This window comes from Oncorhynchus clarkii, chromosome 28 (genome assembly GCF_045791955.1).
Source record: "Oncorhynchus clarkii lewisi isolate Uvic-CL-2024 chromosome 28, UVic_Ocla_1.0, whole genome shotgun sequence".
NCBI lineage: Eukaryota > Metazoa > Chordata > Actinopteri > Salmoniformes > Salmonidae > Oncorhynchus > Oncorhynchus clarkii.
In genome coordinates, this window is record NC_092174.1 from 46,309,002 (window position 1) to 46,381,090 (window position 72,089).

A 72,089-nucleotide genomic window follows, 5' to 3' on the forward strand; every position below is an offset into this window, starting at 1 on the left:
GCAGCAGCGTGTGTTGGGGAGTGTCAGTATGTATTTGGGTCGACTCCAGTGAGTGGACATAGAGTCGACGTGAGAGCCCGTGGTAATAAAAATGATCAATGCAGTTGTCTGGGTAGCCATTTTGATTAACTGTTTCAGCAGTCTTAAGGCTTGGGGCTAGAAGCTGTTCAGGTTCCTTTTGGTCCCAGACTTGGTGCTCTGGTACCGCTTGCCGTACGGTAGTAGAGTGAACAGTCTTATGGCTTGGGGCTAGAAGCTGTTCAGGTTCCTTTTGGTCCCAGACTTGGTGCTCTGGTACCGCTTGCCGTACGGTAGTAGAGTGAACAGTCTATGGCTTGGGTGGATGTGGTCTTTTGACAATTTTTCCGGGCCTTTCTGTGACACCGCCTGGTATAGAGACACGGGCAGCTGTGAGGAGAAGGGTGTACCTTTTGGGGGGGGGTTAGACCCACAGAAAGAGAAATGTATTTGAACAAAAAGTTTAGTTTTAAAAAAAAGTATGGATTTCAGTAAACAAAGACCGGCACGAAGCTACAGAAGGCCAACGCAGGTACAAGCTACAGAAGACCAACGCAGGTACAAGCTACAGAAGACCAGCGCAGGTACGAGCTCCAGAAGACCAACGCAGGTACGAGCTCCAGAAGACCTACGCAGGTACAAGCTACAGAAGACCAACGCAGGTACAAGCTACAGAAGACCAATGCAGGTACAAGCTACAGAAGACCAGCGCAGGTACAAGCTACAGAAGACCAACGCAGGTACAAGCTACAGAAGACCAGCGCAGGTACAAGCTACAGAAGACCAACGCAGGTACAAGCTACAGAAGACCAGCGCAGGTACAAGCTACAGAAGACCAACGCAGGTACGAGCTCCAGAAGACCAACGCAGGTACAAGCTACAGAAGACCAGCGCAGGTACAAGCTACAGAAGAACAACGCAGGTACAAGCTACAGAAGACCAGCGCAGGTACAAGCTACAGAAGACCAACGCAGGTACGAGCTCCAGAAGACCAACGCAGGTACAAGCTACAGAAGACCAACGCAGGTACAAGCTACAGAAGACCAACGCAGGTACAAGCTACAGAAGACCAACGCAGGTACAAGCTACAGAAGACCAGCGCAGGTACAAGCTACGGGTTTAACAATTCACAGCCTGGATGGAGTCGGAGGTTCAGTCCTCCCACGGTCGTCTCCGCTCAACGCCATTGATGTGCTGTACATCGTGGCGAGGAGGGGGAACGACTAGGCTACCTTTTAATACAGAGATGAACAGGAAGTCACAGGAAGTCCTATTGAGACACTGGAGATCGTACAGACCCAGACAATGATTAGTGTCCACAAATTGTGATACTGTGTGTTCCCACTGAGATTTTTATTAAGATGGACAAAATAACAAAACCACAGCAATAGCTTTTTACTGGAGCAGCATCAGTGTCCTAGATACCATCTACCGCCCCTTAAAAACTGCCTCAGTGACTAAAGTTGTACTGCAAATATCTGTTCAAACCATCCCAACCTGTCGTCGTATCTCCTCCTTGATGCTGTCCTGTGTCTCTGGCAGGGCCGGCATGGTGGCAGCATTGGACCAGCGGAGCGGACGGGATACGGGCCTCAGAAACACGTCCCCAAACAGCTCTCTCACGTGGGTGAAGAACATGTACAGGACCCTGTTACCAATCTGGAGGAAAGAGGACAGGGAGTCAAAAAGACAGACAGAAGACTAGAGGAGGATATAGGTCACTTGCATATTAATTGCACTGGCGCAGTATTAACCGTCTGAGCTAAAGTCAAGTAGTTTGTAAGGGTGATAATGAAGTCTGCTAGTTCAGTGTAAGTGGAGCAACCAACATCATACCCTGTTGGGAATGCATTAGCTCTAAAGAACTGGGCCAGGATTTCACTGAGGACCCTTCTCTCCCTCCCTCCACTGAACAGATCTATGGGATTCCTGTATGTAATGAAAAGCGCTCTACAAATACAATTCATTCTTATTACCTGTACAGTGGGGTTGAGTACGATGGATATATTCTGGATATTCATCTTGGTGTCGGTCTCTCTTGTGATAACATGGTCCATGTGAGTGACCAGCCAGGACAGGAGCAGACGGCTGCCGGGGGGCACCTCCGTTAACAGACGCTGGAACTCTGTCACCTGACAAATAAAACACCGTTCTAGAACTCTGTCACCTGACAAATAAAACACAGTTCTAGAACTCTGTCACCTGACAAATAAAACACAGTTCTAGAACTCTGCCACCTGACAAATAAAACACAGTTCTAGAACTCTGCCACCTGACAAATAAAACACCGTTCTAGAACTCTGTCACCTGACAAATAAAACACCGTTCTAGAACTCTGTCACCTGACAAATAAAACACTGTTCTAGAACTCTGTCACCTGACAAATAAAACACAGTTCTAGAACTCTGTCACCTGACAAATAAAACACAGTTCTAGAACTCTGTCACCTGACAAATAAAACACTGTTCTAGAACCCTGTCACCTGACAAATAAAACACAGTTCTAGAACTCTGTCACCTGACAAATAAAACACTGTTCTAGAACTCTGTCACCTGACAAATAAAACACAGTTCTGCAACTGTCACCTGACAAATAAAACACTGTTCTAGAACTCTGTCACCTGACAAATAAAACACTGTTCTAGAACTCTGCCACCTGACAAATAAAACACCGTTCTAGAACTCTGTCACCTGACAAATAAAACACTGTTCTAGAACTCTGCCACCTGACAAATAAAACACTGTTCTAGAACTCTGCCACCTGACAAATAAAACACAGTTCTAGAACTCTGCCACCTGACAAATAAAACACCGTTCTGCAAATGTCACCTGACAAATAAAACACAGTTCTAGAACTCTGTCACCTGACAAATAAAACACAGTTCTAGAACTCTGCCACCTGACAAATAAAACACCGTTCTAGAACTCTGTCACCTGACAAATAAAACACCGTTCTAGAACTCTGTCACCTGACAAATAAAACACTGTTCTAGAACTCTGTCACCTGACAAATAAAACACAGTTCTAGAACTCTGTCACCTGACAAATAAAACACTGTTCTAGAACCCTGTCACCTGACAAATAAAACACAGTTCTAGAACTCTGTCACCTGACAAATAAAACACTGTTCTAGAACTCTGTCACCTGACAAATAAAACACAGTTCTGCAACTGTCACCTGACAAATAAAACACTGTTCTAGAACTCTGTCACCTGACAAATAAAACACTGTTCTAGAACTCTGCCACCTGACAAATAAAACACCGTTCTAGAACTCTGTCACCTGACAAATAAAACACTGTTCTAGAACTCTGCCACCTGACAAATAAAACACTGTTCTAGAACTCTGCCACCTGACAAATAAAACACAGTTCTAGAACTCTGCCACCTGACAAATAAAACACCGTTCTGCAAATGTCACCTGACAAATAAAACACAGTTCTAGAACTCTGTCACCTGACAAATAAAACACAGTTCTAGAACTCTGCCACCTGACAAATAAAACACAGTTCTAGAACTCTGCCACCTGACAAATAAAACACCGTTCTAGAACTCTGTCACCTGACAAATAAAACACCGTTCTAGAACTCTGTCACCTGACAAATAAAACACTGTTCTAGAACTCTGTCACCTGACAAATAAAACACAGTTCTAGAACTCTGTCACCTGACAAATAAAACACAGTTCTAGAACTCTGTCACCTGACAAATAAAACACTGTTCTAGAACCCTGTCACCTGACAAATAAAACACTGTTCTAGAACTCTGTCACCTGACAAATAAAACACTGTTCTAGAACTCTGTCACCTGACAAATAAAACACAGTTCTAGAACTCTGTCACCTGACAAATAAAACACCTGTCACCTGACAAATAAAACACTGTTCAACTGTCACCTGACAAATAAAACACTGTTCTAGAACTCTGCCACCTGACAAATAAAACACCGTTCTAGAACTCTGCCACCTGACAAATAAAACACCGTTCTAGAACTCTGTCACCTGACAAATAAAACACAGTTCTAGAACTCTGTCACCTGACAAATAAAACACCGTTCTGCAACTGTCACCTGACAAATAAAACACTGTTCTACAACTCTGTCACCTGACAAATAAAACACTGTTCTAGAACTCTGCCACCTGACAAATAAAACACTGTTCTAGAACTCTGTCACCTGACAAATAAAACACTGTTCTAGAACTCTGCCACCTGACAAATAAAACACCGTTCTAGAACTCTGTCACCTGACAAATAAAACACTGTTCTAGAACTCTGCCACCTGACAAATAAAACACTGTTCTAGAACTCTGCCACCTGACAAATAAAACACAGTTCTAGAACTCTGCCACCTGACAAATAAAACACCGTTCTGCAAATGTCACCTGACAAATAAAACACTGTTCTAGAACTCTGTCACCTGACAAATAAAACACTGTTCTAGAACTCTGCCACCTGACAAATAAAACACTGTTCTAGAACTCTGCCACCTGACAAATAAAACACCGTTCTAGAACTCTGTCACCTGACAAATAAAACACTGTTCTAGAACTCTGTCACCTGACAAATAAAACACCGTTCTAGAACTCTGTCACCTGACAAATAAAACACTGTTCTAGAACTCTGCCACCTGACAAATAAAACACTGTTCTAGAACTCTGCCACCTGACAAATAAAACACTGTTCTAGAACTCTGTCACCTGACAAATAAAACACTGTTCTAGAACTCTGTCACCTGACAAATAAAACACTGTTCTAGAACTCTGTCACCTGACAAATAAAACACAGTTCTAGAACTCTGTCACCTGACAAATAAAACACCGTTCTGCAACTGTCACCTGACAAATAAAACACTGTTCTAGAACTCTGTCACCTGACAAATAAAACACTGTTCTAGAACTCTGCCACCTGACAAATAAAACACAGTTCTAGAACTCTGCCACCTGACAAATAAAACACCGTTCTAGAACTCTGTCACCTGACAAATAAAACACAGTTCTAGAACTCTGTCACCTGACAAATAAAACACCGTTCTGCAACTGTCACCTGACAAATAAAACACTGTTCTACAACTCTGTCACCTGACAAATAAAACACTGTTCTAGAACTCTGCCACCTGACAAATAAAACACTGTTCTAGAACTCTGTCACCTGACAAATAAAACACTGTTCTAGAACTCTGTCACCTGACAAATAAAACACAGTTCTGCAACTGTCACCTGACAAATAAAACACAGTTCTAGAACTCTGTCACCTGACAAATAAAACACTGTTCTGCAACTGTCACCTGACAAATAAAACACAGTTCTAGAACTCTGTCACCTGACAAATAAAACACTGTTCTAGAACTCTGTCACCTGACAAATAAAACACCGTTCTAGAACTCTGCCACCTGACAAATAAAACACAGTTCTAGAACTCTGCCACCTGACAAATAAAACACTGTTCTAGAACTCTGCCACCTGACAAATAAAACACTGTTCTAGAACTCTGCCACCTGACAAATAAAACACTGTTCTAGAACTCTGCCACCTGACAAATAAAACACCGTTCTAGAACTCTGTCACCTGACAAATAAAACACTGTTCTAGAACTCTGCCACCTGACAAATAAAACACCGTTCTAGAACTCTGCCACCTGACAAATAAAACACTGTTCTAGAACTCTGCCACCTGACAAATAAAACACTGTTCTAGAACTCTGCCACCTGACAAATAAAACACTGTTCTAGAACTCTGTCACCTGACAAATAAAACACTGTTCTAGAACTCTGTCACCTGACAAATAAAACACCGTTCTGCAACTGTCACCTGACAAATAAAACACAGTTCTAGAACTCTGTCACCTGACAAATAAAACACTGTTCTAGAACTCTGTCACCTGACAAATAAAACACCGTTCTAGAACTCTGTCACCTGACAAATAAAACACAGTTCCGCAACTGTCACCTGACAAATAAAACACTGTTCTAGAACTCTGCCACCTGACAAATAAAACACCGTTCTAGAACTCTGCCACCTGACAAATAAAACACTGTTCTAGAACTCTGCCACCTGACAAATAAAACACCGTTCTAGAACTCTGCCACCTGACAAATAAAACACCGTTCTAGAACTCTGCCACCTGACAAATAAAACACAGTTCTAGAACTCTGTCACCTGACAAATAAAACACAGTTCTGGAACTCTGTCACCTGACAAATAAAACACAGTTCTAGAACTCTGTCACCTGACAAATAAAACACAGTTCTAGAACTCTGTCACCTGACAAATAAAACACAGTTCTAGAACTCTGCCACCTGACAAATAAAACACAGTTCTAGAACTCTGTCACCTGACAAATAAAACACCGTTCTAGAACTCTGTCACCTGACAAATAAAACACTGTTCTAGAACTCTGTCACCTGACAAATAAAACACTGTTCTAGAACTCTGTCACCTGACAAATAAAACACTGTTCTAGAACTCTGTCACCTGACAAATAAAACACAGTTCTGCAACTGTCACCTGACAAATAAAACACCGTTCTAGAACTCTGTCACCTGACAAATAAAACACTGTTCTAGAACTCTGTCACCTGACAAATAAAACACAGTTCTAGAACTCTGTCACCTGACAAATAAAACTCCGTTCTAGAACTCTGTCACCTGACAAAGAATACATTGTTTTAGAACTATTTTTTGAAAGGCCAATTTCAAAGGCCAATTTGTTCAAATTAGTCACGATGCTTAGGACGGCCAGCTGATCAGATAATTATATCCGGTAACAAAATAACAAATTAACCTATCAGAGACCTTAAAATGGTACAGCCTCCATCCAATCGCATTTGTTAAACAAGCCACCATAAGCAGATCCAACTGCTTGGTTTAATTCGTTACCCATGGTCAAAGTGGAGTATGTAACTATATTTTAATATGACACTGTCTTGACCAGGCTACAGACATTATACAACATTCAAACGGCCTTTCCAAATCATGTCCAATCAATTGAATTTACCACCAGGTGGACTCCAATCAAGTTGTAGAAGCATCTCAAGGATGATCAATGGAAACAGGATGCACCTGAGCTCAATTTCGAGTCTCTAAAGCTAGCCATCAAATCACCTCCTCACCTTCTCAGCCTCAGCCGGTCTGCTGCAGGCGTCCTCAAAGCGTTGAGCCAGGTCTCGTCCTAGAATGTTCTCAGGGAGTTCTCGGAGGTACTGCTTCAACAGGCTAGCTACGGTGTGAGGGTCATACTCTTCCAAGCATGGACACTCCTCGCGGTCATACGATGCCTTCAGCTCGTCCACTTTAGACTTCATACCTGGGAGGGAAAGAGAGGAGGAGGGAGGGAGGGTTAATACTAGAGGTCGACCGATTATGATTTTTCAACACCAATACCGATTATTGGAGGACCAAAAAAGCCGATACCGATTAATACCGATACCGAATTTAATTTATTTGTAATAATGACAATTACAACAATACTGAATGAACACTTATTTTAACTTAATATAATATATCAATAAAATCAATTTAGTCTCAAATAAATAATGAAACATTTTCAATTTGGTTTAAATAATGCAAAAACAAAGTGTTGGAGAAGAAAGTAAAAGTGCAATATGTGCTATGTAAGAAAGCTAACGTTTCAGTTCCTTGCTCAGAACATGAGAACATATGAAAGCTGGTGGTTCCTTTTAACATGAGTCTTCAATATTCCCAGGTAAGAAGTTTTAGGTTGTAGTTATTATAGGAATTATAGGACTATTTCCCTCTATACCATTTGTATTTCATTAACCTTTGACTATTGGATGTTCTTATAGGCACTTTAGTATTGCCAGTGTAACAGTGTAGCTTCCGTCCCTCTCCTCGCTCCTCCCTGGGTTCGAACAAGGAACACAACAACAACAGCCACCATCGAAGCAGCGTTACCCATGCAGTGCAAGGGGAACAGCTACTAGAAGGCTGAGAGTGAGTGACGTTTGAAACGCTATTAGTGTGCGCTAACTAGCTAGCCATTTCACGTCAGTTACACCAGCCTCATCTCGGGAGTTGAGAGGCTTGAAGTCATAAACAGCGCAATGCTTGACGCACAACGAAGAGCTGCTGGCAAAACGCACGAAAGTGCTGTTTGAATGAATGATTACGCACCTGCTTCTGCCTACCACCGCTCAGTCAGATACTTAGATACTCGTATGCTTAGTCAGATTATATGCAACGCAGGACAAGCTAGATAATATCTAGTAATATCATCAACCATGTGTAGTTAACTAGTGATTATGATTGATTGTTTTTTTATAAGGTAAGTTTAATGCTAGCTAGCAACTTACCTTGGCTTACTGCATTTGCGTAACAAGCAGTCTCCTTTTGGAGTGCAACGAGAGAGAGGCAGGTCGTTATTGCGTTGGACTAGTTAATAACTGTAAGGTTGCAAGATTGGATCCCCCGAGCTGACAAGGTGAAAATCTGTCTTTCTGCCCCTGAATAAGGCAGTTAACCCACCGTTCCAAGGCCGTCATTGAAAATAAGAATGTGTTCTTAACTGACTTGCCTGGTTAAATAAAGATTAAATAAAGGTATATAAAAAATATTATAAAAAATACAGGCAAATCGGCGCCCAAAAATACAGATTTCCGATTGTTATGAAAACTTGAAATCGCCCTAATTAATCGGCCATTCCGATTAAATCGGTTGACCTCTAGTTAATACACAGTATACACCGCCACGGTAGATTCCCCTCACACACCTAAGACATACCTGAGACACGGTAGATTCCCCTCACACACCTAAGACATACCTGAGACACGGTAGATTCCCCTCACACACCAAGACATACCTGACACACGGTAGATTCCTTCACACCTCATTCCGTAGCTCTCGATGTAGTCGATACACTCTCTGAAGACTGCAGGGAGCTGGATCCCGTCGTACAGGGCTGTTCTCTTCACTGCCTCAGCCAGGGGAGCCCCGAAGATGGGTCTGGGGAACAACAATGATAGTTTAAATTATCATTTTAATGTCAAAAAACAGATATGAATCCTTTTGGCTTTTAACACAAATCCCGGAGAAACACGCTCAGGTTGAAAGCACAGAGTCCAGCCACACACGCACACACTCAGGTTGAAAGCACATAGTCCAGCCACACACACACGTTGAAAGCACAGAGTCCAGCCACACACACACAGGTTGAAAGCAACAGGATCTAGTCAGCCTTTCACTCTCAGTCAAATTGTCATCAGGCCTGGGATTGGGACCTTGAACCGTCCCGTCTACCTGAATGTAGGCATCTCCACGGGGACGGGCTCCGGCTCGGCCGCGGGCTTCTTCTTCTTCTTCTTCTCCTTCCACTGTTTCACCACGTCTGCTGCCGTCAGGTCTTTAGACTTCTTGTCCTTCTTGTCCTCCTTGGGACACTTCTCCTTCACCTGGGAGACAGGAACACACAACGCGTTGGTCCCCTGCAGCTCAGTTGGTAAGAGCACGGTGTCTGCGACGCCAGGGTAGTGGGTTCAATTCCCGGGCCCCACCCATACGTAAAATATATGCATGGATGACGAAGTCACGTTGGATAAAAGCGTCTGTTAATAAATGGCGTATATAAAGTGAGAAAACAGAAATTGTTTCTGATCCCCAAAAAATTGGTTTAGCGCTGGATCCTCATAAGTAATAGCAAATAATAACATTAAAATAATTCAAAAAGAAAAACGCTTCACTGGTTATCGAAACTAACAAGTTAATAGCAGGGGCATTGAAGCAGAGTGGTAAAACAGAGCCGGAGCCCGTCCCCGTGGAGATGCCAAGGGAAATCAATTAAAACAGTGACGTTCATTTATTGGATTCTTTACCTTGAAGTCTTTCTTCTTGGAGAAGCTGGGTTTCTTAAACACGTGAATACCCTTTGAACGCTTCATCTTGGAGGGGCTCTCTGCCTCGTCCGCCGAGCTGTCCTCCTGGAAGGCTGCGTATCCCTCCGCTACGGGACGGACGGACGGAGAGGACAGGAGGAGGAGGTTAGAAAGCACACCTCTCTCTGATTCGCACTGATACCACAGATGTGGTCAACAAGAAGCATGAGAGAGAGAGGAACTATAGCAAAGGAGAGGAGGAGAAGAGAGAGAAGAAAAGAGAGAGGGAGCCAGAGAGAGAGAGAGGAAATATAGCAGAGGAACTATAGCAGAGAAGAGAGAGAAGAAGAGAGAGAGGGAGCCAGAGAGAGAGAGAGAGCGAGAGATGACTAGGAAAAGAGGTCAGGCTCCAATATAGGACAATCCCCACAGCACCTGGCAGCCGGCTCGTTTTCCTGAACCAACCTCAAAAGTTATTTCCTCACATCCAATCGCAAACAAACTGCTGGTCCAAGATCAGATCAGCGGTGACCTACTCAACACCTAACCGGTTGCCTCCAGCCAGCTAGAGACCCTGTGTATCGGACCGCTGCCTGAGACACACCTTTGCTGGGTACAGGGTGTGCCCTCAAACTGTCCATCTCCTCCCCCCTCCCGCTGTCTCTCTCTAGTCACTATGCCCTGGGAGGGAAAGCTACATTTATCCATGGAAAACCCCTGATAAAAACAGACAGGCAGAACAATAAGCCCCCCCCTCCCCACATAACAAGAACCATTTTATTTATTTTACCATTATTTAACTAGGCAAGTCAGTTAAGAACAAATTCTTATTTTCAATGACGGCCAAGGAACAGTGGGGTTAACTGCCTGTTCAGGGGCAGAACAACAGATTTTTACCTTGTCAGCTCGGGGATTCGATCTTGCAACCTTCCGGTTACTATTCCAACGCTCTAACCACTAGGCTACCCTGCCACCCCATGAGAGGGCTTTGACCCAAAAGTGAGCATAAAGAGTTAAAGGCTACCTGACTACAACAAAGGATGAAAGTAACTTTCCACTGTTTCCAGACTTCTGTGAAATATGACCTAAAATTAATTACAATACGAGTGAAATCGTTTTCTTTCCGAAAATATGCAATTAAGTACGTTAAAAAAACTGATTTTCTATGTTGGAACGGTGTGGGCGTACCCCGGAAGTACAAAAATATTCATGCGAGTAGACCGCTGATTGGCCAGATCATCATCTATGAGGAAATACTGTAGCCAGTGTGTTTGAAACGGTCTGAAATGCAAGTTTGAGTGTTTTTTTTTCTCTCTCTCCAATGTATACTTTGGCCACAAATCCCTCTCCAAAGAGATGTTGGATCTATAATCCTTCCTAGGATAGCTCTCACTCTCCAAAGAGATGTTGGATCTATAATCCTTCCTAGGATAGCTCTCTCTCCAAAGAGATGTTGGATCTAATCCTTCCTAGGATAGCTCTCACTCTCCAGATGTTTGATCTAATCCTTCCTAGGATAGCTCTCCCTTTCCAAAGAGATGTTTGATCTAATCCTTCCTAGGATAGCTCTCACTCTCCAGATGTTTGATCTAATCCTTCCTAGGATAGCTCTCCCTTTCCAAAGAGATGTTTGATCTAATCCTTCCTAGGATAGCTCTCCCTCTCCAAAAGAGATGTTTGATCTAATCCTTCCTAGGATAGCTCTCACTCTCCAAAGAGATGTTTGATCTAATCCTTCCTAGGATAGCTCTCACTCTCCAAAGAGATGTTGTATCTAATCCTTCCTAGGATAGCTCTCCCTCTCCAAAGAGATGTTGTATCTAATCCTTCCTAGGATAGCTCTCCCTCTCCAAAGAGATGTTGTATATAATCCTTCCTAGGATAGCTCTCACTCTCCAGATGTTTGATCTAATCCTTCCTAGGATAGCTCTCACTCTCAAATCTTAAAAGTCAACTTTAGGTACAAAAAACAGTCTAACACAATTTTTCATTCAAACAGAAATGGGATGTGCCTTTGGTGGTTCATCAGTGTGTCATTCTGGTCATGTGCGACGTGAATGACGTAGCTAGTTCCTTAGCTAACTATAGCCCACTGTAGCTAGTTCCTTAGCTAACTGTAGCCCACTGTAGCTAGTTCCTTAGCTAACTGAGGCCCACTGTAGCTAGTTCATTAGCTAACTGTAGCTAGTTCCTTAGCTAACTGAGGCCCACTGTAGCTAGTTCATTAGCTAACTGTAGCCCACTGTAGCTAGTTCATTAGCTAACTGTAGCCCCCTGTAGCTCGTCAGTAACTCCTCCAGTACGTGTTGACGTCATTTTACAGGATTTTGTTTTTGGACGGAAGCTGTAGAGATCGGTAAGAAATGGCACATCTGTAGCTAAATATCTTATTCAGCCATTTTGTTTTTAAACATTAAATGACCTGGTATGATGGTGTATTGATCAATTATACAGTTTAAAGATGTTATTTTTGAGGGGGTTTTTGTGCCTAAAGTTCGACTTTTAATAAGAAGGACTTGTATAAATCACAGATAAATAAATAAACAGTAATAAACAGTAGTAAAGGTAATGTCTCCTACTCCTCTTCTCCTTCTTCTTGAACTTGTTCTTCTTCTTCCCGTGTTCTTTATCATCATCCGACACGGCGTCGATGACCTCATGGTGGTGGTGTCCGTCGTGCGGGGGCGAGGGCTCGCCCGTCCTGTACAGTCCGGGGAACTTGGTGGGGCTGATCTCCTCCGAGCTGGGGGTACGAGCCACCCCTCCCGGGTGCTCCGCCCGACGAACCTCCGCTGGGCTGCTACTGGGGGGCAGGAAGCACTCGGTCATGGCTGGGCACTGCTCTGAGACACAGAGTCCTGGGCGTCTCTTCACTCCTCGGGTCAGGGACACGAACACATCACCGGGCCATTACACCTACAGGGGACACGCACACACACAGTTTATACTTAGTCAAACATTTTCAATCACATTATCTGATAGTTTCAGTATACAGCTGCTGTATTAAATTGTAACCAGAAGATGGGGCTCTGTTATAATAGATATCTCTTGGAGTCCACCTCAACCCAGCTATACTACTGCATCCACACAAACCCATATGAACAGTGGTGGCAGTACACACACATTTTGTTAAACAGTACTGCTCTGTCTCAGTCTTAATGCGTAACTATGGCACACAATGTACATATTTTCCGTAGTCCCAGAATTACAACCCATTAAAATGGTAACGTCGTACGTTAAGGATGCCCACAGGGGTCAAATCCAAAACCAGTACATGACTACAATACAACAACAACATCTGGATTAATCCAAGCCACCAGATGGGGCTCAAATATATTTTGGACCTCATCAACTCAACAACTCATCCACGCAAACCTCATACCCACCCGCAAAAACTGTCACACAGACACCACTAACTGAATCTCAAATCACCTACAGTTTGATAATGCTACCTAACCATTTAAAGAACACTTTTTGGTCACTTAAAAAAAAAAAACGTAACTATAAAAGGAGATGAACTGGATCTAGTGGTGGTAATGGTTGCTACTGCTTTTGACTGACGCACCTCCAGCTCCACACATTTCTAAGGGGTTCCCAATACCTAAATACCTAGTCCAATGTATTGTTTAAAAAAAAAATCACATTAACCCATACAGCCTTTAATAAACACTAGTTGTGCATCAAGAGTCAGGCCTATCTCTGGGGTCAGTCTGTGATCCTTATCATAGCTGTCCTATGGTGATAATCCGTGTCGACGATATAAAGCCTTAAGGACTCCCGTTCAATACAACACATCACAAGTAGTTGACCTAAGACACAGCCAGGAGCAAGCGAACGTAAAACAACCGACTCAAACGGATGTGCAAACTACCAAAGTTGTTGCTAGCCACTAGGCTTTGAATGGAGGCCCAGATGCTAACTGCTGTTGTTAAAGCTAGCCAGATAGCTACCTAGCTAGCTTACGTTAGCTATCAGCCACCCGCGGGTAATATTGCTCACAGATTCATGATAATAAATCGATACGAGGCAGCTATAAGTACTTCAACGTATGTAACCGCATTTTTATTAAAATTCGACTTTGAGATAGGATCCGATATTTCACTCTGCCAACTAACCTTTTTCTTGTCAATTCCTTAACGGAGCTTCCTGCTAGCTGTGTTGAGTACCAAATAAACAGAGCTGAGTCTGCGCAGTGAGGCCATAGGTGCTTTATGGGAGTTATAGTTTAGAGTGCAATCCTGGGGAAACTACAACAACAAGTCCAGTTTGACCAACTTTATCAACTTTAAAAAAAAAAAGAGTATTCAACTATATACTTATGAATAACTAAAACATTTATATTTGATCAGATACATTATGAAATGAGTGACAACTTCCACACAAAGGTCGTCTTCATTGTATAAATAGCCCAAACAACTACCTCTTCCCCTACTGTATTTATTTATTTATTTATTTTTCTCCTTTGCACCTCACTATTTCTACTTTGCACACTCATCTACTGTCAAATCTACCATTCAAGTGTTTTAATTGCTATATTGTATTTACTTCCCCACCATGGCCTATTTATTGCCTTTACCTCCCTTATCTCACCTCATTTGCTCACATTGTAAATATACTTATTTTCTACTGTATTATTGACTGTATGTTTGTTTTATTCCATGTGTAACTCTTTGTTGTTGTATGTGTCGAACTGCTTTGCTATATTCTTGGCCAGGTCGCAATTGTAATTGAGAACTTGTTCTCAACTTGCCTACCTGGTTAAATAAAGGTGAAATTTAAAAATAAATAAATAAATAATAATAAAAATTGCGTCTTCTGTTGTCTATTTCGCAACTACTTCCACAGATCTAACAGCGTCTACCGGCTGTAACAGGGTCGCGTGACTCAATAACAATAAAGATGAACAAATCGTCATTGTGTGGTTGGCAGATTCACAGACTACTGTTTGTTCCTCGCCAACTGGACACGGCATCAGTGGCAGGCAGGCAGGCAGGCACGCAGGCAAACAGGCAGGCAGGCAGGCAGGAAGGCAGGCAGGCAGGCAGGCAGGCAGGCAGGCAGGCAGGCAGGCAGGCAGGAAGGCAGGCAGGCACACAGGCAGGCAGGCAGGCAGGCAGGCAGGAAGGCAGGCAGGCAGGCAGGCAGGCAGGCAGGCAGGCAACAGGCAGGCAGGCAGGCAAACAGGCAGGCAGGCAGGCAGGCAGGCAGGCAGGCAGGCAACAGGCAGGCAGGCAGGCAGGCAGGCAGGCAGGCAGGCAGGCAAACAGGCAGGCAAACAGGCAGGCAGGCAGGCAAACAGGCAGGCAGGCAGGCAGGCAGGCAGGCAGGACACCCAACCATCTGCAAACATCACTGGCGCTAAAAATAGAAGATGGAAAGGGGGGAGAGGAGAGGAGAAGGAGAAAAAGATAGAGAGAGTGTGTGTGTGTGTGTGTTTGATTTTACTATCCTTATATGGACAAGAAGTCCTCACACGGATAGTAAAAAAACAAAGAAAATGATGACAAGTGGGAACATTTCGCCACAAGGAAAGTGGCTCTATAGGGTTAAGGTTAAGGGTTAGGATTGAGGTTTAGGGAAAATAGGATTTTAAAGGTGAATTAATTGTTTGGTCCCTACAACAATAGTCAAACATGTGTGTGTGTGTGTGTGTGTGTGTGTGTGTGTGTGTGTGTAGTTAAATGCAGCAGTAAAACATTGGTATCAGTCAGTTAAACCCCCCCCCCCCCCTTTTCCACCCTCTTCCTGAGAAGGACTCAGTACACCCTGGTTCACTTACTGAACACCTGTGTTTCAGAATGCTGTGATAACAACTGGGTTTCTCGAGGAACTGATGTGCTTCCTGTCACAGTGAAACTCAGATTAGATTAGATTAGAGTGGGAGACTGGATTCCTGTCACAGGGAAACTCAGATTAGATTAGATTAGAGTGGGAGATTAGACGTAGGAACAGAAGAGGACTATTAGACATAGAAACAGAGGAGGACTATTAGACGTAGGAAACAAAGGAGGACTATTAGACGTAGAAACAGAGGAGGACTATTAGACGTAGAAACAGAGGACTATTAGACGTAGGAAACAGAGGAGGACTATTAGACGTAGAAACAGAGGACTATTAGACGTAGAAACAGATGACTATTAGACATAGGAACAGAGGAGGACTATTAGACATAGGAAACAGAGGAGGACTATTAGACATAGGAACAGAGGAGGACTATTAGACATAGGAACAGAGGAGGACTATTAGACATAGGAAACAGAGGAGGACTATTAGACATAGGAACAGAGGAGGACTATTAGACGTAGAAACAGAGGAGGACTATTAGATGTAGAAACAGAGGAGGACTATTAGACGTAGGAACAGAGGAGGACTATTAGACGTAGAAACAGAGGAGGACTATTAGACGTAGAAACAGAGGAGGACTATTAGACGTAGGAAACAGAGGACTATTAGACGTAGGAACAGAGGACTATTAGACGTAGACACAGAGGACTATTAGACGTAGGAAACAGAGGAGGACTATTAGACGTAGAAACAGAGGAGGACTATTAGACGTAGGAAACAAAGGAGGACTATTAGATGTAGAAACAGAGGAGGACTATTAGACGTAGAAACAGAGGAGGACTATTAGATGTAGGAAACAGAGGAGGACTATTAGACGTAGAAACAGAGGACTATTAGACGTAGAAACAGATGACTATTAGACGTAGGAAACAGAGGACTATTAGACGTAGAAACAGAGGAGGACTATTAGATGTAGGAAACAGAGGAGGACTATTAGACGTAGAAACAGAGGACTATTAGACGTAGAAACAGATGACTATTAGACATAGGAACAGAGGAGGACTATTAGACATAGGAAACAGAGGAGGACTATTAGACATAGGAACAGAGGAGGACTATTAGACATAGGAACAGAGGAGGACTATTAGACATAGGAAACAGAGGAGGACTATTAGACATAGGAACAGAGGAGGACTATTAGACGTAGGAAACAGAGGAGGACTATTAGACATAGGAACAGAGGAGGACTATTAGACGTAGGAACAGAGGAGGACTATTAGACGTAGAAACAGAGGAGGACTATTAGACGTAGGAACAGAGGAGGACTATTAGACGTAGAAACAGAGGAGGACTATTAGACGTAGAAACAGAGGAGGACTATTAGACGTAGGAAACAGAGGACTATTAGACGTAGGAACAGAGGACTATTAGAAGTAGAAACAGAGGACTATTAGACGTAGGAAACAGAGGACTATTAGACGTAGAAACAGAGGACTATTAGACGTAGGAACAGAGGACTATTAGACGTAGGAAACAGAGGACTATTAGACGTAGAAACAGAGGACTATTAGACGTAGAAACAGAGGAGGACTATTAGACGTAGGAAACAGAGGACTATTAGACGTAGGAACAGAGGAGGACTATTAGACGTAGGAACAGAGGAGGACTATTAGACGTAGGAACAGAGGAGGACTATTAGACGTAGAAACAGAGGAGGACTATTAGACGTAGGAACAGAGGAGGACTATTAGACATAGGAACAGAGGAGGACTATTAGACGTAGGAACAGAGGAGGACTATTAGACATAGGAACAGAGGACTATTAGACATAGAAACAGAGGACTATTAGACGTAGAAACAGAGGACTATTAGACGAAGGAAACAGAGGACTATTAGACATAGGAACAGAGGAGGACTATTAGACGTAGGAACAGAGGAGGACTATTAGACGTAGGAACAGAGGACTATTAGACATAGAAACAGAGGAGGACTATTAGACGTAGGAAACAGAGGAGGACTATTAGACATAGGAACAGAGGACTATTAGACGTAGAATCAGAGGACTATTAGACGTAGAAACAGAGGACTATTAGACATAGGAACAGAGGAGGACTATTAGACGTAGGAACAGAGGAGGACTATTAGACGAAGGAACAGAGGAGGACTATTAGACATAGGAACAGAGGAGGACTATTAGACGTAGGAACGAACAGAGGAGGACTATTAGACGTAAAAACAGAGGAGGACTATTAGACGTAGAAACAGAGGAGGACTATTAGACGTAGAAACAGAGGAGGACTATTAGACGAAGGAAGGAGGACTATTAGACGAAGGAACAGAGGACTATTAGACATAGGCAGCTGAAGGATGGTTGAAGGATCACTGAAGGATGGTTCTGCCATTCGACCAGTTCAGGACCAAACAACAATTATTTGCAGTAGGCCTATAATCTAATAGACCTAAGACTATGTGATACAGATATTTTGTAGACTATAGCCTAAATGTATACACTAATACATATGCTCTAACTTAACCATGGCCCTGTTTGCGAGGAGAGCTTTATTGTGAGAAGGTATTTCATTGCATTGTATAGTTTACACATAAATACACTTTTGAGTTGATTAGCTTCAACACATGGTTACAATATACCCTATTACATAATAAAAGAAAACAGAGGTTAACTATTCATCGAATTCATATCATTTATTTGCATAGATTAAAACATGCTATCAAATCACTTGATCAAGTAGTAAAACCTAAATCATGACAACATAAAATTGCACTGCCTCCCGGGTGGCGCAGTGGTTAAGGGTGCTGTACTGCAGCGCCAGCTGTGCCATCAGAGTCCCTGGGTTCGCGCCCAGGCTCTGTCGTAACCGGCCGCGACCGGGAGGTCCGTGGGGCGACGCACAATTGGCCTAGTGTCGTCCGGGTTAGGGAGGGCTTGGTCGGTAGGGATCTCATCGCGCACCTGCGACTCCTGTGGCGGGCCGGGTGCAGTGAGCGCTAACCAAGGTCGCCAGGTGCACGGTGTTTCCTCTGACACATTGGTGCGGGCTGTGTTAAGAAGCAGTGCGGATTGCTTGGGTTGTGTTTCAGAGGACGCATGGCTCTCGACCTTCATCTCTCCCGAGCCTGTACGGGAGTTGGAGCGATAAGACTACAACAATTGGATACCATGAAAAAAAGGGGTAAAAATAAAAAATGCATTTTTATGTCTGTTTTTAAAAAAAAACACAAATTACCTGCAATTTTATATATATATATATTCATTTTTTCAAGCTTTTGGTGATGTATATATAATGCATGTCAATATTAACTACATTATTACCTCCAACTTGGCCCAATTCACATTTCCAATTTCCCATCCTGACATACCGAGCTAGAATGGATCCTGCGTCTCAATAATGCCAATATTGGCTAAATATCCCACGCAGGGCTACAGCAACTTCCAGAGAGTGTCAGGCTCCCTGGGCTTTGTGGTGGCCACTCTGATTTGGGTGTCCTCGGCAGAACTGTCACCATACCAAGTGGTCGTTCTGGGGTCCACTGTGCAAGAGGAGTGTTATGAACATCAAGGCAGACACAGGGTGAATTTTACTTCAAGTAACCATGAAGTTGTTTCTCATTCTGTCCCCCACCAGAAAGAAGACAGGGAAGAAACAACCATTTATCTATTGGCTGCTGCTATACATGTTGATTTGGTTTCTCATTCTGTCCCCCACCAGAGAGAAGACAGGGAAGAAACAATCATTTATCTATTGGCTGCTGCTATACATGTTGATTTGGTTTCTCATTCTGTCCCCCACCAGAGAGAAGACAGGGAAGAAACAACCATTTATCTATTGGCTGCTGCTATACATGTTGATTTGGTTTCTCATTCTGTCCCCCACCAGAGAGAAGACAGGGAAGAAACCACCATTTATCTATTGGCTGATGCTATACATATTGATTTGGTTTGTCATTCTATCATTTTTTCCCCATGGAATTTTAGTAGCATTTAAATATAATTTACTTAGAAGTTATAGTGAGGGAGCTTCGCTCCTCTGTGCTCCGGCAGAACTACACCCCTAATTATAGGTGTCGTGTCATTTAGCGAGAAGTAGAAGTTAAGAACTTAAAATGTTGACAGTGGACTGTGTACAAAGCGTTGTTCTGACAATTCCAAACAACTCCATTTTGGTTACTGCTGTCTTATAAATGTTCCATATTGTCAGAATAGAAAGGGTTCACATAACCCTGGATCAATATTGTAGAAAATACATTATCAATATAAAGTACATATGTAAATATGAAACATACAGTAGCAACACAATATAATAATAATAATGCAAAATAATCAGTGGGAAGAAAATATTTTACATTCAGAGACACGTGAAAGAGACCCATATCAGTGATAGTCACATAGCTGACTGAGAGGAATCTAGGCACAATCATTAACATATTGGACCAACTAGTCAGTCAGGTTTGGTCAGTGATGACACCAGAAACTTACACTGAGCCACTGAGGTGGCTAAAGGGGTAGGTTGTTGTGTAGTGGTGCTTGTAATATACAGAGCATTCAGAAAGTATTCAGACCCTTTGACATTTTCTACATTTTGTTACGTTACAGCCTTATTCTAAAATGTATTACATCGTTTTTCCCCTCATCAATCTACACACAATACCCCACAATGACATCACAATACCCTATAATGACATCACAATACCCCATAATGACATCACAATACCCCATAATGACATCACAATACCCCATAATGACATCACAATACCCCATAATGACAGGTTGTTAGACATTTTTGCAAACTTCAATATCACAATTACATAAGTATTCAGACCCTTTACTCAGTACTTTGTTGAAGAACCTTTGGCAGCGATTACAGCCTCAAGTCTTCTTGGGTATGACACTACAAGCTTGGGGACCTGTATTTGGGGAGTTTCTCCCATTCTTCTCTGCAGATCCTCTCAAGCTCTATCAAGTTGGATGAGGAGCGTTGCTGCACAGATATTTTGAGGTTTCTCCAGAGATGTTCGATCGGGTTCAAGTCCGGGCTCTGGCTAGGCCACTCAAATCCACTCCTGCGTTGTCTTGGCTGTGTTCTTAGGGTCATTGTCCTGTTGGAAGGTGAACCTTCGCCCCAGTCTGAGGTCCTGAGTGCTCTGGAGCAGGTTTTCAGCACAAATCTCTCTGTACTTTGCTCTGTTCATCTTTCCCTCGATCCTGACTAGTCTCCCAGTCCCTGCCGCTGAAAAACATACCAACAGCATGATGATGCCACCACCACCATGCTTCACCGTAGGGATGGTGCCCGGTTTCCTCCAGATGAGTTCCATCTCGGTTTCATCAGATCAGAGAATCTTGTTTCTCATGGTCTGAGTCCTTTAGGTGCCTTTTGGTAAACTCCAGGCGGGCTGTCATGTGCTTTTTACTGAGGAGTGGCTTCCGTCTGGCCACTCTACCATAAAGGCCTGATTGGTGGAGTGCTGCAGAGATGGTTGTCCTTCTGGAAGGTTCTCCCATCTCCATAGAGGAACTATGGAGCTCTGTCAGAGTGACAATCAGGTTCCTGGTCACCTCCCTGACCAAGGCCCTTATTTCCCCCGATTGTTCAGTTTGTCCGGACGTCCAGCTCTAGGAAGAGTCTTGGTGGTTCCAAACTTCTTCCATTTAGGAATAATGGAGGCCGGTTCTCCCAGGTGGCTCAGTGTTCTAAGGCCAGCTGTGCCACCAGAGATTCTGGGTTCGAGTCCAGGCTCTGTCGCAGCCGGATGCGACCGGGAGGTCCATGGGGCGACGCAAGATTGGCCTAGCGTCGTCCGGTTTAGGGAGGGTTTGGCAGGCAGGGATGTCCTTGTCTCATTGCGCACTAGTGACTCCTGTGTCGGGCAGGGCGCAGTGCACGATGACCAGGTCGCCAGATGTATGGTGTTTCCTCCGACACATTGGTGCAGTTGGCTTCTGGGTTGGATGGGCATTGTGTCAAGAAGCAGTGCGGCTTGGTTGGGTTGTGTTTCGGAAGACGCACGCCTCTCAACCTTCGCTTCTCCCGAGTCCGTACGGGAGTTGTAGCGATGAGACAAGACTGTAACTACCAATTGGAAACCAGGAAATTGGGGAGAAAAGGGGGTAAAAAAATAAAAAAGAATGATGGTGATTTTGGAGACCTTCAATGCTGCAGAAATGTTTTGGAACCCTTCCCCAGATCTGTGCCTCGACACAATCCTGTCTCGGAGCTCTACGGACATTTCCTTCGACCTCATGGCTTGGTTTTTGCTCTGACACGCACTGTCAACTGTGGGACCTTATATAGACAGGTGTGTGCCTTTCCAAATCATGTCCAATCAATTGAATTTACCACCAGGTGGACTCCAATCAAGTTGTAGAAACATTTCAAGGATGATTAATGAAAACAGGATGCAGCTCAATTTTGAGTCTCATAGCAAACGGGACTGAATACTTATGTAAATGAAGTATTTCTGTTTTTTTTTTTTTTTGTCATACATATTTAATGTTTTTGAAAAAATGTATAGAAACCTGTTTTCGCTTTGTCATTATGGGGTATTGTGATGTCATTGTGGGGTATTGTGATGTCATTATGGGGTATTGTGATGTCATTGTGGGGTATTGTGATGTCATTATGGGGTATTGTGATGTCATTGTGGGGTATTGTGATGTCATTGTGGGGTATTGTGATGTCATTATGGGGTATTGTGATGTCATTATGGGGTATTGTGATGTCATTGTGGGGTATTGTGATGTCATTGTGGGGTATTGTGATGTCATTATGGGGTATTGTGATGTCATTATGGGGTATTGTGATGTCATTGTGGGGTATTGTGATGTCATTATGGGGTATTGTGATGTCATTGTGGGGTATTGTGATGTCATTATGGGGTATTGTGATGTCATTGTGGGGTATTGTGATGTCATTGTGGGGTATTGTGATGTCATTATGGGGTATTGTGATGTCATTATGGGGTATTGTGATGTCATTGTGGGGTATTGTGATGTCATTGTGGGGTATTGTGATGTCATTGTGGGGTATTGTGATGTCATTGTGGGGTATTGTGATGTCATTATGGGGTATTGTGATGTCATTGTGGGGTATTGTGATGTCATTGTGGGGTATTGTGATGTCATTATGGGGTATTGTGATGTCATTATGGGGTATTGTGATGTCATTGTGGGGTATTGTGATGTCATTGTGGGGTATTGTGATGTCATTGTGGGGTATTGTGATGTCATTGTGGGGTATTGTGATGTCATTGTGGGGTATTGTGATGTCATTATTGGGTATTGTGATGTCATTATGGGGTATTGTGATGTCATTATGGGGTATTGTGATGTCATTATGGGGTATTGTGATGTCATTATGGGGTATTGTGTGTAGATTGATGAGGGGAAAAATGATTTAATCCATTTTAGAATAAGGCTGTAACGTAACAAAATGTGGAAAAAGTCAAGGGGTCTGAATACTTTCCGAAGACACGGTGTAAATGCATTCATATATTAATAAAATATTTGTGGAGTTCCTAATGGGGTGTTGAGGAGGCTTCCACATCGTCTAGCCCCTCTCTCGAGCCGCCCATGCGTTTGGTCCATATATATGGTGTCAGTCTCCAGAACAGACAGTTCATGGATCTATCCACCGCCAGTCTTCAGAACAGACAGTTCATGCACTTCACAGCCTTGCTGCCGTAGTCCAGACACTCCGGGCCGATGCACTGACAACAGGCGTTGTGAAACCAACGGTACTTCGACCCTCCCATCGACTCACAGTATAGTTTACACTGGCGGATGGATACGCAGTCGTCAAAGTAGACCACCGTACACATGTTATCTGGGGGAGAAGGGAGGAGGGATACAGAGAGAAAATAGGGCACAGGTCAGTTATCTTAGTAACAGCTTGTTTAACACGGAACTAGTATTCCAGTAATCCCATGTAGACATATTTAAAGCCGTTACAGTAATCCCATGTAGACATATTTAAAGATGTTCCAGTAATCCCATATAGACATATTTAAAGCTGTTACAGTAATCCCATATAGACATATTTAAAGATGTTCCAGTAATCCCATATAAACATATTTAAAGACGTTCCAGTAATCCCATATAGACATATTTAAAGATGTTCCAGTAATCCCATGTAGACATATTTAAAGATGTTCCAGTAATCCCATATAGACATATTTAAAGCCGTTCCAGTAATCCCATATAGACATATTTAAAGCCGTTCCAGTAATCCCATGTAGACATATTTAAAGCCGTTCCAGTAATCCCATATAGACATATTTAAAGCCGTTCCAGTAATCCCATGTAGACATATTTAAAGCCGTTCCAGTAATCCCATATAGACATATTTAAAGCCTTTCCAGTAATCCCATGTAGACATATTTAAAGATGTTCCAGTAATCCCATGTAGACATATTTAAAGCCGTTCCAGTAATCCCATATAGACATACTTAAAACTGTTCCAGTAATCCCATATAGACATATTTAAAGCCGTTCCAGTAATCCCATATAGACATATTTAAAGCCGTTCCAGTAATCCCATATAGACATATTTAAAGCTGTTCCAGTAATCCCATATAGACATATTTAAAGCCGTTCCAGTAATCCCATGTAGACATATTTAAAGCCGTTCCAGTAATCCCATATAGACATATTTAAAGCCTTTCCAGTAATCCCATGTAGACATATTTAAAGATGTTCCAGTAATCCCATGTAGACATATTTAAAGCCGTTCCAGTAATCCCATATAGACATATTTAAAACTGTTCCAGTAATTCCATATAGACATATTTAAAGCCGTTCCAGTAATCCCATATAGACATATTTAAAGCCGTTCCAGTAATCCCATGTAGACATATTTAAAGCTGTTCCAGTAATCCCATGTAGACATATTTAAAGCCGTTCCAGTAATCCCATGTAGACATATTTAAAGCCATTCCAGTAATCCCATGTAGACATATTTAAAGCCTTTCCAGTAATCCCATGTAGACATATTTAAAGCCGTAGTTAGTAACTACCTGCAAAAAGCAGTCATATTTAACCCTCAATGTTTTCATTACTGAGGACAATGCCACCCACTCTGGTGTGTGTGTGTGTGTGTGTGTGTGTGTGTGTGTGTGTGTGTGTGTGTGTGTGTGTGTGTGTGTGTGTGTGTGTATATATATCTCAGTTGCTAGAGAGAGAGAGAGCGCCGGCGCCGACAGAGATGGCCGCCTCGCTTCGCGTTCCTAGGTACAAGCATTTCGCTACACTCGCATTAACATCTGCTAACATGTGTATGTGACAAATAAAATTTGATTTGATTTGAGAGAGAAAATATACACTTTCAATTAACCCACGGCAGTCAGAAAAGGAGTAGAGAGAGACGGTTACCACCATCACCACAGACTGAACACACCATCCTCTCAGCTGTATCAGACATGGTGTTGGTTCTATAGTATAGAATCAACAGCTCTTCTATTTAACCTGTGTTTTACTAGCACAGGTACAACTGGGTCTAAACAGATAGTTGATCTTTGACATACATGTCTCTCCTTGAATCTCCCACTGAAAGGAACACCAGCCGCCTCTGTTATGTCGTACTATTCTAGTCATGTGGTTCTACAGTCTAATCAATCTGTTTCTATGGTTCCACAGTCTAATCAATCTGTTTCTATGGTACCACAGTCTAATCAATCTATTTCTATGGTTTCACAGTCTAATCAATCTATTTATGTGGTTCCACAGTCTAATCAATCTATTTCTATGGTTTCACAGTCTAATCAATCTATTTCTATGGTTCCACAGTCTAATCAATCTATTTCTACGGATCCTCTACCTTGAGTGTCGTATCTTGCGTGAATGCTGTTGCCGGGGATTGACATGTTCTGATGCTGGTCGTCAAGCGTCTCCAGGAAGGAGACCAGGTTCTCGTGGTGAGATAGTTCCTCGGCAACGGGGAAGGACACCACCATCATGTTGATAGGGGCGTCGCCCTCCGTGAGGGCTCGGAACAACGAGGGGATTGGTCGATGGAGTTCCTCCACTGTGCTCTTAGAGGTGGCTGGAGTATCGCTGTAGTTCTTAGGGTTACACATCCCTGAGAGAGAGAGAGAGACAGAGAGAGAAAGGCAGGGAGGGGGAGAGAGAGCGAGACAGAGAGAAAGGGAGGGAGGGGGAGAGAGAGAGACAGAGGGAGAGAGAGAGAGGGGGGGGAGGGGGAGAGAGAGGGAGGTTGGGAGGGAGGGAGGAAGGGGGAGAGAGAGAGACGGAGAGAGAAAGGGAGGGAGGGGAGAGAGAGAGAGAGACAGAGAGAGAAAGGGAGGGAGGGGGAGAGAGAGAGACAGAGGGAGAGAAAGGGAGGGAGGGGGAGAGAGAGAGAGAGGGAGAGAGAGAGAGAGACAGAGAGAGAAAGGGAGGGGGAGAGAGAGAGAGACAGAGAGAGAAAGGGAGGGGGGAGAGAGGGATGGAGGGAGGGAGGGGAGAGAGAGAGAGAGAGGGAGGGAGGAGAGAGAAAGAGAGACAGAGAAAGAGGGAGGGAGGAGAGAGAAAGGGAGGGAGGGGGAGAGAGAGAGAGAGACAGAGAGAGAAAGGGAGGGAGGGGGAGAGAGAGAGACAGAGGGATGGAGGAGAGAGAAAGAGAGACAGAGAAAGAGGGAGGGAGGAGAGAGAAAGGGAGAGAGAGAGAGAGAGAGAGAGAGAGAGAGAGAGAGAGAGAGAAAGAGGGAGGGAGGGGGGAGAGAGAGAGAGACAGAGGAAGAGGGAGGGAGGAGAGAGAAAGGGGGGGAGGGAGGGAGGGAGAGGTAGAGAGAGAAAGACAGACAGAGAGAGAGAATGATAATATATTTTAAAAGGTTTAGTGGTTTCTATACAAGTAGTTCTGACCAAAATGATTTGATTAAAATTACAATTGTTTATTCTTTATGATATAGAGTAGCTGTTACTTCAGAGAAACATCAGATATGATTAGCCTAACATTGTAATGAGTCTAAGTGAATTAGATAAACCATTCAATGAGCAGCAAAGTTTGACGGAGGAATATTGGATTACAAACCAACCAATGCTAAAAACAGAGCCAAGACAGCTGTTTCAGATAAACCACCATACACATTGGCCCACTCTCCCTCCCTCCCTCCCTCCCTCCCTCCCTCCCTCCCTCCCTCCCTCCCTCCCTCCCTCCCTCCACTCCTCCCTCCCTCCACTCTTCCCTCCCTCCACTCTCCCTCCACTCTTCCCTCCCTCCACTCTCCCTCCACTCTTCCCTCCCTCCACTCTCCATCCCTCCACCCTCCCTACACTCCTCCCTCCCTACCCCCACTCTCCCTCCATCCACCCTCCCTCCACCCTCCCTCCACTCCTCCCTCCATCCACCCTCCCTCCACTCCTCCCTCCACTCTCCCTCCCTCCCTCCCTACACTCTCCCTCCCTCCACTCCCCCTCCCTCCTCCCTCCCTCTACTCCTCCCTCCCTCCACTCCTCCCTCCATCCATCCACTCCTCCCTCCCTCCTCACTCCTCCCTCCACTCCTCCCTCCCTCCCTCCACTCTCCCTCCCTCCACCCTCCCTCCCTCCTCCCTCCACTCCTCCCTCCCTCCACTCCTCCCTCCTCCCACCCTCCCTCCCTCCTCCCTCCCTCCCTCCCTCCATCCACTCCTCCCTCCCTGCACTCCTCCCTGCACTCCTCCCTCCACTCCTCCCTCCACTCCACCCTCCCTCCCTCCACTCCTCCCTCCCTCCCTCCCTCCACTCCTCCCTCCACTCCTACCTCCCTCCCTCCACTCTCCCTCCCTCCACTCCTCCCTCCCTCCACTCCTCCCTCCATCCATCCACTCCTCCCTCCCTCCTCACTCCTCCCTCCACTCCTCCCTCCCTCCCTCCACTCTCCCTCCCTCCACCCTCCCTCCCTCCTCCCTCCACTCCTCCCTCCTCCCTCCCTCCCTCCATCCACTCCTCCCTCCCTGCACTCCTCCCTCCACTCCTCCCTCCACTCCACCCTCCCTCCCTCCCTCCACTCCTCCCTCCCTCCCTCCCTCCACTCCTCCCTCCACTCCTCCCTCCCTCCACTCTCCCTCCCTCCACTCTCCCTCCCTCCACTCTCCTTCCCTCCTCCCTCCCTCCCTCCCTCCCTCCCTCCCTCCACTCCTCCCTCCCTCCCTCCACCCTCCCTCCACTCCTCCCTCCCTCCCTCCACCCTCCCTCCACACTCCCTCCCATCCTCCCTCCACTCCTCCCTCCATCCATCCACTCCTCCCTCCCTCCTCCCTCCATCCATCCACTCCTCCCTCCATCCATCCACTCCTCCCTCCCTCCTCACTCCTCCCTCCACTCCTCCCTCCCTCCACTCTCCCTCCCTCCACTCTCCTTCCCTCCTCCCTCCCTCCCTCCCTCCCTCCACCCTCCCTCCACTCCTCCCTCCACCCTCCCTCCACACTCCCTCCCATCCTCCCTCCACTCCTCCCTCCATCCATCCACTCCTCCCTCCTCCCTCCATCCATCCACTCCTCCCTCCATCCATCCACTCCTCCCTCCCTCCTCCCTCCCTCCCTCCATCCACTCCTCCCTCCCTGCACTCCTCCCTGCACTCCTCCCTCCACTCCTCCCTCCACTCCACCCTCCCTCCCTCCACTCCTCCCTCCCTCCCTCCACTCCTCCCTCCACTCCTACCTCCCTCCCTCCACTCTCCCTCCCTCCACTCCTCCCTCCCTCCACTCCTCCCTCCATCCATCCACTCCTCCCTCCATCCATCCACTCCTCCCTCCCTCCTCACTCCTCCCTCCACTCCTCCCTCCCTCCCTCCACTCTCCCTCCCTCCCTCCTCCCTCCACTCCTCCCTCCTCCCTCCCTCCTCCCTCCCTCCCTCCATCCACTCCTCCCTCCCTGCACTCCTCCCTGCACTCCTCCCTCCACTCCTCCCTCCACTCCACCCTCCCTCCCTCCCTCCACTCCTCCCTCCCTCCCTCCCTCCCTCCACTCCTCCCTCCACTCCTCCACCCCTCCACTCTCCCTCCCTCCACTCTCCCTCCCTCCACTCTCCTTCCCTCCTCCCTCCCTCCCTCCCTCCCTCCACTCCTCCCTCCCTCCCTCCACCCTCCCTCCACTCCTCCCTCCCTCCCTCCACCCTCCCTCCACACTCCCTCCCATCCTCCCTCCACTCCTCCCTCCATCCATCCACTCCTCCCTCCCTCCTCCCTCCATCCATCCACTCCTCCCTCCATCCATCCACTCCTCCCTCCCTCCCTCCTCCCTCCTCCCTCCCTCCTCCCTTCACTCCTCCCTCCTCCCTCCACTCCTCCCTCCTCCCTCTACTCCTCCCTTCCCTCCTCCCTCCCTCCTCCCTCCACTCCTCCCTCCATCCCAAATACCAACTTTGCTTCCCCTCTACCTCCCCCTCGTCAGTCAACCAAAACCACTCACAGACACTGTCACACGCATCCCTCCCTCTCTCTCTCTCTCTCTCTCCCTCCCCTCCCCCTCCAAGGGATTTTATCTATTAGCATGGGAAACATATGTAAAGCAAGTGAACCCATCATAATCTCTCTCTCTCTCTCTCTCTCACACACAGCAATGCTCTCACAGGACTAAGATCAAATCGTATTACCCCGGCTCCACCGCTCGTCGGATGTGGCAGGGCTTGCAAACCATTACAGACTACAAAGGGAAGCACAGCCGAGAGCTGCCCAGTGACACAAGCCTATCAGATGAGCTAAACTACTTCTATGCTATCTTCGAGGCAAATAACACTGAAACATGCATGAGAGCACCAGCTGTTCTGGAAGACTGTGTGATCACGCTCTCCGCAGCCAATGTGAGTAAGACCTTTGAACAGGTCAACATTCACACGGCCGCAGGGCCAGACGGATTACCAGGAACACTAAGGTAACCTGTATAAATGACTACCGACCCATAGCACTCACGTCTGTAGCCATGAAGTGCTTTGAAAGGCTGGTCATGGCTCACATCAACACTGTCATCCCAGAAACCCTAGACCCACTCCAATTTGCATACCGCCCTAACAGATCCACAGATGATGCAATCTCTGTTGTACTCCACACTGCCCTTTCCCACCTGTACAAAAGGAACACCTACGTGAGAATGCTATTCATTGACAACAGCTCGGTCCATATATACCCAAAATAGCCATCTATGGAAACTGTGTAATTCAGAAAAAACATTGTTTCAAAACGCTGCGTCATTTTTTTGAATTAAAAAAGTCGACGATAAACTTTCACAAAACACTTCGAAATACTTTTGTAATCCAACTTTAGGTATTAGTAAACGTTTATAATCTATCAAAATGATCACGGGGCGATGTGTATTCAATAGCTCCACGTCTTCAAATCATGGTCGAAAATCTCGACTCCAAAACATCCTGTCGGAGACCGGAAGAAATGGAATGTCTTTCCTTTGTTTGACTAAGAAATAACTCTAAAGAAAATGACGACAATGGCGACATCGTGTGGAATCTGTAGGAATTGCATCCGATGCCCTATTTAATTTGGTGTCCTTTAAACAATACATGAAAGTGGCGCATGGATATTATTTTCAGCTTTCAGTGACCAGTTTTTCTTGCGCTTTTCGATGAAACACAGGCTCTGTTATAGTCACAGCCGTGATTTAACCAGTTTTAGAAACTTCAGAGTGTTTTCTATCCACACATACTAATCATATGCATATACTATATTACAGGCATGAGTAGCAGGACGCTGAAATGTTGCGCGATTTTTAACAGAATGTTCGAAAAAGGAGGGGGTAGACTTAAGAGGTTTTAAGGACCCTGGTACTAAACACCTCCCTCTGCAACTGGGTCCTGGACTTCCTGACCTTCACATCCGCCACGCTGATCCTCAACCCTCAGGGGTGTGTGCTCAGTCCCCTCCTGTACTCCCTGTTCACCCATGACTGCACGGCCAGGCACGACTCCAACACCATCATTAAGATTGCAGATGACACAACAGTATTGTAACACTGTTAAACTACAGGGCTATCCTCCTCAGTCCTCCACAGTGTATTGTAACACTGTTAAACTACAGGGCTATCCTCCTCAGTCCTCCACAGTGTATTGTAACACTGTTAAACAGGTCCACCCTAAAGCCATAGCTGCAACATCGGCAAGACATCTGTGTACATGAGTGTGTGCATGTGAGTTACATGCATGTGTGCATGCGTATATATATATATATATATATATATATATATATATATATATATATATATATATATATATATATATATATATACATATATACACACATATACAGTTGAAGTCGGAAGTTTACATACACCTTAGCCAAATACATCTAAACTCAGTTTTTCACAATTCCTGACATTTAATCCTAGTAAAAATTCCCTGTTTTAGGTCAGTTAGGATCACCACTTTATTTTAAGAATGTGAAATGTCAGAATAATAGTAGAGGGAATGATTTATTTCAGCTTTTATTTCTTTCGTCACATTCCCAGTGGGTCAGAAGTTTACATACACTCAATTAGTATTTGGTAGCATTGGCTTTAAATTGTTTAACTTGGCTCAAACGTTTTGGGTAGCCTTCCACAAGCTTCCCACAATAAGCTTCCCACAATAAGCTTCCCACAAGCAGTTGGGTAAATTTTGGCACATTCCTACTGAAAGAGTTGGTGTAACTGAGTCAGGTTTGTAGGCCTCCTTGCTCGCACACACTTTTCAGTTAGATACTTTTGTACCTGTTTCCTCCAGCATCTTCACAAGGTCCTTTGCTGTTGTTCAGGGATTGATTTGCACTTTTCGCACCAAAGTACGTTAATCTCTAGGACACATAACGCGTCTCCTTCCTGAGCGGTATGACGGCTGTGTGGTGTTTAACCTTGCATACTATTGTCTGTACAGATGAACGTGGTACCTTCAGGCGTTTGGAAATTGCTCCCAAGGATGAACCAGACTTGTGAAGGTCTACAATTTGTTTTCTGAGGTCTTGGCTGATTTCTTTTGATTTTCCCATGATGTCAAGCAAAGAGGCACTGAGTTTGAAGGTAGGCCTTGAAATACATCCACAGGTACACCTCCAATTGACTCAAATGATGTCAATTAGCCTATCAGAAGCTTCTAAAGCCATGACATAATTTTCTGGAATTTTCCAAGCTGTTTAAATGCACAGTCAACTCAGTGTATGTAAACTTCTGACCCACTGGAATTGTGATACAGTGAATTATAAGTGAAATAATCTGTCTGTAAACAATTGTTGGAAAAATGACTTGTGTCATGCAAAGTAGAGGTCCTAACCGACTGGCCAAAACTATAGTTTGTTAACAAGAAATTTGTGGAGTGGTTGAAAAATGAGTTTTAATGACTCCAACCTAAGTGTATGTAAACTTCCGACTTCAACTGTATGTGTGTGTGTGTGTGTGTGTGTGTGGGGGTGTGTGTGTGTGTGTGTGTGTGTGTGTGTGTGTGTGTGTGTGTGTGTGTGTGTGTGTGTGTGTGTGTGGGTGGGTTTGAGTCCTAGCTGTAGCAGCCTGGATACATTACATCCTCTGTCACATGCTTCATCTTGGATCTGTCTCCCACATAAAAGGGGGTCAGAGAGGGAGCTTACAGCTGGCCTGGCTAGCTTTGGTCTGATGGGCTGTCAACACATACAGTAATATATGTCTCCTGGCAAAAGACAAAACAGCTCTCTACGGGAGTATATGGCAGTATATCTAGTTTACTTTATCAGAGTGGCTGCGGATCTGACCTTTTCGGGATATTTAGTCCACCACACTAAACAATCTGGAGCTTCCTGAAACATCTGCTCATGTGCAGATGATACAATGATACAATGATACAATGATACAATGATACAATGTGAATTCTCTACTTTACTCACAGAGAGCAGGCTACTGAGGGCAATGGTTGTCGTTTAGTAAAATGTGATTAAAGCTCAACTAACGTCTGCAAGAGCACATTACGATCACAATGTTCTACATAACACAACATAATACTGTAAGACAAAACAACACCGCATCCAATGATCGTCTGTGATCGTTCTTCAAAACAAATGAACCAATCAGTTTCATGGATATGCATTCAGATGTTGTTGAGCTACACAGTGTTGAAGTAGTCTACAGTGTTGAAGTAGTCTACAGTGTTGAAGTAGTCTACAGTGTTGAAGTAGTCTACAGTGTTGAAGTAGTCTACAGTGTTGAAGTAGTCTACAGTGTTGAAGTAGTCTACAGTGTTGAAGTAGTCTACAGTGTTGAAGTAGTCTACAGTGTTGAAGTAGTCTACAGTGTTGAAGTAGTCTACAGTGTTGAAGTAGTCTACAGTGTTGAAGTAGTCTACAGTTATGAAGTAGTCTACAGTGTTGAAGTAGTCTACAGTGTTGAAGTAGTCTACAGTGTTGAAGTATCCTACAGTGTTGTGCTGAAGGATCCTACAGTGTTGTGTTGAAGGATCCTACAGTGTTGTGTTGAAGTAGCCTACAGTGTTGTGTTGAGGCTGTTATAGCAGCAATGTTCCGACATCTAGTGGAAATCCTTCCCAGAAGAGTGGAGGCTGTTATAGCAGCAATGTTCCAACATCTAGTGGAAAGCCTTCCCAGAAGAGTGGAGGCTGTTATAGCAGCAATGTTCCAACATCTAGTGGAAAGCCTTCCCAGAAGAGTGGAGGCTGTTATAGCAGCAATGTTCCAACATCTAGTGGAAAGCCTTCCCAGAAGAGTGGAGGCTGTTATAGCAGCAAAGGGGGGCTACCACCTGATATTAATACCCATGAATTTGGAATGAGATGTTCGACGTGCAGGTGCCCACATACTTTTGGTCATGTAGTGTACGTTGTGATAATTGCGCTGTTTGCTCCATAACCCATTAGTTCATACGACACTGTGATACAGCCGCGACAACAAAAAAGACAACAGTGGCAGAATAAATTCAACTACATAAATGTTTGTTTCATCACAAAACTGGAGAACAACATCTGTCTGGTGAAATCCGCAAAGCAAACAGTAGTAATGTATGGATGGTAATGTATGGATGGTAATGTATGGGCGGTAATGTATGGGCGGTAATGTATGGACGGTAATGTATGGGCGGTAATGTATGGGCGGTAATGTATAGACGGCAATGTATGGACGGTAATGTATGGACGGTAATGTATGGATGGTAATGTATGGACGGCAATGTATGGACGCTAATGTATGGACGGTAATGTATGGACGGTAATGCATGGACGCTAATGTATGGACGGTAATGCATGGACGGTAATGTATGGACGGTAATGTATAGACGGCAATGTATGGACGGCAATGTATGGACGGTAATGTATAGACGGCAATGTATGGACGGTAATGCATGGGCGGTAATGTATAGACGGCAATGTATGGACGGTAATGTATGGATGGTAATGTATGGACGGCAATGTATGGACGGCAATGTATGGACGGTAATGTATAGACGGTAATGTATAGACGGTAATGTATGGACGGTAATGTATGGACGGTAATGTATGGACGGTAATGTATGGATGGTAATGTATGGACGGTAATGTATAGACGGCAATGTATGGACGGTAATGTATGGACGGTAATGTATGGATGGTAATGTATGGATGGTAATGTATAGACGGCAATGTATGGACGGTAATGTATGGACGGTAATGTATGGACGGTAATGTATGGACGGCAATGTATGGCCGGTAATGTATGGATGGTAATGTATAGATGGTAATGTATGGATGGTAATGTAAACGGTTATCATGTTTTCAACGGTTTTTACTAAGCAACGAAGTTACCGCAGGTCGAACAAAGATAACAGGAGTTACCGCAGGTCGAACAGAGATAACAGGAGTTACCGCAGGTCGAACAGAGATAACAGGAGTTACCGCAGGTCGAACAGAGATAACAGGAGTTACCGCGGGTCAGAACAGAGATAACAGGAGTTACCGCGGGTCAGAACAAAGATAACAGGAGTTACCGCGGGTCAGAACAGAGATAACAGGAGTTACCGCAGGTCAGAACAGAGATAACAGGAGTTACCGCAGGTCAGAACAGAGATAACAGGAGTTACCGCGGGTCAGAACAGAGATAACAGGAGTTACCGCAGGTCAGAACAGAGATAACAGGAGTTACCGCAGGTCAGAACAGAGATAACAGGAGTTACCGCAGGTCAGAACAGAGATAACAGGAGTTACCGCAGGTCAGAACAGAGATAACAGGAGTTACCGCGGGTCAGAACAGAGATAACAGGAGTTACCGCAGGTCAGAACAGAGATAACAGGAGTTACCGCGGGTCAGAACAGAGATAACAGGAGTTACTGCAGGTCAGAACAGAGATAACAGGAGTTACCGCAGGTCAGAACAGAGATAACAGGAGTTACCGCAGGTCAGAACAGAGATAACAGGAGCCGCTATTCCAGCACCATTTCAACAGAAACATTTAAACCTTGTCACATCAACAAGGCTAAATATATATATATATATATATGCATGCATAGTTTAATATACCGAAAACAAACTTAAAGATTGCAAAAAAACAAGGGATGTTTTTACAGTGCCAGGACCACCCACAGTTGAGCTCAGCTCAATGCTAATTGGCTAATTAATATTAATATTATTTTTTAATTATCAAGGAAGGCCAAATGCTTGTTTGGCGTCAATCAATCAAATGGGGTGGCAGGTAGCCTAGTGGTTAGAGGGGAGGGGCGGCAGGTAGCCTAGTGGTTAGAGGGGAGGGGTGGCAGGTAACCTAGTGGTTAGAGTGGAGGGGCGGCAGGTAACCTAGTGGTTAGAGTGTAGGGGAGGCAGGTAGCCTAGTGGTTAGAGTGTAGGGGCGGCAGGTAGCCTAGTGGTTAGAGTGTAGGGGAGGCAGCGTAGCCTAGTGGTTAGAGGGGAGGGGCGGCAGGTAGCCTAGTGGTTAGAGGGGAGGGGCGGCAGGTAGCCTAGTGGTTAGAGGGGAGGGGTGGCAGGTAGCCTAGTGGTTAGAGGGGAGGGGCGGCAGGTAGCCTAGTGGTTAGAGTGTTGGGGTGGCAGGTAGCCTAGTGGTTAGAGGGGAGGGGCGGCAGGTAGCCTAGTGGTTAGAGGGGAGGGGCGGCAGGTAGCCTAGTGGTTAGAGGGGAGGGGCGGCAGGTAGCCTAGTGGTTTAGAGCGTTGGACTTGTAACCGAAAGGATGCAAGATCAAATCCCCGAGTTGACAAGGTAAAAATTGGTCTTTCGGCCCCTGAACAAGGCAGTTAACCCACTGTTCCTAGACCAGTTAACCCCACTGTTCCTAGGCCGTCATTGTAAATAAGAGTTTGTTCTTAACTGACTTGCCAAGTTAAATAAAGGTAAAAATAATAAATGCTACAGCGGCAACATGTCATACTCTTTTGGTCCACACAGCATCAGATACATAGGCTACACATAGAGACACAGAGGGGCGCTGTTTCCCTTTCTCTGGTGAGATTCAGCCACTTGCGAATTGACTGAAAATTATGCAAAAAAAGATGAAAGATAAATTATTTTCTTATTGTAATTATTATTTTTATTGGTATTTGGGGAAGCCAGGCTTCCCTTGGCATCTATGAATACACACATATTGTACTTACTGACACAGTCACAGCACACACACCTCACAGCAGACACACACACACACACACACACACACACACACACACACACCACCTCATCTTTAACCATCGTGTACATGGTACTCACCGACACAGTCACAGCATTCCTCCCACAGTGTCCCCAGGCAGAGCATACACTCTTTACAGCATGAACAGTTCCCATCGGACGGACGACACTGACACAGCTCCTGCAACACACACACACACACACACACACACACACACACACACACACACACACACACACACACACACACACACACACACACACACACACACACACACACACACACACACACACACACACACACACAATCAACTCAATTGAATAGACTAGCTACAAGATATACTGGCCTCAGAGGTTTTCCTAGTTTGGTTATGTAGGACTGGTTATGTAGGACTGGTTATGTAGGACTGGTTATGTAGGACTGGTAATGTAGGTTATGCAGGACTGGTAATGTAGGTTATGTAGGACTGGTTATGTAGGACTGGTTGTGTAGGTTATGTAGGACTGGTTATGTAGGACTGGTTATGTAGGACTGGTTATGTAGGACTGGCTATGTAGGACTGGCTATGTAGGTTATGTAGGACTGGTTATGTAGGACTGGTTATGTAGGACTGGCTATGTAGGTTATGTAGGACTTGTTATGTAGGACTGGTTATGTAGGACTGGGTATGTAGGATATGTAGGACTGGTTATGTAGGACTGGTTATGTAGGACTGGGTATGTAGGTTATGTAGGACTGGTTATGTAGGACTGGTTGTGTAGGTTATGTAGGACTGGTTATGTAGGCCTGGTTGTGTAGGACTGGTTATGTAGGACTGGTTGTGTAGGACTGGCTATGTAGGACTGGCTATGTAGGTTATGTAGGACTTGTTATGTAGGACTGGTTATGTAGGTTATGTAGGACTGGTTATGTAGGTTATGTAGGACTGGTTATGTAGGACTGGTTGTGTAGGTTATGTAGGACTGGTTATGTAGGACTGGCTATGTAGGACTGGCTATGTAGGTTATGTAGGACTTGTTATGTAGGACTGGTTATGTAGGACTTGTTATGTAGGTTATGTAGGACTGGTTAAGTAGGTTATGTAGGACTGGTTATGTAGGACTGGGTATGTAGGACTGGTTATGTAGGACTGGGTATGTAGGTTATGTAGGACTGGTTATGTAGGACTGGGTATGTAGGACTGGTTATGTAGGTTATGTAGGACTGGTTATGTAGGACTGGTTATGTAGGTTATGTAGGACTGGTTATGTAGTTTATGTAGGCCTGGTTATGTAGGTTATGTAGGACTGGTTATGTAGGACTGGTTATGTAGGTTATGTAGGACTGGTTATGTAGGACTGGTTATGTAGGACTGGTTGTGTAGGACTGGGTATGTAGGTTATGTAGGACTGGTTATGTAGGTTATGTAGGACTGGTTATGTAGGACTGGTTATGTAGGACTGGTTATGTAGGACTGGTTATGTAGGTTATGTAGGACTGGTTATGTAGGTTATGTAGGACTGGTTATGTAGGACTGGTTATGTAGGTTATGTAGGACTGGTTATGTAGGACTTGTTATGTAGGACTGGTTATGTAGGACTGGTTATGTAGGACTGGGTATGTAGGTTATGTAGGACTGGTTATGTAGGACTGGTTATGTAGTACTGGTTATGTAGGACTGGTTATGTAGGACTGGTTATGTAGGACTGGTAGTGTAGGACTGGTTATGTAGGACTGGGTATGTAGGTTATGTAGGACTGGTTATGTAGGACTGGTTATGTAGGTTATGTAGGACTGGTTATGTAGGACTGGGTATGTAGGTTATGTAGGACTGGTTATGTAGGTTATGTAGGACTGGTTATGTAGGACTGGTTATGTAGGTTATGTAGGACTGGTTATGTAGGTTATGTAGGACTGGTTATGTAGGTTAGGTAGGACTGGTTATGTAGGACTGGTTATGTAGGACTGGGTATGTAGGTTATGTAGGACTGGTTATGTAGGTTATGTAGGACTGGTTATGTAGGACTGGTTATGTAGTACTGGTTATGTAGGACTGGTTATGTAGGACTGGTTATGTAGGACTGGTTGTGTAGGACTGGTTATGTAGGTTATGTAGGACTGGTTATGTAGGACTGGTTATGTAGGTTATGTAGGACTGGTTATGTAGGACTGGTTATGTAGGTTATGTAGGACTGGTTATGTAGGACTGGTTATGTAGGTTATGTAGGACTGGTTATGTAGGACTGGTTATGTAGGTTATGTAGGACTGGTTATTTAGGACTGGTTATGTAGGTTATGTAGGACTGGTTATGTAGGACTGGTTATGTAGGTTATGTAGGACTTGTTATCTAGGACTGGTTATGTAGGTTATGTAGGACTTGTTATGTAGGACTGGTTATGTAGGACTGGTTATGTAGGACTGGTTATGTAGGTTATGTAGGACTTGTTATGTAGGACTGGTTATGTAGGACTTGTTATGTAGGTTATGTAGGACTGGTTATGTAGGACTGGTTATGTAGGACTGGTTATGTAGGACTGGTTATGTAGGTTATGTAGGACTGGTTATGTAGGTTATGCAGGACTGGTTATGTAGGACTGGTTATGTAGGTTATGTAGGACTGGTTATGTATGACTGGTTATGTAGGACTGGTTATGTAGGTTATGTAGGACTGGTTATGTAGGACTGGTTATGTAGGTTATGTAGGACTGGTTATGTAGGTTATGTAGGACTGGTTGTGGTGACTGTGACTGTCTCTGTCACTACAGAGACCAGGCCCAGTGTAGACAGAACACATCAACACACACAGGAAACAGCACTATGTTACAGTCATACATACATACATACATACATACTGGTTATAATGACTACAGTCATACATACTGGTTATAATGACTACAGTCATACATACTGGTTATAATGACTACAGTCATACGTACTGGTTATAATGACTACAGTCATACATACTGGTTATAATGACTACAGTCATACATACTGGTTATAATGACTACAGTCATACATACTGGTTATAATGACTACAGTCATACATACTGGTTATAATGACTACAGTCATACATACTGGTTATAATGACTACAGTCATACATACTGGTTATAATGACTACAGTCATACATACTGGTTATAATGACTACAGTCATACATACTGGTTATAATGACTACAGTCATACATACTGGTTATAATGACTACAGTCATACATACTGGTTATAATGACTACAGTCATACATACTGGTTATAATGTCTACAGTCATACATACTGGTTATAATGACTACAGTCATACATACTGGTTATAATGACTACAGTCATACATACTGGTTATAATGACTACAGTCATACATACTGGTTATAATGTCTACAGTCATACATACTGGTTATAATGACTACAGTCATACATACTGGTTATAATGACTACAGTCATACATACTGGTTATAATGACTGCAGTCATACATATTGGTTATAATGACTACAGTCATACATACTGGTTATAATGACTACAGTCATACATACTGGTTATAATGTCTACAGTCATACATACTGGTTATAATGACTACAGTCATACATACTGGTTATAATGACTACAGTCATACATACTGGCTATAATGACTACAGTCATACATTCTGGCTATAATGACTACAGTCATACATACTGGCTATAATGACTACAGTCATACATACTGGTTATAATGACTACAGTCATACATACTGGCTATAATGACTACAGTCATGCATACTGGTTATAATGACTACAGTCATACATACATACATACTGTTTATAATGACTACAGTCATACATACTGGTTATAATGACTACAGTCATACATACTGGTTATAATGACTACAGTCATACATACTGGTTATAATGACTACAGTCATACATACTGGTTATAATGACTACAGTCATACATACTGGTTATAATGACTACAGTCATACATACTGGTTATAATGACTGCAGTCATACATACTGGTTATAATGACTACAGTCATACATACTGGTTATAATGACTACAGTCATACATACTGGCTATAATGACTACAGTCATACATTCTGGCTATAATGACTACAGTCATACATACTGGTTATAATGACTACAATCATACATACATACATACTGGTTATAATGACTACAGTCATACATTCTGGCTATAATGACTACAGTCATACATACTGGTTATAATGACTACAGTCATACATACTGGCTATAATGACTACAGTCATACATTCTGGCTATAATGACTACAGTCATACATACTGGTTATAATGACTACAGTCATACATACTGGTTATAATGACTACAGTCATACATACTGGCTATAATGACTACAGTCATACATTCTGGCTATAATGACTACAGTCATACATTCTGGCTATAATGACTACAGTCATACATACTGGTTATAATGACTACAGTCATACATACTGGTTATAATGATTACAGTCATACATTCTGGCTATAATGACTGTTACATACTGGTTATAATGACTACAGTCATACATACTGGTTATAATGACTACAGTCATACATACTGGTTATAATGACTACAGTCATACATACTGGTTATAATGACTACAGTCATACATTCTGGCTATAATGACTACAGTCATACATACTGGTTATAATGACTACAGTCATACATACTGGCTATAATGACTACAGTCATACATACTGGTTATAATGACTACAGTCATACATACTGGTTATAATGACTACAGTCATACATACTGGTTATAATGACTGTTACATACTGGTTATAATGACTGTTACATACTGGTTATAATGACTACAGTCATACATACTGGCTATAATGACTACAGTCATACATACTGGTTATAATGACTACAGTCATACATACTGGTTATAATGACTACAGTCATACATACTGGTTATAATGACTACAGTCATACATACTGGTTATAATGACTACAGTCATACATACTGGTTATAATGACTACAGTCATACATACTGGTTATAATGACTACAGTCATACATACTGGTTATAATGACTACAGTCATACATACTGGTTATAATGACTACAGTCATACATACTGGTTATAATGACTACAGTCATACATACTGGTTATAATGACTACAGTCATACATACTGGTTATAATGACTACAGTCATACATTCTGGCTATAATGACTACAGTCATACATACTGGCTATAATGACTACAGTCATACATACTGGTTATAATGACTACAGTCATACATTCTGGCTATAATGACTACAGGGCTTTCAGTAAGTATTCACACCTCTGGACTTGTTCCAGTTGCAGCCTGAATTTAAAATGGATGACATTTAGATGTCGTGTCACTGGCCTACACACAATACCCCATAATGTCAAAGTGGAACTATGCTTTTAAAAATGTTTACAAATTAATTTAAAAAATAAACAGCTGAAATATCTTGAGCCAATAAGTATTCGACCCCTTTGTTATGACAAGCCTAAATAAGTTCAAGAGTAAAATGTGTTTAACAAGTCACATAATAAGTTGCATGGACTCACTCTGTGTGCAATAATAGTGTTGAACGTGATTTTTGAACGACTACCTCATCTCTGTACCCCCACACATACAATTATCTGTAATGTCCCTCAGTCGAAGCAGTGAATTTCAACCACAGTTTCAACCACTAAGAACAGAGAGGTTTCCAAATGCCTTGCAAAGAAGGGCACCTATTGGTCGATGGGTAATACTTGGATACACTTTGGATGGTGTATCAATACACCCAGTCACTACAAAGATACAGGCGTCCTTCCTAACTCAGTTGCCATAGAGGAAGGAAACCGCTTAGACAGTTCACCAGGAGGCCAATGGTGACTTTAAAACAGTTAGAGTTTAATGGCTGTGATAGGAGAAAACTGATGGACCCACAACACTGTGAAAAGAAGCAAACATGTTCAGAATAAAAATATTCCCAAACATGCATTCTGTTTGCAATAAGGCACAATAGAGTCAAACTGCAATAAATGTTGCAAAGAAATGTACCTTATATCCTGAATACATCACTGAGTACCACTACTCATATTTAAAAGTATGGTGTGGTGGCTGCATCATGTTATGGGCATGCTTGTCATCGGCAAGGACTGGGGAGTTTTTTTCTAAGTTGAAATGAAATGGAATAGGCTAGGCAAAGTCCTAGAGGAAAACCTGGTTCAGTCTGCTTTCAAACAGACACTGGGAGACACATTCACCTTTCATCAGGACAATAACCTAAAACACAAAGCCAAATATACACGGGAGTTGCTTACCAAGATGACGTTGAATTTGGCCTAGTTACAGTTGTCTTAAATCGGCTCGACAATCTATGGCAAGACTTGAAAATGGCTGTCTAGCAACGATCAACAATGAACTTGACAGAGATTGAAGAATTTAAACAATAATAACGTGCAAATATTGAACGATCCAGATGTGCAAAGTTCTTAAAGACTCACAGCTCTCTGAGACTTACCCAGAAAGACTCACAGCTCTCTGAGACTTACCCAGAAAGACTCACAGCTCTCTGAGACTTACCCAGAAAGACTCACAGCTCTCTGAGACTTACCCAGAAAGACTCACAGCTCTCAGAGACTTACCCAGAAAGACTCACAGCTCTCTGAGACTTACCCAGAAAGACTCACAGCTCTCAGAGACTTACCCAGAAAGACTCACAGCTCTCTGAGACTTACCCAGAAAGACTCACAGCTCTCAGAGACTTACCCAGAAAGACTCACAGCTCTCAGAGACTTACCCAGAAAGACTCACAGCTCTCTGAGACTTACCCAGAAAGACTCACAGCTCTCAGAGACTTACCCAGAAAGACTCACAGCTCTCTGAGACTTACCCAGAAAGACTCACAGCTCTCAGAGACTTACCCAGAAAGACTCACAGCTCTCAGAGACTTACCCAGAAAGACTCACAGCTCTCAGAGACTTACCCAGAAAGACTCACAGCTCTCTGAGACTTACCCAGAAAGACTCACAGCTCTCAGAGACTTACCCAGAAAGACTCACAGCTCTCAGAGACTTACCCAGAAAGACTCACAGCTCTCTGAGACTTACCCAGAAAGACTCACAGCTCTCTGAGACTTACCCAGAAAGACTCACAGCTCTCAGAGACTTACCCAGAAAGACTCACAGCTCTCAGAGACTTACCCAGAAAGACTCACAGCTCTCAGAGACTTACCCAGAAAGACTCACAGCTCTCTGAGACTTACCCAGAAAGACTCACAGCTCTCAGAGACTTACCCAGAAAGACTCACAGCTCTCAGAGACTTACCCAGAAAGACTCACAGCTCTCAGAGACTTACCCAGAAAGACTCACAGCTCTCAGAGACTTACCCAGAAAGACTCACAGCTCTCTGAGACTTACCCAGAAAGACTCACAGCTCTCTGAGACTTACCCAGAAAGACTCACAGCTCTCAGAGACTTACCCAGAAAGACTCACAGCTCTCAGAGACTTACCCAGAAAGACTCACAGCTCTCTGAGACTTACCCAGAAAGACTCACAGCTCTCAGAGACTTACCCAGAAAGACTCACAGCTCTCTGAGACTTACCCAGAAAGACTCACAGCTCTCTGAGACTTACCCAGAAAGACTCACAGCTCTCAGAGACTTACCCAACAACAAAATGTGGAATAGGTCAAGGGGTATGAATACTTTCTGAAGGCACTGTATGTTACACACACACACACACACACACAGCCTTCGGAAAGTATTCAGACCCCTTCACTTTTTCCACACTTTCTTACGTTACAGCCTTATTCTAAAATTGAATAAAATATTTGATTTAAAAATCAGCAATCTACACACAATACCTCATAATGACAGAGATAATTTTGTAACCCTTTCTTAATCTTAGGTCTTCTGAGATCTCTTTTGTTCGAGGCATGGTTCACATCAGGCACTGCTTCTTGTGAATAGTAAAACTCAACATACTTTTTTCTGTATATCAGAAGAATGTTGCCACAGTAGGACATGGAAGCTTCATTTCTGGTCAGGAAGGGAACATAAACACGTGATACTGTATGTATGTACATGTTCGGACATGTACGAAGTTCAGAACACACAAGCACCTGTATTTATCTACATGAAACCAAACTCGATTGTGAACCTGAAGAAAGTTCACTGTATGAGTTAGTTCAGTCTTTTTAAAGTCTTGGAATGCACCAACAATCAAAAGGCAGCAATTGAAACAAAACCTAAAGAGACATTCACATTCTTTCAACAAAGTGAAAACACATTTTGGCAGCACACTAAAGCCCCAATGGTAGGGTACGGAGAGGGGAGACTAAGTAGTTTGGTCGACGGGGAGTTGGACTGGCATGGTGTTTCTCACTGTATTATTACCTCCTCTCTTTCTCACTCTGTCTCTCCCTCTCACTCCCTGCCTTCTCCTGACACACAACAGAACAGAGAGCACATTCCACAAAGTCAAGGTCAAAGCCGTGAAGGAGGGGAGAGAGAGGGAGAGAGAGAAAGAGAAAGAGAGAGGGAGAGAGTGAGGGCGATGGAGAGAGAAAGAGAGAAAGAGAGAGAGAGCGAGAGAGGGAGGGAGAGGGAGAGAGAAAGAGAGGGGGAGAGAGAAAGAGAGGGATTGAGAGGGAAAGAGAGAGCGAGAGAGAGAGGGAGAGGGAGAGAGAAAGAGAGAGCGAGAGAGAGAGAAAGAGAGAGCGAGAGAGAGAGAGAGCGAGTGAGTGAGTGAGTGAGTGAGTGAGTGAGTGAGTGAGTGAGTGAGTGAGTGAGTGAGTGAGTGAGTGAGTGAGTGAGAGAGAGAGAGAGAGAGGGAGAGAGAGAGAGAGGAACAGGGAGATAGAGAGAGCGAAAGAGAGAGAGACAGAGAGAGAGAAAGTGAAAGAGAAAGTGAGATGGAGAGAAAGAGTGAGGTGCTTCTGTCCCCAACCAAGAAGAGCCTACAGCAGCACCTAGATATTCTACACAGATTCTGTCAGACCTCGGACAGTAAATCTCAGTAAGATAAAAATGAAAATGTGTTCCAAAAAAGGTCCAGTTGCCCGAATACAAATTCCATCTAGACACCGTTGCCCAAGAGCGCACACAAAAAAAACGACACATACCTCGGCCTACACATCAGCGCCACAGGTATCTTCCACAAAGCTGTGAACGATCTGAGAGACAAGGCAAGAAGGGCCTTCTACACCATCAAAAATAACATACAATTTTGATACCAATTAGGATCTGGCAAAATATTATTGAATCAGTTATAGAACCCATTGACCCTCATGGTTGTGAGGTCTGAAGTACGCTCACTGACCAAGAATTCACAAAATGGGACAAAAAACAAATTGAGACTCTGCATGCAGAATTCTGCAAAATATCCTCCGTGTACAACGTAAAACACCAAATAACGCAGGCAAACTCTCAGATCACGAGAAACAACATTCTCTGGTCTGATGAAACCAAGATTGAACTCTTTGGCCTGAATTCCAAGCGTCGCGTCTAGAGGAAACCTGGCGCCATCCCTACCGTGAAGCATGGTGGTGGCAGCATCATGCTGTGGGGATGTTTTTCAGCGGCAGGGACTGGGAGACTAGTCAGGATCGAGGGAAAGATGAATGGAGTACAGAGAGATCCTTGAAAACCTGCTCCAGTGCGCTCAGGACCTCAGACAGGGTGAAGGTTCACCTTCCAACAGGACAACGACCCTAAGCACACAGCCAAGACAACGAAGGAGTGGCTTCGGGACAAGTCTCTGAATGTCCTTGAGTGGCCCAGCCAGAGCCCAGACATGAACCCGATTGAAAATCTCTGGAGAGACCTGAAAATAGCTGTGCAGCAACGCTCCCCATCCAACCTGACAGAGCTTGAGAGGATCTGCAGAGATGAATGGGAGAAACTCCCCAAATACAGGTGTGCCAAGCTTGTAACGTCATACCCAAGAAAACTCGATGCTGTAATCGCTGCCAAAGGTTCTTCAACAAAGTACTGAGTAAAAGGTCTGAATACTTATGTAAATGTGATATTGAAGTTTTTTTTTTTGCTTCGTCATTATGGAGCATTGTGATGTCATTATAGGGTATTGTGATGTCATTGTGGGGTATTGTGTGTAAAAAAAAGAACCATTTAGTTAATTTTAGAATAAGGCTGTAATGTAACAATACGTGGAAATGTCAAAGGGGTCTGAATACATTCCGAGGGAACGGTATGTTTCCCATCCCGAGAGAGAGAACAAAATTTTTTTCTGTGCTTTAATTACCCCCATTCCCCTCTCAATTCAATTTCAATTGAAGGGCTTTACTGACATGGGAAACATATGTTCATGCAAGGCTGAGAGAGGCTGAGGGAGGCTGAGCTGGTGGGATTAAAGAGCTGAGGTCTATGGTGATAGGTGGGATGGGCTGAGGGGGTGGGATTAAAAAGCTGAGGTCTATGGTGATAGGTGGGATGGGCTGAGGGGTGGGATTAAAGAGCTGAGGTCTATGGTGATAGGTGGGATGGGCTGAGGGGTGGGATTAAAGAGCTGAGGTCTATGGTGATAGGTGGGATGGGCTGAGGGGGTGGGATTAAAAAGCTGAGGTCTATGGTGATAGGTGGGATGGGCTGAGGGGTGGGATTAAAGAGCTGAGGTCTATGGTGATAGGTGGGATGGGCTGAGGGGTGGGATTAAAGAGCTGAGGTCTATGGTGATAGGTGGGATGGGCTGAGGGGTGGGATTAAAGAGCTGAGGTCTATGGTGATAGGTGGGATGGGCTGAGAGTGGCTGAGGGGCGGGATTAAAGAGCTGAGGTCTATGGCGATAGGTGAGATGGGCTGAAAGAGGCTGAGGGGGGGGGATTAAAGAGCTGAGGTCTATGGCGATAGGTGGATTGGGGTGATCAGTCCTTGGTTCTAAATATTGGGGAAAATGCCAGAGCTGAGGATGATGTTAAAGAGTTTTAGTATAGCCAATTGGAATTTGTTGTCTGTATATTTGATCATTTCATTGAGGATACCATCAACACCACAGGACTGTTTGGGTTGGAGGGTTTGTATTTTGTCCTGTAGTTCATTCAAGGTAATTGGAGAATCCAATGGGTTCTGGAATCCAGTGTGTTCTGGAATCCAGTGGGTTCTGGAATCCAGTGGGTTCTGGAATCCAGTGGGTTCTGGTAGTCTTTAATAATTGATTCCAAGATTTGTATTTGATCATGTATATGTTTTGCTGTTTGTTCTTTGTTATAGGGACAAAAAGATTGGAGAAGTGGTTTACCCATACCCATCTCCATTTTGGATAGATCATTCTTCGTGTTGTTGTTTGTTTAGTGTTTTCCAATTTTCCCAGAAGTGGTTAGAGTCTATGGATTCTTCAATTACATTGAGCTGATTTCTGACGTGCTGTTCCTTCTTTTTCCGTAGTGTATTTCTGTATTGTTTTAGTGATTCACTATAATGAAGGCGTAGACTCTCTGGGTCTATGTTTTTGGTTCTACAGGATTCTCAATTTCTTTCTTCGGTTTTTTGCATTCTTCATCAAACCATTTGTCATTGATGTTCATTTTCTTAGGTTGTCTGCTTGATTTGATAGGGAAGCTGAGAGGTCAAATATCCTGTTTAGGTTTTCTCCTGACAAGTTTACACCTTCACTATTACAGTGAAAACTTTTCTCTCCCTCCATTTTCTTTCTCTCTATGTGTTTCTCTCTCTCCCTTTGTGTCCTGTCCTCGTGGGAAGAAACCATCTCAACCGTTTCTCTCTCTCTCTCTTTGTGCCCTGTCCTCGGAGGAGAAACCATCTCTCCTGTTTCTCTCTCTCTCTCCCTTTGTGTCCTGTCCTCGGAGAATAAACCATCTCTCTTGTTTCTCTCTCTCTCTCTCTCTTTGTGTCCTGTCCTAGGAGGAGAAACCGTCTCTCCTGCTAAGTATAAACAGAGAAAAGCCACAGAGGTCTATCTCTGACTCAACAGTGTGACATTGTACAGCGTTAACACACTGCGGTTTACACACACAAACACACACACACACACACACACTCTCCACCTCCGGGACTCTCACACACTGCTGCTCTCTCCACCTCCGCCTACACACACACACACTGCTGCTCTCTCCACCTCCGGGACTCTCACACACTGCTGCTCTCTCCACCTCCGGGACTCTCACACACTGCTGCTCTCTCCACCTCCGGGACTCTCACACACTGCTGCTCTCTCCACCTCCGGGACTCTCACACACTGCTGCTCTCTCCACCTCCGGGACTCTCACAGTGCTGCTCTCTCCACCTCCGGGACTCTCATAGTGCTGCTCTCTCTACCTCTGGGACTCTCGCTAAGTATAAACAGAGAAAAGCCACAGAGGTCTATCTCTGACTCAACAGTGTGACATTGTACAGCGTTAACACACTGCGGTTTACACACACAAACACACACACACTCTCCACCTCCGGGACTCTCACACACTGCTGCTCTCTCCACCTCCGCCTACACACACACACACTGCTGCTCTCTCCACCTCCGGGACTCTCACACACTGCTGCTCTCTCCACCTCCGGGACTCTCACAGTGCTGCTCTCTCCACCTCCGGGACTCTCACACACTGCTGCTCTCTCCACCTCCGGGACTCTCACACACTGCTGCTCTCTCCACCTCCGGGACTCTCACACACTGCTGCTCTCTCCACCTCCGGGACTCTCACACTGATCTCATCATGTGAGTGTTTGTTACGACTGAATGTCCAGTAAAAACACATGGATCCAACAGGGATGATTATGTCTGATGAAATACAGTAAGTCTCAACGACTAAAGCACTGTTCTCTGATGAAATACAGCAAGTCTCAATGACTAAAGCCCTGTTCTCTGATGAAATACAGCAAGTTTCAACGACTAAAGCCCTGTTCTCTGATGAAATACAGTAAGTCTCAATGACTAAAGCCCTGTTCTCTGATGAAATACAGCAAGTCTCAACGACTAAAGCCCTGTTCTCTGATGAAATACAGTAAGTCTCAACGACTAAAGCACTGTTCTCTGATGAAATACAGTAAGTCTCAATGTGTAAAGCACTGTTCTCTGATGAAATACAGTAAGTCTCAATGTGTAAAGCACTGTTCTCTGATGAAATACAGTAAGTCTCAACGACTAAAGCACTGTTCTCTAATGAAATACAGTAAGTCTCAACGACTAAAGCCATGTTCTCTGATGAAATACAGCAAGTCTCAACGTGTAAAGCCCTGTTCTCTGATAAAATACAGTAAGCCTCAATGTGTAATGACTAAAGCCCTATTCTCTGATAAAATACAGTAAGTCTCAACGTGTAATGACTAAAGCACTGTTCTCTGATAAAATACAGTAAGTCTCAACGTGTAATGACTAAAGCACTGTTCTCTGATGAAATACAGTAACTCAACGACTAAAGCACTGTTCTCTGATAAAATACAGTAAGTCTCAATGTGTAATGACAAAAAAACACTATTTATTATAGTACTATTACTAGCTAGACAGGCTACAGAAAGACCTTGTATAATGAAGGTGTTGCCTCTCATAATGAAAATCACTGCAATCAGTGGGAAAACTAATGCTTGTACGTCCAGTAACCATGTGAAGCCATTGAGGAGGAAAGATGAAGATAACAGTTGCTGAGTCTCTTCTTAAACTGTAAAATAGATTGTTGGACTAGTAACCAATATAGCTACCAATTATATAGCTAGTTATTTTCTAGGTAGGTTTCTATGTACAGACTCAGTGAGCCTTGCTCAGCCTTGCTATTGAGAAAGGCCGTCGTAGGCAGACCTGGCTCTCAAGAGAAGACAGGCTATGTGCTCACTGCCCACAAAATGAGGTGGAAACTGAGCTGCACTTCCTAACTTCCTGCCAAATGTATGACCATATTAGACTCACCACCTGGATTCGGTCTTATGTAGCCATTTGAAATTGTGTTTTTTTTAAACATTTTTTTACATAGGATAAAAGTAGAGACTCAGAGCTAGAAAGGGGTATATTATACACTACAGTTGAGGAACAATGGGAAAGTAATTCTGCTTTGAAAGTTGATACGCTTGTAAGCTCAGTTTTGAGAAAATGGCCTTTGAATGTTTTGGTATCTAGTGATGAGCTCTTCTTTGTCTACATCCAGCTCTGCTGGCAACAATTTCATTATGCTTCTTTGCCGATGTTTACTGACACCGGCCATATTCAAAAGGTGTTGTACACTTTAGCTTAAGACATGTAGCTAGCTAGCTAGGTAAACAATGAACCTAGCTAAGAAAACAATGAATCTAGCTAGGTAAACAATGAACCTAGCTAAGTAAACAATGAATCTAGCTAAGTAAACAATGAATCTAGCTAAGTAAACAATGAACCTAGCTAGGTAAACAATGAACCTAGCTAGGTAAACAATGAACCTAGCTAAGTAAACAATGAACCTAGCTAAGTAAACAATGAACCTAGCTAAGTAAACAATGAACCTAGCTAGGTAAACAATGAACCTAGCTAAGTAAACAATGAACCTAGCTAAGTAAACAATGAACCTAGCTAAGTAAACAATGAACCTAGCTAAGTAAACAATGAACCTAGCTAGGTAAACAATGAACCTAGCTAAGTAAACAATGAACCTAGCTAAGTAAACAATGAACCTAGCTAAGTAAACAATGAACCTAGCTAGGTAAACAATGAACCTAGCTAAGTAAACAATGAACCTAGCTAAGTAAACAATGAACCTAGCTAGGTAAATAAGGTGTAAGATCACACACGTCACATAACGTTAGCTAATGAACCAGCCAGCTAACTTTAGCTAGTTAAACAACATTGATCATAGTGCCAAATCATGCCGTTACTACCCTGCATGAATATGCTGGGCGCTAACCATCCAGGTTCAATGTTAGCTAGCTAATATTAGACTCTAACTAGAACAGCACACGGCTCTAGGAAACAAACAATAACATCAGCTCGGGAGCCAGCCAGCTAACATTAGCTAGCTAACAGTACACTTTAGCTTAAGACATATAGCTAGCTAGCTAACAGTACACTTTAGCTTAAGACATATAGCTAGCTAGCTAACAGTACACTTTAGCGTAAGACATATAGCTAGCTAGCTAACAGTACACTTTAGCTTAAGATATATAGCTAGCTAGCTAACAGTACACTTTAGCTTAAGACATATAGCTAGCTAGCTAAAAGTACACTTTAGCTTAAGACATATAGCTAGCTAGCTAACAGTACACTTTAGCTTAAGACATATAGCTAGCTAGCTAACAGTACACTTTAGCTTAAGACCTATAGCTAGCTAGCTAACAGTACACTTTAGCTTAAGACATATAGCTAGCTGGCTAACAGTACACTTTAGCTTGAAATGAAACCACTTTCTGTCAAAATAATATCTGAAAATGTAGCTAGCTAACGCTAGACTATCTTACATCATACATCATCATGCATAATGGACTCATCTAATATTGTTAGAGACACATATTTCCCTCAGATTACACAGACCCCAAAAAGGAATTTGAAAACAAAACCAATTCAGAAATGTATTAGGTGAAATTCCACAGTGTGCCATCACAGCTGCAAGATCTGTTGCCACAAGGAAAAGGGCAACCAGTGAAGAACAAACACCATTGTAAATACAACCCATATTAATGTTTATTTATTTTCCCCCATTTGTACTTTAACTATTTGTACATCGTTACAACACCGTATATAGAAATAATATGACATTTGAAACGTCTCTATTCCTTTAGGAACTGTAATGTTTCCTGTTAATATTTTATTGTTCATTTCACATTTGTTTATTATTTTTTTCCCACTTGCTTTGGCAACGTTAACAAACAGTGCATTTGTAAAGTATTCAGACCCCTTGACTTTTTAAACATTTTGTTACGTTACAGCTTTTTTCTAAAATTTATTAAATTGCCCCCCCCCCCCCCCCTCCCTCCCTCAATCTACACACGATACCCCATAATGACAAAGCAAAAACTTTTTTTTTTTTTTTTAATTTTAGCAAATGTATTAAAAATCTGAAACTTAAATATCACATGTACATAAGTATTCAGACCCTTTACTCAGTACTTTGTTGAAGCACCTTTGGCAGTGATTACAGCCTCCAGTCTTCTTGGGTATGACACTACAAGCTTGGGGACCTGTATTTGGGGAGTTACTCCCATTCTTCTCTGCAGATCCTCTCAAGCCCCTCAGGTTGGATGGGGAGCATCGCTGCACAGATATTTTCAGGTCTCTCTAGAGATATTTGATTGGGTTCAAGTCCGGGCTCTGGCTGGGCCACTCAAGGACATTCAGACACTTGTCCTGAAGCCACTCCTGCAATGTATTGGCTGTGTGCTTAGGGTTGTTGTCCTGTTGGAAGGTGTACCTTCGCCCCAGTCTGAGGTCCTGAGGGCTCTGGAGCAGTTTTTCACCAACGATCTCTCTGTTCTTTGCTCTGTTCAACTCTCCCTCAATCCTGACTAGTCTCCCAGTCCCTGCTCCTGAAAAACATCAGCACAGCATGATGATGCCTCCACCATGCTTCACCGTAGGGACGGTGTCCGGTTTCCTCCAGACGTGACGCTTGATTTCATCACACCAGAGAATCTTGTTTCTCATGGTCTGAGAGTCTTTAGGTGACTTTTGGAAAACTCCAAGCGGCAACTCTACCATAAAGGCCTAATTGGTGGAGTGCTGCAGTGATGGTTGTCCTTCTGGAAGGTTCTCCCATCTCCACAGAGGGCCTCTGGAGCTCTATCAGAGAGTGACCATCAGGTTCTTGTCAGCTCCCTGACCAAGGCCCTTCTCCCCCGATTGCTCAGTTTAGCCAGGCGGCCAGCTCTAGAAAGAGTCTTGGTGATTCCAAACTTCTTCCATTTAAGAATGATGGGGGCCACTATGTTCTTGGGGACCTTCAACGCTGCAGACATGTTTTTGTACCCTTCCCCAGATCTGTGCCTCAACACAATCCTGTCTCGAAGCTCTACGGACAATTCCTTCGACCTCACGGCTTGGATTTTTCTCTGACACGCACCGTCAACTTGTGGACCTTTATATAGACAGCTGTGTGCCTTTCCAAATCATTCTCAATCAATTGAATTTACCACAGTTGGACACCAATTTGGGCTCCTGAGTAGCGCAGCGATCTAAGGCACTGCATCTCAGTGCTAGAGGCGTCACTACAGATCCTGGTTCGATTCCAGGCTGTATCACAACCGGACGTGATTGGGAGTCGCATAGGGCGGCACACAATTGGCCCAGCGTCGTCCCGGTTAGGGTTTGGCCAGAGTAGGCCGTCATTGTAAATAAGGATTTGTTCTTAACTGACTTGCCTGGTTAAATAAAATAAATAAAAGTTGTAGAAACATCAAGGTTGATCAATAGAAACAAGATCAATTTCGAGCATCATATCAAAGGTTTCACTTTGCCATTATTAAGGGGGTATTGTGATGTCATTAAGGGGGTATTGTGATGTCATTAAGGGGGCATTGTGATGTCATTAAGGGGGTACTGTGTGTAGATTAATGAGAAAAAAATATTTTATTCATTTTAGAATAAGGCTGTAACGTAACAACATGTGGAAAAAGTCAAGGGGTCTGAATACTTTCCGAATGCACTCTATGAGGGAGTAATTCACTTAATATGTATGTAGTAGTACTTAACACTAGGGTAGAGGGGAATGCTTCATATGTAGTAGTACTTATCACTGGGATAGAGGGGAATACTTCATATGTAGTAGTACTTAACACTAGGGTAGAGGGGAATGCTTCATATGTAGTAGTACTTATCACTGGGATAGAGGGGAATACTTCATATGTAGTAGTACTTATCACTAGGGTAGAGGGGAATACTTCATATGTAGTAGTACTTATCACTAGGGTAGAGGGGAATACTTCATATGTAGTAGTACTTATCACTAGGGTAGAGGGGAATACTTCATATGTAGTAGTACGTATCACTAGGGTAGAGGGGAATACTTCATATGTAGTAGTACTTATCACTAGGGTAGAGGGGAATACTTCATATGTAGTAGTACTTATCACTGGGGTAGAGGGGAATACTTCATATGTAGTAGTACTTATCACTAGGGTAGAGGGGAATACTTCATATGTAGTAGTACTTATCACTAGGGTAGAGGGGGATACTTCATATGTAGTAGTACTTAACACTAGGGTAGAGGGGAATACTTCATATGTAGTAGTACTTATCACTAGGGTAGAGGGGAATACTTCATATGTAGTAGTACTTATCACTAGGGTAGAGGGGAATACTTCATATGTAGTAGTACTTAACACTAGGTTAGAGGGTAATACTTCATATGTAGTAGTACTTATCACTAGGGTAGAGGGGAATACTTCATATGTAGTAGTACTTATCACTAGGGTAGAGGGGAATACTTCATATGTAGTAGTACTTAACACTAGGGTAGAGGGGAATACTTCATATGTAGTAGTACTTATCACTAGGGTAGAGGGGAATACTTCATATGTAGTAGTACTTAACACTAGGGTAGAGGGGAATACTTAATATGTAGTAGTACTTATCACTGGGATAGAGGGGAATACTTCATATGTAGTAGTATTTATCACTGGGATAGAGGGGACAATAATATGACAATAATCTTCATGATGTCTACATCTTAAAGACATGCAGACATCTTAAAGACATGTAGACATCTTAAAGACATGTAGACATATTAAAGACATGTAGACATCTTAAAGACATGTAGACATGCAGACATCTTAAAGACATGTAGACATCTTAAAGACATGTAGACATCTTAAAGACATGTAGACATATTAAAGACATGTAGACATCTTAAAGACATGTAGACATATTAAAGACATGTAGACATCTTAAAGACATGCAGACATCTTAAAGACATGTAGACATCTTAAAGACATGTAGACATCTTAAAGACATGTAGACATGCAGACATCTTAAAGACATGTAGACATATTAAAGACATGTAGACATCTTAAAGACATGTAGACATATTAAAGACATGTAGACATCTTAAAGACATGCAGACATCTTAAAGACATGTAGACATGTAGACATCTTAAAGACATGTAGACATCTTAAAGACATGTAGACATGTAGACATCTTAAAGACATGTAGACATCTTAAAGACATGCAGACATCTTAAAGACATGTAGACATCTTAAAGACATGTAGACATGTAGACATCTTAAAGACATGTAGACATGTAGACATCTTAAAGACATGTAGACATGTAGACATCTTAAAGACATGTAGACATGAAGACATCTTAAAGACATGTAGACATCTTAAAGACATGTAGACATCTTAAAGACATGTAGACATCTTAAAGACATGTAGACATCTTAAAGACATGCAGACATCTTAAAGACATGTAGACATGTAGACATGCAGACATCTTAAAGACATGTAGACATCTTAAAGACATGTAGACATCTTAAAGACATGTAGACATCTTAAAGACATGTAGACATCTTAAAGACATGCAGACATCTTAAAGACATGTAGACATGTAGACATCTTAAAGACATGTAGACATCTTAAAGACATGTAGACATCTTAAAGACATGTAGACATCTTAAAGACATGCAGACATCTTAAAGACATGTAGACATCTTAAAGACATGTAGACATGTAGACATGCAGACATCTTAAAGACATGTAGACATCTTAAAGACATGTAGACATCTTAAAGACATGTAGACATCTTAAAGACATGTAGACATCTTAAAGACATGCAGACATCTTAAAGACATGTAGACATCTTAAAGACATGTAGACATCTTAAAGACATGTAGACATGTAGACATCTTAAAGACATGTAGACATGTAGACATCTTAAAGACATGTAGACATGTAGACATCTTAAAGACATGTAGACATCTTAAAGACATGTAGACATCTTAAAGACATGTAGACATGTAGACATCTTAAAGACATGTAGACATGTAGACATCTTAAAGACATGTAGACATGCAGACATCTTAAAGACATGTAGACATGTAGACATCTTAAAGACATGTAGACATGCAGACATGTAGACATCTTAAAGACATGTAGACATCTTAAAGACATGTAGACATCTTAAAGACATGTAGACATCTTAAAGACATGTAGACATCTTAAAGACATGTAGACATGCAGACATCTTAAAGACATGTAGACATGTAGACATCTTAAAGACATGTAGACATCTTAAAGACATGTAGACATCTTAAAGACATGTAGACATCTTAAAGACATGTAGACATCTTAAAGACATGTAGACATCTTAAAGACATGTAGACATGTAGACATGTAGACATCTTAAAGACATGTAGACATGTAGACATCTTAAAGACATGTAGACATGTAGACATCTTAAAGACATGTAGACATCTTAAAGACATGCAGACATCTTAAAGACATGTAGACATCTTAAAGACATGTAGACATATTAAAGACATGTAGACATATTAAAGACATGTAGACATATTAAAGCCATGTAGACATCTTAAAGACATGTAGACATCTTAAAGACATGTAGACATCTTAAAGACATGTAGACATGTAGACATGTAGACATCTTAAAGACATGCAGACATCTTAAAGACAGCTTGGGATGTTGGTTGGTGTGGCTAAAATGCCGGGGCAGAGTTTTTGTCCCAGTCCGCCCCTGCACACACACACACACACAAGGACAAGGACAAGGACAAGGACATGGACAAGGACAAGGAAACACTTTACCTGTATGAGACACTTGCTGACATCCGAGGCGCAGAGCGCCTTGTTGCAGGCGCTGGTCTGAGACGGTTCTGATAGGACGATGAGGAGGAGGAGGAGGGCAGCGGAGGCTGGAACCAGAACATACAGCTGACCAGGCCTCATCCTGACAGTCAGCTAGTAGGCTGGACACACACACCTGGTGGTCCGGTTGTCTCCACACACACAGCAACACACTGTCTGTCCACATGGGTCAACGTAAGAAAAAATGGTGTCAGTGCTGGGAGGTGGGATGCGTGTGGAGGTGTGTGTGTTTAAATCAATAAACACAAGCAGGTCTATAGACATATACCAGACAGACAGACAGGTCTATAGACATATACCAGACAGACAGGGGGGTCTATAGACATATACCAGACAGACAGGTATATAGACATATACCAGACAGACAGGGGGGTCTATAGACATATACCAGACAGACAGGTCTATAGACATATACCAGACAGACAGGGAGGTCTATAGACATATACCAGACAGACAGGGAGGTCTATAGACATATACCAGACAGACAGACAGGTCTATAGACATATACAGTGCCTTGCGAAAGTATTCGGCCCCCTTGAACTTTGCGACCTTTTGCCACATTTCAGGCTTCAAACATAAAGATATAAAACTGTATTTTTTTGTGAAGAATCAACAACAAGTGGGACACAATCATGAAATGGAACGACATTTATTGGATATTTCAAACTTTTTTAACAAATCAAAAACTGAAAAATTGGGCGTGCAAAATTATTCAGCCCCCTTAAGTTAATACTTTGTAGCGCCACCTTTTGCTGCGATTACAGCTGTAAGTCGCTTGGGGTATGTCTCTATCAGTTTTGCACATCGAGAGACTGACATTTTTTCCCATTCCTCCTTGCAAAACAGCTCGAGCTCAGTGAGGTTGGATGGAGAGCATTTGTGAACAGCAGTTTTCAGTTCTTTCCACAGATTCTCGATTGGATTCAGGTCTGGACTTTGACTTGGCCATTCTAACACCTGGATATGTTTATTTTTGAACCATTCCATTGTAGATTTTGCTTTATGTTTTGGATCATTGTCTTGTTGGAAGACAAATCTCCGTCCCAGTCTCAGGTCTTTTGCAGACTCCATCAGGTTTTCTTCCAGAATGGTCCTGTATTTGGCTCCATCCATCTTCCCATCAATTTTAACCATCTTCCCTGTCCCTGCTGAAGAAAAGCAGGCCCAAACCATGATGCTGCCACCACCATGTTTGACAGTGGGGATGGTGTGTTCAGCTGTGTTGCTTTTACGCCAAACATAACGTTTTGCATTGTTGCCAAAAAGTTCAATTTTGGTTTCATCTGACCAGAGCACCTTCTTCCACATGTTTGGTGTGTCTCCCAGGTGGCTTGTGGCAAACTTTAAACAACACTTTTTATGGATATCTTTAAGAAATGGCTTTCTTCTTGCCACTCTTCCATAAAGGCCAGATTTGTGCAATATACGACTGATTGTTGTCCTATGGACAGAGTCTCCCACCTCAGCTGTAGATCTCTGCAGTTCATCCAGAGTGATCATGGGCCTCTTGGCTGCATCTCTGATCAGTCTTCTCCTTGTATGAGCTGAAAGTTTAGAGGGACGGCCAGGTCTTGGTAGATTTGCAGTGGTCTGATACTCCTTCAATTTCAATATTATCGCTTGCACAGTACTCCTTGGGATGTTTAAAGCTTGGGAAATCTTTTTGTATCCAAATCCGGCTTTAAACTTCTTCACAACAGTATCTCGGACCTGCCTGGTGTGTTCCTTGTTCTTCATGATGCTCTCTGCGCTTTTAACGGATCTCTGAGACTATCACAGTGCAGGTGCATTTATACGGAGACTTGATTACACACAGGTGGATTGTATTTATCATCATTAGTCATTTAGGTCAACATTGGATCATTCAGAGATCCTCACTGAACTTCTGGAGAGAGTTTGCTGCACTGAAAGTAAAGGGGCTGAATAATTTTGCACGCCCAATTTTTCAGTTTTTGATTTGTTAAAAAAGTTTGAAATATCCAATAAATGTCGTTCCACTTCATGATTGTGTCCCACTTGTTGTTGATTCTTCACAAAAAAATACAGTTTTATATCTTTATGTTTGAAGCCTGAAATGTGGCAAAAGGTCGCAAAGTTCAAGGGGGCCGAATACTTTCGCAAGGCACTGTACCAGACAGACAGACAGGGGGGTCTATAGACATATACCAGACAGACAGGGGGGTCTATAGACATATACCAGACAGACAGGGAGGTCTATAGACATATACCAGACAGACAGGGAGGTCTATAGACATATACCAGAGAGACAGGGGGTCTATAGACATATACCAGACAGACAGGGGGGTCTATAGACATATACTAGACAGACAGGGGAGTCTATAGACATACCAGACAGACAGGGAGGTCTATAGACATATACCAGACAGACAGGTCTATAGACATATACCAGACAGACAGGGGGGTCTATAGACATATACTAGACAGACAGGGGGGTCTATAGAAATATATCAGACAGACAAGGGGGTCTATAGACATATACCAGACAGACAGGGGGTCTATAGACATATACCAGACAGACAGGGAGGTCTATAGACATATACCAGACAGACAGACAGGTCTATAGACATATACCAGACAGACAGACAGGTCTATAGACATATACCAGACAGACAGACAGGTCTATAGACATATACCAGACAGACAGGTCTATAGACATATACTAGACAGACATGGAGGTTTATAGACATATACCAGACAGACAGGGGGGTCTATAGACATATACCAGACAGACAGGGGAGTCTATAGACATACCAGACAGACAGGGAGGTCTATAGACATATACCAGACAGACAGGGGGTCTATAGACATATACTAGACAGACAGGGGGGTCTATAGACATATACCAGACAGACAGGGGGGTCTATAGACATATACCAGACAGACAGGGGAGTCTATAGACATATACCAGACAGACAGGGGGGTCTATAGACATATACTAGACAGACAGGGGGTCTATAGACATATACTAGACAGACAGGGGGGTCTATAGACATATACTAGACAGACAGGGGGGTCTATAGACATATACCAGACAGACAGGGGGGTCTATAGACATATACCAGACAGACAGGGGGGTCTATAGACATATACCAGACAGACAGGTCTATAGACATATACCAGACAGACAGGGAGGTCTATAGACATATACCAGACAGACAGGGGGGTCTATAGACACATACCAGACAGACAGGGAGGTCTATAGACATATACCAGACAGACAGGGAGGTCTATAGACATATACCAGACAGACAGACAGGTCTATAGACATATACCAGACAGACAGACAGGTCTATAGACATATACCAGACAGACAGACAGGTCTATAGACATATACCAGACAGACAGGGGAGTCTATAGACATACCAGACAGACAGGTCTATAGACATATACCAGACAGACAGGGAGGTCTATAGACATATAGCAGACAGACAGGGGGGTCTATAGACATATACCAGACAGACAGGTCTATAGACATATACTAGACAGACAGGGGGGTCTATAGACATATACTAGACAGACAGGGGGGTCTATAGACATATACCAGACAGACAGGGGGGTCTATAGACATATACTAGACAGACAGGGGGGTCTATAGACATATACCAGACAGACAGGGGGGTCTATAGACATATACCAGACAGACAGGGGGGTCTATAGACATATACCAGACAGAGAGGTCTATAGACATATACCAGACAGACAGGGAGGTCTATAGACATATACCAGACAGACAGGGGGGTCTATAGACATATACCAGACAGACAGGGAGGTCTATAGACATATACCAGACAGACAGGGAGGTCTATAGACATATACCAGACAGACAGGGAGGTCTATAGACATGTACCAGACAGACAGACAGGTCTATAGACATATACCAGACAGACAAGGGGGTCGATAGACATATACCAGACAGACAGGTCTATAGACATACCAGACAGACAGGTCTATAGACATATACCAGACAGACAGGTCTATAGACATATACCAGACAGACAGGTCTATAGACATATACTAGACAGACAGGGGGGTCTATAGACATATACCAGACAGACAGGGGGGGTCTATAGACATATACCAGACAGACAGGGAGGTCTATAGACATATACCAGACAGACAGGGAGGTCTATAGACATATACTAGACAGACAGGGAGGTCTATAGACATATACCAGACAGACATGGGGGTCTATAGACATATACCAGACAGACAGGGAGGTCTATAGACACATACCAGACAGACAGGGAGGTCTATAGACATATACCAGACAGACAGGTCTATAGATATACCAGACAGACAGGGAGGTCTATAGACATATACCAGACAGACAGGGGGGTCTATAGACATATACCAGACAGACAGGTCTATAGACATATACCAGACAGACAGGGGGGTCTATAGACATATACTAGACAGACAGGGAGGTCTATGGACATATACCAGACAGACAGGGAGGTCTATAGACATATACCAGACAGACAGGTCTATAGACATATACCAGACAGACAGACAGGTCTATAGACATATACCAGACAGACAGGGGGTGTACAGTTAGACAGAAATATAGTACAGTCTGAAGGCACATTGGACTTACAGACAGAACACAGACAGCTTTGATGGTGCTAAAATAACGTGGTGAATTTGAATTTTCTATAACAAGGGACACATTTTTTTTTATCTATGACAACCTTTATAGGGGAAAGATAAAGGTTATATCAATTCAATAACTCAAACAGGATTGTTTTGAAATCCAATCGTGCTGCAACACATTGATAATAATGTTGCCTGTATTATATGTAACAAATAATAATTTCTTAGCTGTGATGACCTCAAATATGTTGTGTTTTCATCATTTCAATATATTGTAGTTGCCTACAGGAAAACATCTGTCCTAAGTTGACATGCATTATTTTCTAACAGGAGTTGTTTGACTAACGTCAGTCATTTTTTGTCACAACGGACAGAGGAAAAGACCGTTGTTGAAAACCACAAGTTAGAAATTGTGTTAATTACACTGAAAACTCACATGTTATAGTCATTCCGTTAATTTCACTGAAATCCACAAGTTAGAGTCATTTCGTTAATTACACTGCACTAACAGTAAATTTAACCTACCTTTCTCTACCTCGGCACAAAAACGCTCCCTAAAACCGCTACCTAACGTTTTCCTCGCACACACACACAACACCGATTCATCAAGTAGCATACGCCACAAGAGTCAAAACGAGATTATTCATATTTACCGTTACAATGGTTCGAATCCTTCCGTTTGATTGACGGCTGTACCCCCTTTAAATCCAACACCGCCGCTTTCCTCACAAGGTCCAGGATGAAACTATGCCGTCTATAATAACCGTGCAGTCGGAGGGCGTCAGTTTCTCAGCCACAACGCCGCAGACAGTCGGGCGCCTTACAGATACAGCGTCCGTTTTAACATGATCCAGGAACTAAGCAGTTAGTTGGACTGGAGACGGCTGGCTGGACTGGAGACGGCTGGCTGGACTGGAGACGGCTGGCTGGACCAGTAGCTTAGGCAGAACGAAGAGACACAAATCAGTGAGGCGTGGCGGGGCTGGGCAGCTCTTCAAGATAACAGAAACCAGCCACTCAGGGGTCAGGAGGAGGAGAAATATAGACTCACTCCCCTTACGATACCGTTAAAAACCCGATGCATGAAGGTGAATGTGTTCGAAACACTCCTGTCTTGATCAACAATATTGTCAAGTCAGAGTACAGATAATGTGGGCAACTTTGAATTGATAAAATAATCATTCCCCAATGTTCTCACTGACTTCTAATAGTCAAATCTTAACCATTGTCAAGCCTGACACAAACCTTTCCCCCAGCCATAAAACTCCCCATTAGGCAGCCATTTGTTATTGTAGTCATCATAGTGAGCAGTTCCAGCCTACGGTGCTCTTTGGGTGTGAAAGGGCCAGAAGCCATCAAGTAGCAGTATAGGCTATGACTGCCTAGACCGGCCAAAACCGGACAACGCTAGGCCAATTATGCACCACCCTATGGGACTCCCAATCACAGCCGGTTGTGATACAGCCTGGATTCAAACCAGGGTTTCTATTGTAGGGGAAGGTAGGCAATCTAACAACTCGGTATATGACAGATCCATCCAGGAGCCTAACGTCTGGTTGAACCCACTATAACAGCAACGTCTGGTTGAACCCACTATAACAGCAACGTCTGGTTGAACCCACTTATAACAGCAACGTCTGGTTGAACCCACTTATAACAGCAACGTCTGGTTGAACCCACTTATAACAGCAACGTCTGGTTGAACCCACTTATAACAGCAACGTCTGGTTGAACACACTTATAACAGCAAAGTCTGGTTGAACCCACTTATAACAGCAATCAACTTGTTCTCCAAATGGCCTTCCTGGTTAAATAAAGGTGAAATAAAATTTTAAAAAAATTAAAAAATAACTTAACATAATTTATAACAGGAGATGATTGTGGACTTCAGGGAAAAGGAGGACCGAGCTCGCCCCCCATTCTCATGGACGGGGCTGTAGTGGAGCAGGTTGAGAGCTTCAAGTTCCTTGGTGTCCAAATCACTAACAAACTAGAATGGTCCAAACACACCAAGGCAGTCATGAAGAGGGTACGACAAAACCTATTCCCCCTCAGGAGACTGAAAAGATTTGTCATGGGTCCTGAGAACCTCAAAAGGTTCTACAGCTGCACCATCGAGAGCATCCTGATTGGTTGCATCACTGCCTGGTATATCAACTGCTTGGCCTCCGACCGCAAGGCACTACAGAGGGAAGTGCTTACGGCCCAGTACAATACAGGGGCCAAGCTTCCTGCCATCCAGGACCTCTATACCAGGCGGTGTCAGAGGAAGGCACCCCCACCCACCCTACACTGCTACTAGTCTCTGTTATTATATATGCATAGCCACAATAACAAACCTAAGTGCATGTACATATTATGTCAATTACCACGACTAACCGGTGACCCCGCACATGGACTCTGTACCAGTACCCCTTGTATGTAGCCTCCACATTGACTCTGTACCGGTACCCCCTGAATATAGCCTCCACATTGACTCTGTACCGGTACCCCCTGTATATAGCCTCCACATTGACTCTGTACCGGTACCCCCTGTATATAGCCTCCACATTGAATCTGTACCGTAACACCCTGTATATAGCCTCCACATTGACTCTGTACCGTAACACCCTGTATATAGCCTCCACATTGACTCTGTACCGTAACACCCTGTATATAGCCTCCACATTGACTCTGTACCGGTAACCCCCTGTATATAGCCTCCACATTGACTCTGTACCGGTAACCCCCTGTATATAGCCTCCACATTGACTAAGTACTGGTACCCACTGTATATAGCCTCGCTATTCTAATTTTACTGCCACTCTTGAATAACTTGTTTATTTTATAAATTTTTCGTTATCTTTAAAGTAAGCAATTCACTGTTGTATTCGGCGCCTGTGACAAATAAGGTATTTTCTTAAAACTGCATTGTTGGTTAAGGGCTTTTTACTGTTGTTTTTATTTCTTTACTTACCTATTGTTCACCTAACACCTTGTTTGCACTATTGGTTAGAGCCTGTAAGTAAGCATTTCACTGTAAGGTCTACTACACCTGTTGTATTCAGCATTTCACTGTAAGGTCTACTACACCTGTTGTATTCAGCATTTCACTGTGAGGTCTACTACACCTGCTGTATTCAGCATTTCACTGTGAGGTCTACTACACCTGTTGTATTCAGCATTTCACTGTAAGGTCTACTACACCTGTTGTATTCAGCATTTCACTGTAAGGTCTACTACACCTGTTGCATTCAGCATTTCACTGTAAGGTCTACTACACCTGTTGTATTCAGCATTTCACTGTAAGGTCTACTACTTCTGTTGCATTCAGCATTTCACTGTAAGGTCTACTACACCTGTTGCATTCAGCATTTCACTGTAAGGTCTACTACACCTGTTTTATTCAGCATTTCACTGTAAGGTCTACTACACCTGTTGTATTCAGCATTTCACTGTAAGGTCTACTACACCTGTTGTATTCAGCATTTCACTGTAAGGTCTACTACACCTGTTGCATTCAGCATTTCACTGTAAGGTCTACTACACCTGTTGTATTCAGCATTTCACTGTAAGGTCTACTACACCTGTTGTATTCAGCATTTCACTGTAAGGTATACTACACCTGTTGTATTCAGCATTTCACTGTGAGGTCTACTACACCTGCTGTATTCAGCATTTCACTGTGAGGTCTACTACACCTGTTGCATTCAGCATTTCACTGTAAGGTCTACTACACCTGTTGTATTCAGCATTTCACTGTAAGGTATACTACACCTGTTGTATTCAGCATTTCACTGTGAGGTCTACTACACCTGCTGTATTCAGCATTTCACTGTGAGGTCTACTACACCTGTTGTATTCAGCATTTCACTGTGAGGTCTACTACACCTGTTGTATTCAGCATTTCAATGTAAGGTCTACTACACCTGTTGCATTCAGCATTTCACTGTAAGGTCTACTACACCTGTTGCATTCAGCATTTCACTGTAAGGTCTACTACACCTGTTGTATTCAGCATTTCACTGTAAGGTCTACTACACCTGTTGCATTCAGCATTTCACTGTAAGGTCTACTACACCTGTTGCATTCAGCATTTCACTGTAAGGTCTACTACACCTGTTGCATTCAGCATTTCACTGTAAGGTCTACTACACCTGTTGCATTCAGCATTTCACTGTAAGGTCTACTACACCTGTTGCATTCAGCATTTCACTGTGAGGTCTACTACACCTGTTGTATTCAGCATTTCACTGCGAAGTCTACTACACCTGTTGTATTCAGCATTTCACTGTAAGGTCTACTACACCTGTTGTATTCGGGCTCATGTAAACAAATACAACTTGATTTGAACAGTAGCTAGATTTTGGGACGTCATTAGTGGAATGATTTGTGTATGTCGCCACCTACTGGAAAGACACAGTTCTGCCATCGGCAGAGATTTTGCTCAAAAGAATAAACACTCCTTCCCCGAACATATAAAACACCAGCCGGACGACTCGTCAACATCGCTGCGGCCAAACGCCACGCCCACGCCAGCGTTTATTGCACGGAGATTTGAGGGTTTATTTATTCGCAAAAGAAGCGAAAGACAAGACAGCAGATACGTCGTAAAACAGTGTGCAGGTTGGAAGACCAAAAGGGTTGATTTGACAATCACACCACATATAGAAGTACAAAACAATTAAAAACAAAGGTTTGTTCAATCAGTTAAACAAATCGTATTCATTATAAAATTGTACATTACTTTAGTATACAAGAAAAAAACATGTTTGATTGTGTGTAAATCAGGCCATATGGAGGGGAATATTGGGTAGTTTGGTTCATCAGGCTGACCCCCAGTCTTCATGGTTCATCAGGCTGACCCCCCAGTCTTCATGGTTCATCAGGCTGACCCCCAGTCTTCATGGTTCATCAGGCTGACCCCCAGTCGTCATGGAGGAGATTACTGAGTAGTTTGGTTCATCAGGCTGACCTCCAGTCTTCATGGTTCATCAGGCTGACCCCCAGTCTTCATGGTTCATCAGGCTGACCCCCAGTCATCATGGTTCATCAGGCTGACCCCCAGTCTTCATGGTTCATCAGGCTGACCCCCAGTCTTCATGGTTCATCAGGCTGACCCCCAGTCGTCATGGAGGAGATTACTGAGTAGTTTGGTTCATCAGGCTGACCCCCAGTCGTCATGGAGGAGATTACTGAGTAGTTTGGTTCATCAGGCTGACCTCCAGTCTTCATGGTTCATCAGGCTGACCTCCAGTCTTCATGGATCAGATTACTGAGTAGTTTGGTTCATCAGGCTGACCTCCAGTCTTCATGGTTCATCAGGCTGACCTCCAGTCTTCATGGATCAGATTACTGAGTAGTTTGGTTCATCAGGCTGACCCCCAGTCTTTGCTTGAAGTTATTGAGGGATGATGAGGTTTTGGCAATATGAAGATAAGAATGGTACCTCTGTATCTGATAGAGAATTGACCATTTGAGGTGCAGCAGTGTGAAGGTTTTCACAATGTCTCGTGTTATACAGATGGATTTCAGAATTAACCTGGAAAAATCCATTGAAGGGTAAACTGCCGGGGTGATATAAGTATTTGTAGAGGAAAGTGCATAATTGGCAAAGTGTAGCAATTAATAAAACGCTATATAGCAACGGTTTGGCAGTACGACACCAGAAAAAGGTTGAGATGACACACAAAAAAACCAGCAAGACATTATTTTAATTCACAACCAATAAAATTTATTCAATTATATATTACAAATATGTACATGTCATGTAACAAGTAAAATATTAAAATAGACATTTTTTAGAACGATCGTTCAAAAGGCAATATGTTGAAAAAATAGTTTTTTTGTTGTGATCTCACATCGAAACTGTAAAAGTTTAGCTTTTTTTTCCATCTCCTATTTCTATAGAAGAATTTTGCCACAACAAAATGGTTATTCTTTTAATGTGTGCGAGACACCACCTAAAAAGAACAACACACAGGAGGTTGAGGAACTGTACAGTGATGTGTCCAAAACAGTACCCTAGTCCCTATATAGTTTAGACCAGGGCCCGCATAGTTCACTACAACTTTGAATATTTTAATATTTTTTTAAATGAGTACCACTTCAGCGCTGTGGCGACACTCTAGACCCCAACGGCACCCAGACTGCTCTAACAAAACCAATTTTAGCCTAATAATGATGTTGAATGCCTCAAGAGGAATTGTAGGCTATAGCCAGCTATGGGTACTTGGTAATTAGCTGTTTTTCTTTCACTAGCTAACTAGAAATACATTTAAAATGTACAAATCAGGGCTTTCTGACAAGGTGGGGTTGATGTAGGACTAAGGTTGGGGTGGTGGTGGGGGGTCAGTCAACTTCCCCCTCAGGAAATTGGAGCATTTTTGAAAAACCTGTAACTGTCATCTCCTGAAACCTAGTCTTAAATTATAATCAAACAAGAAGTCTTGTGTTTGCTCTTAAATTAAATTGTGGTGGTCTCAATAACACATTTTTCTAGGTTCAATTTAGGGGTAATGACTATTCTTGTATTTGTAAATCTAATTTTTCTTCTTTTCCCCAATTGGTAGTTACAGTCTCATCCCTGCAACTCCCGTACGGACTCGGGAGAGGCGAAGGTCGAGAGCCGTGCGTCCTCTGAAACACAACCCAACCAAGCCACACCGCTTCTTGACATAATGCCCACTTAACCCGGAAGCCAAACCGCACCAATGTGTCGGAGGAAACACCGTACGTACACCTGGCGACCGTGTCAGCGTGCACTGCGCCTGGTCTGCCAGAGGAGTCGCTAGAGCGCGATGGGACAAGGACATCCCTGCCCGGCCAAACCCCTCCCCTAACCCGGACGACGCTGGGCCAATTGTGAGCAGCCCCATGGGTCTCCTGGTCACAGCCGGCAGCGACAGTCTGGATTTGAACCCAGAATCTCTGGTGGCACAGCCTTAAGACCATTTACACTGCGCCACCCCAGTAACGACTATTCTAACAAATAGCTGTCTTTATGTCCATAGTCACTCAAATGTAAACGGGCTTCTTCATTTTGTTTGTGGAGAAAATTCTGAATAATGAAATTACTGGATGCAATGTAGTCGTTAACATAATGCCTGCTAATGTTTAACAGTCTGACACAACTTTCTACGAAGGACGGTATCAGCGGGGAAACGGCAGCTCTCTGCCATGTCTGTTTCTATCCACACAGCGACGCTGAACTTCAGCAACACCGCACGTTCCCCTTTTCTCGTTAATGCGCTCCCGACCTACTACCATGACGGAAATCAAAATGTCCAGGCAAGAAAGTGTTCTCGCTTAGTTGACTAAACGCTGTAGCTAACTACCTTCGCCGTAGTGACCCCTCAGCGAAGGAGCTAACTACCTTCGCCTGAGTGAGCCCTCAGCGAAGGAGCTAACTACCTTCGCCGTAGTGAGCCCTCAGCGAAGGAGCTAACTACCTTCGCCGTAGTGACCCCTCAGCGAAGTAGCTAACTACCTTCGCCGTAGTGACCCCTCAGCGAAGGAGCTAACTACCTTCGCCGTAGTGAGCCCTCAGCGAAGGAGCTAACTACCTTCGCCGTAGTGAGCCCTCAGCGAAGGAGCTAACTACCTTCGCCGTAGTGACCCCTCAGCGAAGGAGCTAACTACCTTCGCCGTAGTGACCCCTCAGCGAAGGAGCTAACTACCTTCGCCGTAGTGACCCCTTAGCGAAGAAGCTAACTACAGTCGCCGTAGTGACCCCTTAGCGAAGGAGCCAACTACGAAATAATAGTTACGTGCTTGACTAACACCATACAATTTCGGAAAATGTTTTCATACCATCTTTTTCCTCATCCATCAGTGATATCAACAGACCAAGTGGAGAGCTGCCATCTTGCTGGAGGGGGGAAAGCTAAAAATCTGTTCTATTCGCCCAAGTCCCCTGATTGGCTCAGCTCCAACTTCAGACAGTCGAGTCAACAAAAAAACCACACTAATTCTGCCAACTAGAAGCCTGTTCATATGTATTTTAAGGTTGTTTTTCATACCAGAGTACTTTGGACTATGTTACGCAAACTGCACGCAGGTTGGGAGGTCTGCAATACTTTTTGACAAGAGCCTGCATAGGGCTCTGGTCTAAAGTAGTTCACTATATAGGGAATAGGGTTCCATAGGGCTCTGGTCTAAAGTAGTTCACTATATAGGGAATAGGGTTCCATAGGGCTCTGGTCTAAAGTAGTTCACTATATAGGGAATAGGGTTCCATAGGGCTCTGGTCTAAAGTAGTTCACTATATAGGGAATAGGGTTCCATAGGGCTCTGGTCTAAAGTAGTTCACTATATAGGGAATAGGGTTCCATAGGGCTCTGGTCTAAAGTAGTTCACTATATAGGGAATAGGGTTCCATAGGGCTCTGGTCTAAAGTAGTTCACTATATAGGGAATAGGGTTCCATAGGGCTCTGGTCTAAAGTAGTTCACTATATAGGGAATAGGGTTCCATAGGGCTCTGGTCTAAAGTAGTTCACTATATAGGGAATAGGGTTCCATAGGGCTCTGGTCTAAAGTAGTTCACTATATAGGGAATAGGGTTCCATAGGGCTCTGGTCTAAAGTAGTTCACTATATAGGGAATAGGGTTCCATAGGGCTCTGGTCTAAAGTAGTTCACTATATAGGGAATAGGGTTCCATAGGGCTCTGGTCTAAAGTAGTTCACTATATAGGGAATAGGGTTCCATAGGGCTCTGGTCTAAAGTAGTTCACTATATAGGGAATAGGGTTCCATAGGGCTCTGGTCTAAAGTAGTGCACTATATAGGGAATAGGGTGCCATTTCAGACACAAACTTTGTTTGTGAAAGGACAGAACAAAACGAAAGGGAAAGAGCTGAGTGACTTCAGTTAAACCTCCATCACAACAGTCCACGGTAGAAGCTTCTTCTGGGATCAGGAAATAAGAGCTACAAACGGCAACAGCATGCACAGCATCCAAATCACCAGTCAAAGACATAACACGTTGATGTGGTTGCGTGGATCCAACTCCAGATGGGAATAAAAAGCAAAAAAACAAAACAAAAATGATAGAACCAAAAAGGAACAACAGAATCTGACCCCGACATTCTCAAAGAGTTACGCCAACAACATTGATTTCAACAACAGTAACAACAACAAGGACCTTGACAGAGAGAAAGAGCACACGGACTCAATACAAATTTAAAAATAAACTTCGGTCCATTAAAACAGACGAAAACTTCTTTAAAAAAAAGAAAAAAAGTTTTACAATCAAAATATTTATTAGCAATTTTTTTCTGTACAAGTTTCAAACCATCATCACATGGGTTATTTACAAATGCACAATCTGTCTGTAGAAAATAAGTTAAAAAATAAAGTCTGTGTACGATGTAATAAACACTTAAAAACAAAAGTGGAATTTAAATGTTTGTTTCCCTTCTCCTTCTCCTGTTGTTTTGTAACCCTGCCCGACGAGGGAGGTGCAGAGGAATGGTCGACTCCATAGGGAAACATCAGGAGGTGTAGAGGGCAGAGAGATGGTCGACTCCATAGGGAAACATCAGGAGGTGTAGAGGGCAGAGAGATGGTCGACTCCATAGGGAAACATCAGGAGGTGTAGAGGGCAGAGAGATGGTCGACTCCATAGGGAAACATCAGGAGGTGTAGAGGGCAGAGAGATGGTCGACTCCATAGGGAAACATCAGGAGGTGTAGAGGGCAGAGAGATGGTCGACTCCATAGGGAAACATCAGGAGGTGTAGAGGGCAGAGAGATGGTCGACTCCATAGGGAACATCAGGAGGTGTAGAGGGCAGAGAGATGGTCGACTCCATAGGGAACATCAGGAGGTGTAGAGGGCAGAGAGATGGTTGACTCCATAGGGAAACATCAGGAGGTGTAGAGGGCAGAGAGATGGGCGACTCCATAGGGAAACATCAGGAGGTGTAGAGGGCAGAGAGATGGTCGACTCCATAGGGAAACATCAGGAGGTGTAGAGGGCAGAGAGATGGTCGACTCCATAGGGAAACATCAGGAGGTGTAGAGGGCAGAGAGATCGTCGACTCCATAGGGAAACATCAGGAGGTGTAGAGGGCAGAGAGATGGTCGACTCCATAGGGAACATCAGGAGGTGTAGAGGGCAGAGAGATGGTCGACTCCATAGGGAACATCAGGAGGTGTAGAGGGCAGAGAGATGGTCGACTCCATAGGGAACATCAGGAGGTGTAGAGGGCAGAGAGATGGTCGACTCCATAGGGAACATCAGGAGGTGTAGAGGGCAGAGAGATGGTCGACTCCATAGGGAACATCAGGAGGTGTAGAGGGCAGAGGGATGGTCGACTCCATAGGGAACATCAGGAGGTGTAGAGGGCAGAGAGATGGTCGACTCCATAGGGAAACATCAGGAGGTGTAGAGGGCAGAGAGATGGTCGACTCCATAGGGAAACATCAGGAGGTGTAAAGGGCAGAGAGATGGTCGACTCCATAGGGAACATCAGGAGGTGTAAAGGGCAGAGAGATGGTCGACTCCATAGGGAAACATCAGGAGGTGTAGAGGGCAGAGAGATGGTCGACTCCATAGGGAAACATCAGGAGGTGTAGAGGGCAGAGAGATGGTCGACTCCATAGGGAACATCAGGAGGTGTAGAGGGCAGAGAGATGGTCGACTCCATAGG

General features: G+C 43.5%; 3 protein-coding genes across 5 annotated transcripts in view; all 3 read right to left on the minus strand.

The window, feature by feature from the left end:
- Nucleotides 1-14,023, minus strand: part of LOC139386695 (ralA binding protein 1) — a 38,609-nt gene extending 24,586 nt beyond the window's left edge. The window contains exons 1-8 of one of the 2 annotated variants that reach the window (XR_011629097.1): nucleotides 13,952-14,023; nucleotides 12,416-12,752; nucleotides 9,837-9,964; nucleotides 9,265-9,416; nucleotides 8,828-8,970; nucleotides 7,122-7,315; nucleotides 1,995-2,150; nucleotides 1,516-1,677 (exon numbers count right to left, since the gene is read on the minus strand). Coding sequence is in view for 1 of the 2 variants with exons in the window: in XM_071132516.1 (XP_070988617.1) it covers nucleotides 1,516-1,677; nucleotides 1,995-2,150; nucleotides 7,122-7,315; nucleotides 8,828-8,970; nucleotides 9,265-9,416; nucleotides 9,837-9,964; nucleotides 12,416-12,665 (1,185 nt within the window). In the remaining variant the exon portion in view is untranslated. The remainder of the gene's footprint in view (nucleotides 1-1,515; nucleotides 1,678-1,994; nucleotides 2,151-7,121; nucleotides 7,316-8,827; nucleotides 8,971-9,264; nucleotides 9,417-9,836; nucleotides 9,965-12,415; nucleotides 12,753-13,951) is intronic. The other variant, XM_071132516.1, reaches the window with a different exon arrangement.
- Nucleotides 14,024-23,087: 9,064 nt separating this feature from the next.
- LOC139387366 (twisted gastrulation protein homolog 1-A-like) lies at nucleotides 23,088-56,989 on the minus strand. Its single transcript, XM_071133499.1, has 4 exons — nucleotides 56,788-56,989; nucleotides 36,256-36,355; nucleotides 25,451-25,711; nucleotides 23,088-23,461 (listed from the first exon to the last, which is right to left on the minus strand). Exons 1-4 carry the CDS (start codon nucleotides 56,926-56,928, stop codon nucleotides 23,280-23,282), a joined length of 684 nt encoding a protein of 227 aa, XP_070989600.1. The 5' UTR covers nucleotides 56,929-56,989; the 3' UTR covers nucleotides 23,088-23,279.
- Nucleotides 56,990-70,707: 13,718 nt separating this feature from the next.
- Nucleotides 70,708-72,089, minus strand: part of LOC139386626 (ankyrin repeat domain-containing protein 12-like) — a 66,869-nt gene continuing 65,487 nt past the window's right edge. For both annotated transcript variants that reach the window (XM_071132356.1, XM_071132357.1), the window contains one exon: nucleotides 70,708-72,089. This exon is cut by the window's right edge and continues 802 nt beyond it. The gene's annotated coding sequence lies outside the window, so the exon portion shown is untranslated.

Excerpts from the sequence above, each read along its gene's own strand:
- LOC139387366 (XM_071133499.1), bottom strand. The coding sequence starts at position 56,928 with ATGAGGCCTGGTCAGCTGTATGTTCTGGTTCCAGCCTCCGCTGCCCTC. Across the intron at positions 25,712-36,255 it reads GGAATGCTGTGACTGTGTCG|GGATGTGTAACCCTAAGAAC; the intron begins GTGAGTACCATG and ends TCTCTCTCTCAG. Across the intron at positions 23,462-25,450 it reads CGCAAGATACGACACTCAAG|ATAACATGTGTACGGTGGTC; the intron begins GTAGAGGATCCG and ends CTTCTCCCCCAG.